This window comes from Carcharhinus amblyrhynchos, chromosome 24 (genome assembly GCF_965287045.1).
Source record: "Carcharhinus amblyrhynchos chromosome 24, sCarAmb.v2.hapA, whole genome shotgun sequence".
NCBI lineage: Eukaryota > Metazoa > Chordata > Chondrichthyes > Carcharhiniformes > Carcharhinidae > Carcharhinus > Carcharhinus amblyrhynchos.
The window spans coordinates 32,104,084-32,176,172 of record NC_137347.1 but is presented as its reverse complement, the minus strand read 5'-3'; the positions used below and the strand labels follow the sequence as shown (position 1 = coordinate 32,176,172).

At 44.6% G+C, this 72,089-nt stretch overlaps 1 protein-coding gene and 1 long non-coding RNA gene across 3 annotated transcripts; one reads left to right on the top strand and one right to left on the bottom strand.

The window, feature by feature from the left end:
• Positions 1 to 24,569: 24,569 nt before the first annotated feature.
• Positions 24,570 to 52,586, top strand: LOC145357858 (uncharacterized). Its single transcript, XR_013889376.1, has 3 exons — positions 24,570 to 24,922; positions 35,284 to 35,555; positions 49,432 to 52,586. It is a non-coding gene; the product is annotated as an uncharacterized LOC145357858 (long non-coding RNA).
• Positions 52,587 to 59,827: 7,241 nt separating this feature from the next.
• Positions 59,828 to 70,949, bottom strand: LOC145357856 (uncharacterized protein C1orf232). Of its 2 annotated transcripts, none has more exons than XM_080211399.1 (4): positions 70,234 to 70,949; positions 69,274 to 69,342; positions 64,944 to 65,047; positions 59,828 to 62,373 (listed from the first exon to the last, which is right to left on the bottom strand). In XM_080211399.1, the coding sequence occupies exons 1-4, from the start codon at positions 70,282 to 70,284 to the stop codon at positions 62,061 to 62,063; spliced, it is 537 nt and encodes a 178-aa protein (XP_080067525.1). In that variant the 5' UTR covers positions 70,285 to 70,949; the 3' UTR covers positions 59,828 to 62,060. The 2 variants fall into 2 exon arrangements, with proteins under 2 accessions (XP_080067525.1, XP_080067524.1); XM_080211398.1 differs by lacking the exon at positions 70,234 to 70,949 and adding an exon at positions 69,738 to 70,199.
• Between the last annotated feature and the right edge of the window lie 1,140 nt (positions 70,950 to 72,089).

Here is a 72,089-nt window from a genome sequence, read left to right as displayed (position 1 = left end):
TAAAAAGTCTGAAGCACCAAGTGAAATGCAGTGGGTATTTTCTCATCTGTAGATGCTTGAGGCTGATATTGTTTTTCTTCAGAAGATCCATCTGCGCACTTTACATCATTTTGGACTCAGTAAGGGGTGAGAGGGGCAGACCTTTTACTAACTGTCACTCTAAATCATGGGGTGCTGCAATTTTGATTCATAAAAACTATCCCATTTGTCTCTTCATATTTCATAGCAGATCCAAATGGCTGCAAATGTGATTGTATCTGGTAGTTTAATTAGTAAACAAATAATTCTGGCCAACCTGTACACACCCAATTGTGATTTATCAATTTTTTCTCCTCCTTGCCTAATTTGCACAATCATCATTTGATTCTGGGTGGGGACTTCAATTGTGTCTCAAATCCTTCTCTTGACCACTCTAACACTGCTCAGTTGCTAGATCAGCTTCTGTTATTAATTCTTTCCTGCAAGTTTACAGATTTCTGACATTTTCTTTTCCCTGCTGCAAGAGATTTTTCTTTTTTCTCTCCAATTCATCATTCTTATTCAGTAATAGTTTTCTTTTCTTTTGGATAGTAAGCTTATTTTGTTCTTAGACTCCAGTGAATATCATAGCATAATTATATCTGGCCATGCCACTTTATTGACGAAAGTTTGCCCTGTTAATGTACTTGATGTTTTGATCCTGTTGTTCTCTTTGATGAAGAATTTATTAAATTTATCTCTTCCCAGATTGGTTTGTTCTTAGACATCAATATGATCTCTGACATAACTGCATCTACTATTTAGAAAGCATTTGAGGTTTATATCCATGGTCAGATTATTTTGTATACTGCAAGGATCAATAAACAGTGCTCATAGCACCTCTCTGAATTAGTTGACCTTATACTCCAAATTGACTGGTGGTATGCTTCTGTTTCAATCCTGGGCTTTATGAGGAAGGACTCAGTTTACAAACAGAATTTGATGTTTAATCCACCAGCCAGGCTGAGCAACCTTTTCTGAAATCAAGACAACGGTATTATAAGCATGGTGAACTGACCAGCAGAATTCTTTCTCACCCACTTCGCAAGTCAGTAACAGCTAATGTGATCACAGAAATTTGCACTAAATCTGGTATTTTCACATTAGATCTCAAGCACATAAATGATCAATGTAAAACTTTTTATTCTACCCTTTATTCCTCTAAGGCTGCAGACATTGCTGTTTTCAATAATTTTTTAATAAACTTGATATTCCAATCTTGAGCCCTGCTAATAGGTCCATGCTAGATAATCCCATCTCAAATCCAGAAATAGATCAAATCATCAAGATGCTACAAAGTTGTAAGGCTCCAGGACCCAAAGCTTTTTCTGTTGATTTTTATTAAAAAGCTCCTCCTGTTTATCTCCCCAGTTAGCTTAGTTTTCTCTGAATTGTTTTCTCAAGGTAATTTTCCTTTTACTTTAAATTAGATAAATATCTCACCTTTGCTGAAAAAGGGTAAGGACCCTCTTGAGTGCGGCTCCTATCATTCTCTTTTCTGCCAAACACTGAGTATAAGTTACTAGCCAAAGCTCTTGCCCTTGATTTGGAGCCCATTTTGCCAACTATAGTTTCTCCTGATCAATCTGGCATTAAGGGTCAACAGTCATTCTCCAGTTTAAGATGGCGATTTAATTTAACTTCTTCCTTTCTTCCAGAAGTTATAATTTCGTTGAATGCTGAAAAAGAACTCAACTATGAAGAATGGGACTAATTATTTAAAATTTTAGAAAAATATGGACTTGATCCGGTTTTTATCTTGTGGATATAAATTTTATACTCATCAATCTGTACTAATTTTTCATATTCTATTTATTGTCCCCTCAACAGAGGCACCAGACAAGGCTCTTTATCTCTTATTTCTTACTGATATTGCCATTGAACAGTTTGCTATGTCTCTTCAATCTAATGAGGATTTCATTAGAATTAACTGGGGCAGTTTATGTGTAGATTAGATGGACCAAGGGAAATGTGTGGGGCTATGGGGACAAGGAGAGGGGAGAGGGCCTGGGTAAGATACTCTGTCAGAGAGTCATTGCAAACTTGATCGGCTGAATGGCCTCTTCTGCACTGTAGGAATTCTATGATTCTGTAAGACATGCAAAAGATGTGCAGACTTTTATTATGTTACTAATCAGGATTTCTCAGTAAACCTCCTCTGCACTCCCTCCAGGGCCAAAATATCCTTGCGCAGGTGCGGCGCCCAAAACTGCACACAGTACTCCAGCTGCGGCCTCACCAATGCCCTATACAGCTGCAGCAAGACCTCCCTACTTTTATATTCAATCCCCCTCGCTATGAAGGCCAGCATCCCATTCGCCTTCCTGACCACCTGCTGCACCTGCAAGCTGGGTTTTTGCGACTCATGCACAAGGACCCCGAGGTCCCTCTGCACCGTCGCCTGCTGCAGTTTTTCGCCACGTAAGTAATAGTCCTTCCTACCATTCTTCCTACCAAAGTGGACCACCTCACACTTGCCAACATTAAATTCCATTTGCCATTTCCTGGCCCATTCGCCCAGCCTATCTAGATCCTTCTGCAGACTCTCCACACCCTCCGCACAATTTGCCTTTCCCCCAATCTTGGTGTCATCAGCAAATTTCGACACCCTGCACTCGGTTCCCTCCTCCAGATCATCTATATAAATGGTAAATAGCTGAGGCCCCAGCACCGACCCCTGGGGCACCCCACTAGTCACCAACCGCCAATCCGAATAGCACCCATTGACCCCCACTCTCTGCCTCCTATTTGACAACCAATCCTCTATCCACGCTAACACCCTACCCCCAACTCCATGCCCCCTGACCTTCTGCAATAACCTCTTGTGAGGTACCTCCTATTTCTTATGTTCTTATGTTCTCATGACATTGTGCATTTTAGTGAATATATTGTGAGTTATAGGTACACTTCTTTCCTGAGGAACTAATGTCCCCAAAGACACTGAACAGTTCACAAATGCCCACCAGAAATAACAAACATAAACTTATGAAATCATTTCATTATGCTGAGCAAAACTGTTTAAACAGACAACAGGAAAAGGGGAATATTTTGATTTACACTGTTCCATTTGACTGGAAGCTGCAGAGAAAATTTCCATTTCAGGGAATGAGTGTTGATACTTGGGGCAGTCACTTATTTTGCTGCACTGGCTCTTCTCTCTTGCTGAAATATTTGATTCAAATTATCTGCAGCATCTCAGATTGCGCATGTTTGAAACTGTGTCTGAAAGAAGCCACAATCATTGACTTGGTCTCATTTCTTCAAAGCAGCCTCTTGCCAAACATTCAGGAAATAAAAAATGTACCTGCCAGTCAAAGCTGATCCTACGATTTGTCCCAACTCCTTGTAATATTTGTATTCTTTGCCTTTAACAGTAGCAGGAATCACAGCTCTGTGAATTTCACACTTTGTTCTCCCAGTAGTCTTTTCAGGAAGTGAAACCTTTGGTGCTGGTGATTGTACCAAAAATCCGAGGATGTTTTCTTATGTCTGCATTACTGAAACCCAAATCTCTGGCTACTGCCCTCCATTCAGAATAAGAAGTCTGACAACACCAGGTTTAAGTCCAACCGATTTATTTGATAGTAAACTCGCAAGCTTTCAGGGTTTCTCCCTTCGTCAAGTGAATGGGATTCCATTCACCCATTGATGGGATTCCATCTCCCATTCACCTGATGAAGGGAGAAACCCCGAAAGCTTGTGAGTTTACTATCAAATAAATCGGTTGGACTTAAACCTGGTGTTGTCAGACTTCTTGTGTTTACCCCAGTCCAAAGCTGGCATCTCCACATCATGACTCCATTCAGAAGCCAGAGCCCCTGCCTTTTGGAACAGCCAGGGGTCAGCAGATGTTGGACATTTAAACCTTTCCTGCTCCTTAATGTACCCTCCAAGAACAGGGTGTTGCACATGCTCCAGACTTTGGGAGAGACAAATTGAGTGTGAGGAATTCCTGCTCTTGAACTGTACATAGCTGAAAAGTCAAAACATTAGTCTCAGATAAACATGCTTCACACAGTTTTGCACTGTTGTAGACCAGAAAGATTTCTATTGTCAACCCTTCCAAAGCATGCAAGTTATGTTGTTCAATCACTTATGATAAAAGATTGTGAACTTGTAAAGAATCAGTTCATTCAATATAAACTTGTCAGACCCCTTACAATAGTTCCTCCACCCTGAGATTCACAGACTTATATACACAGACACAGCAACCTGCCAAAGACTAATCCAGAACCATGTCATTTTAGCGAAATGATTCAGCAATTTAAAATAAACCAATATTTTCTTTTTTTCTATTTCCTACACTTAATAAACCAATACATGGTTCAAATATTATTTAATATCTTGCACTTTTTAAAATATCTATGAGCACGTCCACTACCTCAGGCATGAACTACTTCTTACCTAATTACTTCAAATTCCTAAATCTCCTCAAGTGTTCACTTGCCTAGCACCAGCCCAAATCCTCTGTGCCTTGCATCCAAACATAAATGTTCACCACCCCAATCCTCAATAGTCCAGTAATTTTTAGACTAATTTAGTTGCCAGATTTATTTCATAGCTTTTTACATTGCTCTATTTTCTTAGAATTTTCACTGTTTTCTCCCACTACTGTCTAATTCAGTCAAGTCTGTTGTGACTGAATATCAGCATTGGTTTTGGGTGGTTGAAAGGACAGGAGATGTTGAACGTGACAGTTAATGTGGGGGTAGGAACTGTTCAGCTGCTTAAAGGTTATGGCTGTGCACTGCTTTGGGGGCCCTTCTGATTCACCATCATTCTTGATTTCTCTGTTCCTTCAATATTTGATTGATCATTCTTATCCTGTGGTGGTTTCATGGATAAAGATTTGAGTTAAACTGTTTCTGAGTTCAGCCAGTGATTGTGTGTTTTTCAGAGCAGCCATGAGCCAGGTACTCAGGAATGACTCTTTGACCTTTGCTTTGCAGGGTCAAAGAATAGCACAATTTGAGGGCATCATGGTAGCTGTCAGGAAGGCAGGCACAGACCTGCATGATAAATGGCAAACAAGTAAATTACATACAAGTCCTACAAGGATTATTTTTGGCTTCACCTTTAGGAGCTTAGTGGCAGCACCTAACTTATAAAAACAAGTTGCTGCTTCTCCACAGGAACATTCAACTACTGAGATAATCAGAAGGGTTTTGGTGTAATGCCCAGAGCTCCCACTCAACCTCTTGGAGGAGGAGGTAATTAATATATTAAGAAAATTAGGCTTTCAGGAGTCTGGGCCATTTTGCACAGACTTGGTGCTGTGACCACGACTTCCTAAACTTAAACGGCCACTTAGGGGAGGTAGTGATGTAGTGGCATTGTCACTGGAATAGTATTCCAGAGACCTGGGATAATGCTCTGCGGACCCAGGTTTGAATCCCATCACAGCAGAGTGAAATTTGAATTGAATAAAAAATTTGGAATTAAAAGGTCTAATGATGACCATGAAATCTTTATCAATTTTCCTAAAAAAAACCATGTGCTTCACGTATGTCCTTTAGGGAATGAAATATAACCTAGTCTAGCCTACATGTGACTCGAGATCCACAGCAATGTGGTTGAGTCTTAAATATTCCCTCAAGAGCAATTAGGGATGGTCAATCAATGCTGGTCCAGCAGTGATGCCCACATCTCATGAAAAAAAAAACTATTCAAGAAGGTCATCCCTTAACACCTACATGGCTGCTGTGAAAAACCCACACTCACTGGCTGAACTGAGCACCAACCAGATGGACAGTTTAACTCAAATCCTTCTCAAGCAACAATCCATCTGCTTGTACAAGTCTTGTGGTCCATGATAGTAGTTAACTGTATAACATTTCTCCCCAAGAAGGACAACAGATGAAGCCACCACTGGAAGAAGATGATCAATATAAATATTTGGCTGGCATCTTATTCAAAGATATTTTTCTGAGCAGAATTGTCATTTCACCTTGAAGGCAGCAGAAAGTGGGTGTTATCGTATAAGTTTATCAAATATTCAGCTCCACTGATATCAGAGGAATGGCAATTGTAATGGCTATGGTAATTGTAATGGCAGAGAATTGTAAGGCAGAGCCTGACTGATGTGACACCATTTGTATTGCACTACTATTCAAAGTTAATTTTATCCCAGTTTGTCCAGCAACAATCTGAGAAACACGATTAAAAAAGTATTTTCTTTTGACATTGATTAGGAATCTGAACTCCTAATAGGCAAATATAATTAATTGTAATTATACAGAAACTCAGTGTTGTTCATACACAAATTGAGTCATAGTGTTTTACAGTATGAAAAGAGGCCCTTTGGCCCATTATGTTCGCACCAGCCAAGCACCTATCTATTCTAATCCCATTTTCCAGCAGTTGGTCCATAGCTTTGTATGCTTTGGCATTTCAAGTGCTCAACCAAATACTTCTTAAATGTTGCAAGGGTTCATGCCTCTACCACCATTTCAGACATTGAGTTCCAAACTTCCACCACCCTCTAGGTAAAAAGGTTTTTCTTCACATCTCCTATGAACCTTCTGTCCCCTAACTTACATATATGCCCTCTGGTTATTAACCCCTCTGCTAATAATTACCTATTTCCTGCTTTCCTGGTTGTTGTGTGAATCTGATAATGGTGATGTCAGATTTGTTCCTGCTCAACTCACGGCTAATGTGCGGGTAACCACGAGACAAGCACATTTTCAGAAATGCATCAGCTGAGATGGGACCAAACCACATCATCATTCCAGTCTCTTGTCAAGACCATTTTAAAATAGTACTAGATAGGCTATTCATAGTCTGGAGAGTAAGTATTACTAAGCAATGATATCCTGTATACCCAGACTGAATAAATACAACATAAATTGTAGGTAACCTTGGAACAGGGAAGGGCTATTTGGCTCTCCAGTCTATTTTGGGTACAGTTCATGTAGAACACTCAACTGTAGATTGCACTACCCTCATCATGTTTGTAATCTCTCCTAATCCTGACCGAATCTATGATGTTTCTATAAGGCCAAGTCTTCTTTCAATATTTATTCAGTTTGAAAAAGAATGGGATGAATTGGATTGCTTTTTGAAAGAGACAGTGCAGACTGCTTGACCAGAATGGCTTTCTGTTCCATACTGTTATTGTACTCTATTCTAAATTGACCTAAAATGAATTATGTCTGTGCTGGCCTCATGTACATTATCTCTCCAAAGGGAAACAAAATATTTCTTATCAACTTTAGAAGCTGAAGCTTTATAGCAGAGACATTAAGGAAAAATTTAATCAAAATTGTGAAGACTAAAATGGAAGAAAATGACATGTTCTCTCCCTTTCACACTGGCTACTTCTCCAATCATAGATATTTATCACTGAAGAACTGGGGGAGGAGGGTTGGGGGGAGGGAGAATGTGTCCTTTGAGGAACATTGAGGAACAGCCAGCATTAGGAGAGACAGAATCTGTGACTGGAGGAGCAGCTGTCTCTCTCACACTTGCTCTCCCAATCACAACTCAGCATTATTTTCCCACTCTCACTAACAGCAGTAATTTAATTGCACTATTACTAATACTGTACTCACCTGATGAAGGAGTGGTGCTCTGAAAGCTTGTGCTTTAATTGTTCAGCCTCCCACTTGGAGGGTGGGAGGCAGAGGTTGGAGATGGGGGTGACTCTTGTCTCAATATTTTGAACTTTTCTCCCAGACTATTTTGGGGCTTGAGGACAATTGATCCTCTGCTCTGCGTATTTTGAACCCTGTATACTATTGTCACATTTTGTTTTAGATGCAACGCAGTCTTGAAGGAGAAAGAATGATTGTGATTTCCTCCTGGGTTCTTCTGCAAGCGCCATAACAACAATTTAGGTACATTTGCCACCTGATTCTCCCACAGTTATATGAATTTGCCTCTCCACAGGGCATCTTGAGCCTTAAAGAGACAGGCTAAATTAGCAGCTCAACATCACTCTTGAGCTCAGAACCCTTGGTCAAGGTAAGGCTGAAAGATCAGCTAATAACCCATAATATGTGCTTGTATTTATAATACAAACCTTGAAATGTGTGTTTATGTATAAGTAACATAACTTTATTAAAAACCTTTGACCATCTGGAGTCTAAAGAGAATGAAGTAGGTTAAAGAAAGAACTGGATTTTTGTGTAGCATCCTATTTTCTCTCAGCACTTAACACGATAGGGTCATTTAAACTTTGATCACCAGGTGATAATGAATCAAATCATTGGAACTGCTCTTCACCCAGCAATTAAAATTCAAATAACCTAGTGTTATGTAATCATTTTATGCACAGAACGATTCCGAGAAGACAAAGAGATAAACAACTGACTAATCTGCCTTTGGTAACATTGGTTCGAGAAAGAATACTGGCCAGGGGGAGAGCTATTGGCCCAGACACTTGGAAAATCATACATGCCATAGGATTTGTAGCATTTAACTAAAAGAGGAAGCTCTCAATTGTGTTTTGACCCTCCAAGAGTGTAGCACTCCCTCAGCGCTATTCGCCTGACAGTGCAGTGCCTTCTCAATGCTGCCCCTCTGACAATGCAGCATCACTTCAGTGCTATCCCTCGTGACAGTGCAGCGCTGCCCCTGATAGTGCAGTGCCTCCTCAGTGCTATCCGTGATATTGCAGCATCCCTCAGTGCTGCCCTTTTGACAGAGCAGTGCCCCCTCTGTACTATCCTTGACAGTGCAGCAGTCCCTCATTGCTGCCCCTCTGTTAGAGCAGTGCCCTCTCAGTGCTAGTCCTGACAATGCAGCATCCCCATTAAGAAGTCTCACAACACCAGGTTAAAGTCCAACAAGTTTATTTCATAGTAAACCCACTAGCTTTCGGGGTTTGCCCCTTCGTCAGGTGAAGTCTCGACACCGCAAACTGCCGACTCCAAGTGGAAGCATCTCCACATCATAATGCAGCATCCCCTCAGTGCTATCTCTCTTGACAGTGCAGTGCCCCCTCAATGCTATCCCTGACAGTGTTGCCCCTCTGATAGAGCAGTGCTCCCTCAGTGCCATTTCGGACAGTACGGCACCCTCTCAGTGTTGCCCCTCCGACAGTGCACTTTATTCACAGTACTGTCCTTCCACAGTGCGGCGCTTCCTCTGTACTGCCCTCCAACAGTGCAGAACCTTCTTACTGCTGCATCGAAGTGTCAAGCAAGCTTCATATCCTCAAGTCTTTGAGTGCGATTTGAACCCACAGCCCTCTAACTCAGAGACATGTTTCTGCCCTGATTGAAACGGTAAGAGTCTGTGTTTGTCGGTTAATTTTTTTGGAGGTTTACTTTAAACATACACACAGTTTTCTTTACCGATGTTGATTGGCAGCAGGGTCTCGTCTCCGTGGAACAGTGAGAATGTATCGAACTTGTCCTGTGGACTTTTTAATGAGAGGAGCAAAGCATGCAGGAACTCTCGCGCACACCAAGCTGAGTTCTGCTCCCCCTGCTCCAGCATACAGCACATCCTCTGGGAAAAACTCTCTGAATTCCCGTTGACTGTCTTTGAGGTCAGATCCTTGAGTGAGACCGCGAGTTGTGGATGTACAGAGATTAAGGAATCAAACAAATACAAATCCACCTTCCTCAAATCAATTGTTCCAGCAGCTTTTACGGAGATGACCAACAGGTTGCCTGATGCAAATCGGAGAGATGTTTATCAGTACAAATGGAAAATAATCAAATGACAATAATCTGAAGAAAGCAAATTTTAATTCACTGAACAACGGAATGCAAGGGAAATTGGACAATTATGGGTTTAATTTTTGCGATGCAAAAGCCATGTTTTTCTATTTGTAACACTCATTACTCCCTGTTTAGTTTCCATTTGAAAACAAAATACCTTTTCTGAACTGGAATGTTGACCATCTACATCTTGTGTATCCAGTTAATCCACAAATCCATTTCCTCTCAAAAAACACATGGTGAGTCTGAGGATTTCCTCTGGGGGCAGTTGTATTTGGTGGGACAGAAGTAACCCCAGGGAATCTCCTAGCTCCGCCTAATTCACTGCCATTTCACTGCAGCACGTCTGCCTATGCTGAAGGCTGGGAGTGCGGGGGTGTGGTGGTGGTCAGATCCTCAGAGACCACAAATCAGAAACATTTGAAATTGCAACAGTCCCTTTATATACAATCTGTCCATATTCATTTTCACTGGCTTCAACAAGGATGAATATTCGGTAAATAGTTCAACGATGACTAATGCCATTAAGCCCATGTTGGTTCTCTGTTTATGCCTTATTTCATTCTTTTATATCTTCGAGGATACTGGCACCTTCAAAAATTTTAACTGTCCAGCTCCTGCCCCCCTGCCATAAGCGGTTAATGAAATGACTGCTTCATGTGTTGAAGTAGGATAGCGTTTGTTACACTCATTCTTGCACAACAGTTCATCCACCCACTGCTAGACCGAGCTTTATATGACAAGTTGCAATGGGAAAAATGATTCACTTCATCATTACCCACTTGTGTGGTTAGTCTGATCACTTATTTCTTGGTCCTCCTGCAGCAGATATGTGTAGATTTTCTGGAATTCGTTGTGCCCAGTACAAGAATAATATTCATTGTTCAACTGTATCAGAGTCTTCGCATGTTCCACCTCCGAGTCTGACTCCATCTGGCATAAAGTCTAGATTTCTGGCCATCCACTGCTCATCAGACACTTCCCCTCATTACGAGTTTCCAGTTGTTGCGGGAAGGGCCCCTTGTCTCCCGTATCGACAAGCCAAACACTCAGAAAAATGGTGAATTGTAGTAATTAAAAATTAAAATCGTCCGCTCAGGGTAATAGATGAGACCTTAAACCAAGGATTCACGTGTGGGAGGGGTAAAAGTGCTTTGAAGTTTATTTATTGTGTAACATTAGAGGGTCCATTTAACACCTCCCCTTTCCATTTCTAAATTCCACTCACCAAAATTCCAATCAGCCATTTTACATTTACACAAATCGATACCTGGTGTGGTCATGAATTGCAAGATAAATGTTATTCCGCACAGTAATCTTCCATTAATCGTCCTGTCAAAACATACAGGGGCATGGTCTCAGCAGATTAAAGTTCAATTTTATTCAAATAGTTAAAAGGTGTATTATATTTGCTGCCACTAGATAGCAGTGTGGGACATCAATCCGGTGTCCTCGGCTTTCTGAGGGGAAAACTAAATTATTCAACAGCTAAATCCCAGTTTATAAAATGCTTCAATTTTATAGTATTTATTTCAGTTTTGATAATTGGCTGATGGAGTTCATCTTAATGATACAGTTGACCTTTTGTGACTTTTCCCTCCTGCATTCGTTCTTTTTTAAGATCTCTAAGTTAGGAACACACAAGAAAGTCCTAAAGTCATTTCACTCCAGACTGAGTAAAGTTTTGACATTTTCCTTATTTCTGATTGGCCAGAAATGTTGTTTCCACCATCAGCACTGCAGCAATTTGCAAAGGCTTGTTTGGCTTCACCTCCCAAACCCGCAACCTTCATCACTTAGGAAGGGCAAGAGCAGCAGGTGCATGAGAAAGGAGTCAACTTGCAAGTTTCCTCCAAGTCACACACCATCCTGATTTGGACATGTATCAGCTGTTTCTTCACCGTCGCTGGTCAAAAACCTGGAACTCCCTCCCTAACACAACGGCAGGAGTGCCTTCACCTCACGAACTTCAGCGCTTCAAATAGAAGGCCCACCCACCACTAGCCAAAGACCAAAAAGGAGACTCCAACTTTTATCAGAAGCGCCCAAACCTTACGGCCAACGGAGGATGCATGTACTCAATGGAAAATACTGACATTTCCACCCGTTGTTTATTAACAATACTACCGGACAAGACCAAAACAGGGTTTGGAGATAAATGTTTAAAAGCATTTCCAACTTCAGTCCTGAAGGATCCGGATCAAACGTTTAGTCCTAGATTTGCTAACCAGCAGAAATTGTTTATCTATATCTGCCCTATTAGTTCCTCTTGGCATCTTGAAAACCTTGATCAAATCACACCTTAACTGTCTAAATTTCAGAGAATACAACCACAGTTTGTCTAATTTCTTCTCAAAATTCTTCTCAAAATTAAACTCTGAGTCCAGGTTTAATTTGAGTAAATCTATCCCACCCTCTTTAAGACCAACATTTCTTTCCTAAAGTCTGGTGTCCAAACGAAAGTTTTGTGGTGCTAAAATATGACCCTTACTCCTTTTTATTGAATCCTTTAGATATGAAGGACAACATTCCATTTGCCATTTTGATGTTTTCTGTACATGCCCATTAAATTTTGTAATCTATGTACACAAACCTCTATATTTCTTTGGATCTCTGCTGTTTCTAACCTTTCGCAATTTAGAAATTGTTTTGATCCTTTTCTATCCTTTTTTGACCCAAAGTCCATGATCTCACACCTACCTACTTTGAAATCTGTTTGCCACAGTTTTGTGCATTCACTAAATCCATTCATATCTTTGTAACTGTGTGCTTTCACCTATATACTGCTTACAATATTACCTAAATTTGTATCATTGGCAAATCTGAATATATGGTTCCTATCATATAATCTGAGTCATCAAGACATAGGTACAATAGGCACAAACAAAAGTACATGTAGTTCACCATTATCCTTCTCATTATCCCTAATTTCAGTCTCTGCCTCTCAGTTGATTTCCTAACTGGGTTAATAATTTACTAGAGGGACTGTCAACGCAGGATTTGGGTTGTGTGCTGGTGGAGTCTCTCTGCCCTAAGGTTTGGAGAGTGTGTTGGCAATACCTCCAAGCCCAGCACCTGCAAAGTGAGCACTGATGCTACAAATTCAGATGTGGTTCTTCAGCAGCTGCCAACAGGTGACTTTGTGGCTGGGTATTTCCACACTTGTTATTCGTAGCTGGGAAACTTGAATGCATTTAGGCAGGGCACACAATGGAAATTAATGAGTCAGTGATGATGAGTGGACAGGATAGGATTAAGAAACAACATAGGATGCAAGATTCTAGTGAGAGACGTCTACAAACCTTCTGACAGCAATGCTGTAGTGGTGTGAAGCACAAAAACTGGTCAGAGAAGTTTTAAGCAAAGAACCAAAACAATGATTATGAGAAAACTTAATCTTCATAAAGAATAAGTTGCAAATGAACTCTGGCAGTAAAAAAAAATTTCAGATGTATCCAGAATAGTTTTATGTTTCAGCTATAAAGAGACCAGTATTAATTAACAACCTGAGAGTAAAGGAGAACCTTACAAACAACTTTCATCTGTATAGCTTCATCAACATAGTAAAATGTCTCAAAGTGCTTCACAGGAGCACTATCCAACTAAATCTGATCACAACCTGAAAAAATTTGACATTAAATTCAAAATGGCTTCATACATGATTAGGTTGACTTTGCTGAAGCTGGTTGAGTATAAAACTGGGCTGAGCTGCTAAGAGACACATCTACAAACGTAATGGGAGGGATTCAAGGGGTACTTATGTCATACAAGATCAATTCTTGGTCTCTTCCCATTTCTCATCTATATGCTTCCCTTGGTGACATCATCCAAAAATCATGTCAGATTTTACACATTTACTAATAATATGAATATTCTTTATACATGAATAGGATGGGAATAGAGGGAAATGGTACCTGGAAGGATAGGGGGTTTTAGTTCACATGGGCAGCACAGTAATGCAGGCTTGAAGGGCTGTAATTTTCTTTGTTTTTTGTTCTCTTACCATCCATCTCAACCTCACCATCACCTCTCATCACCCCGCCACTGTACCTAAATTGTCAGACCGCTCATCTGACCTCCAGTATTGAATGAGCAGAAGTTTCTTCCTGTTAAATATTGGGAAGAGCAAAGCTGCGGGGAGCAATTCTTCCATCTTGCTGCACTGCTTTGTAGCACAGTGGAGGCCGTTTCACGGGCTTCCTGCTGGGCGCCACAGCCTCCGCAGGTTTCCGAGTGCTGGACATCCGGCACCATCAGCTCCACTCCAGAAATTGGTGCAGAGCTGCATAATGTATATAGATTCCAATTTAAATACAATTCAAATCCCATTAGTGGAAATCTCCAAGTACGCGAGTGTCCTCCTCCCACCAGGAGTGGTTCACTCCAGCAGAGTTTAGTTTAGCTCTCTATTTGCAGGGAGCTGGCAGCCTAACCCCACTGGAATGAAGGGGGGGGCCATCGAAGCCACCCAGACGGTCAGACACTGGGGTAGGGGGGAGTATCCCCTTGGCATTGCCGCCTTGGCAGCATCAGCCTGGGCCCACCCTCTGGCACTGCCTGAGGGGCAAAGTGCCAATGTCTAGGAGGCACCTTGGCACTGCCCACCAGGCATAGGTCTCAGTGGGGGAGGGGGGGGGGAAATGTGATTGGTGGGGTTCCCACTACCACTCTGCACTCAGGCTGAGTGACAGAGGGGGGGAAGCCAGCAATCGGAATGGGCCTTCAGAGCGGGGCTGCGAGGGAAGGGGTCTGGATCAGGAGATTGGGGCTGTGGGGGGGGGGGGGATGGGGCATCGAGGCAGGTTGGGTGTGGGGGTTGAGGCTGGCCCGGGCATATTCAGGAGGCCAGCGATTGGGCCGTGGAGGAATTGGAGGGGCAGCAATGTGGGGGTCATGGGGCTGGCAACGATCGAGTTGGCCAGCGATCAGAGGCTGCACATGTGCCAATCTCTGCCATTATAGATCAGCGCATGCGCAGTGGCCCACTCACCACTATGCTGCTGGCCTCTCCAGAGGGAAAAGGCCCAGCCCCCTGATTTTTGGATTGATGTGTGTGCACTCTGCAGTGCACAGAGTGTGGGAGATACATTTTGAAACCTCTGCTGAAAATGTCAGCGTGATTTACTCCAGTTTTTTGACAGATTTGCCACTTAGAATTTGTTTGGGAGAATCGCCCCTGTTGTCTTTGGCCCCCATCACAAACTCCATTGTTTGGCTACCAATTCAATCCATTTCTCTGGTCAGTGTCTCAGGTAAGCTAGACTGTTCACAACCTTTTCATCCTGTTTGACCCCAAGATGAGCAGACAACCCCATATCCTCCCCATTCCAAAGACTCCCTTGTAGTTCCAACTCGATAACATTGTCCGTATCTGCCCCTGTCTCTGCCTATCTGTTATTGTTACTCCGCGTTTGGCTCCAGAGCTCTCTTGAGCCAATCTTGAGCTCTCCAGAAAATATGTGTTCATCCAAAACACACCCTAAATCGCATCGTTAGTCTCATCACTATTTCCACTTCCACTATGCTCACTGATTTATAATGCCTCCCAATCTAGCAACACTGTAATAAGAAAAAAGATTATCCCCAAATCCATAACCTTGTTGCTCCCACTCCTGAAACTTCCTCCAACTTACAGCCTCTGTGCAATTCTGAAGTATCTGGACTGGACTACCAGCGCTGAAATCGCTCTTTAAGCCTCTCCTCCTCTTTGACCAAGTCTTTGGTCAGCTGTCCGAAAATTTCCTTGTGGTTGGGTTCAGCTGGGCCTGGGATGTTTAGCCAGGTTTAAAAAAGGTGCTGTAGAAATGCAAGTTGTTGTTGTAGTAATTAGATATTCAGCCGAGGCCAGAGGGCAGTGAGGACCTGCTCCAGGGAACTGGACATCCAGCAATCAGTATGGTCAGTGGCCGGAATCAGCCCTGCTCACCTTCCCTCGGACACAGGACAGGTCCAGGCCCGACCCTGGGCTCCCCACTACCTTGTACCTGCAGCAGCCCCTCGGTCACCGGCTTTAAGAGGGTGAGGTCGGCAGACGAGAAGCCAGGAGTCCAGCAAGCTCCCTTCAGCGCTGCTCTGCCGCTTCAGGTACCGGGGATCCGGCACCGCCATCCTGCCCTCAGCAGCTCGCAATAACGGTGTCTCCGGAGCCCGGCCCACATCCACTCCATCAGCTGAGAGTAACTCGGCAAACGGTAACCTGGCAGCAGGATAACCTGACAATAGGATAAACTGGCACCTGAGTAACCTGGCAACAGGATAACCTGGTAACCAGTAACCTAGCAACAAATAATCTGGCACCTGGGTAACTTGGCAACAGGATAACCTAGTAACTGGATAACCTGGCATTGAGTAATCTGGCAACGTGATAACCTAGTAACTAGATAAACTGGCACCTGGGGTAACCTGGCAACAGAATAACCTGGTGACAGGATAACCTAGTAACTGTAACCTGGCAACAGGATAAACTGGCAACTGGTAACCTAGCAACAGGGTAACCTGGCATCTAGGTAACTTGGCAACAGGATAACCTAGTGACTAGATAAACTGGCACCTGGGTAAGCTGGCAACAGGATAAACTGACAACAGGATAACCTGGTAACTGGATAACCTGGCACCTGGGTAACCTGGTAACAGGATAACCTTGTAACTGGTAATCTGGTAACAGGATAACCTAGTGACTGGATAAACTGGCAATAAGATAAACTGGTGCCTGGGTAGCCTGGCAATAGGCTAAGCTGTTAACCAGTAACCTAGCAGCAGGATAACCTAGTAATCTAACCCCCTTGGGCTTGCATATGTGGTTGGATCCCAACTCCATCAAGATCACTCTGGTTACCCTGCCATCTGTCTGCTGGATGGGCAAGCCATTCCTAAAAGCCAGTCGCTCAGGTGAGTGCATGCATGTCCATGCTTCAAGGGCTCCCAATGCCCATGAAGTGGGGTGGTAAAATTTGAGAGATGAGGAGAAATCTCTTGTCAGAGGGCTTTGAGTATTTTTCAGATTAGATCTAGACAAATGCTTGATGCGTAATTAATAAGGGAGTGAGAGGTTACTCGCCCTGATATCACTCCCATCCCTCATCCCGACATGTCACCCTTAATCCGGTTGCTGTCACCTTGCAGCCACCCAACCTCCCAGCATCTTCCTCCATACCTTGCCAGAACTGAGTCTAGGCACAAATGCACACATTTGCCAATTGCTATAGACCCACTGCAACCCTCCACAGCACCTGAGATTTCAAAGGAAGACTTTGAAGAGGAGTCACAGTTATCACCTGAATCATCACAGAGACACACCTCGGTGTGTGATCTTAGTAGAACGTGAACACCACACAGCAGATGGAGTCAGGAATGTTCCAGATCGGGAAGTCAAAGGTCTTTTGGTTTCTGGGACACAGCTGTGCCCCAGCGAGATGCAATGCCTCTGGAGAAATTCCTCCCTGAGCTGAGGAAACAGCATGTTTCTCTTTCTCCAGCATGTTCCCCTGCTGCTGTGCCAGGTTATGAAGGACACAGCAGACAATGACAATGTGGGACATCCAATGGGGCTACACTGAAGTACACCCCCAGACCAGTCAAGGCATCAGAAATGCATCTTCAGCAGCCCATGCACCATTCGATTACTGCTTGGGTGGCACTGAGAGCCTCATCATAATGGGACTCCACATTAGCCTCATTTCTCGGTACTGGCATCAGCCATGACCTTCATAAGTAGCCCAGGGATGGGATCCCAGAATATAGTTGTAATGCACGCTTTGTGCATGATGTTTGCTCAGCCACTTTTCATAGACAAGTTGGGCATTCAGGGAGTGGAGTCCCTTACAATTGATGAAGGCCATGTGTCCCACTGATAGTTTCCTGGGCAGAGGCAGCCTGAGCATCTTGGTGTGCTTGGTCGAGATCAAAATGGATGAAGTCGTGGATCCAGGCCTACAGAGCATCTGTGATCTCGCGGATGTACTTGTGGGCTGATGATTGAGAGATCTGATTGAGCTTTGGAATAACAGTTGCGTAGATGTTTAGGGCTGCCGTGATCTTCATGGGCACATGGAGTGAGTGCTCTCCACATAGTGCTAGATCGACAAGGACGTTGCAGGAGTGCTGTCTTTGTTCAGATGGAAGACAATGGAGTGAAGTTATGTGTGGAGCCACAGCAAGTAGATGAGATCCTTAATGAGTACTTTGTATGAACGCTGTAGAGAATATTAATATAACGAAGGAGGAAGTGTTGAGTATGCTAAATTGCATTAAGATTGATAAGTCCCTGGGGCCAGACAGGATCTATTCCTGGTTACAGAGGAAGGCAGGGGAAGAAATAGCTGGAGTCTTAACAGATATCTTCACATCCTCTTTGACCACAGCTGAGATTCCAGAGGACTGGAGAATAGCCAATGTTGTTGTCTTGTTTAAGAAAGGAAGCAGGGATAATGCAGGGAATTGTAGGCCAGCCAGCCTCAGACCTTGCAAAGTGCCTCCCAACCCCCCCGATGGCCTGATTGCAGCACCCCCCCCCCCCCCCCCCCCGACCAATCCTGGGCCCAGCCCCAATGCCTCCCCCCTGTTCCAGAGTGCCCCAGCCCCTCCCTCCACAGTAGTCCCGACTCCATCCCAGACAGTGCTGAACCCCAGCAGGCAGACTACCCCCTCCCCCAGCCTACCCTGATCTCCAACCTCAGTCCCCCAGCCCACTGATACTCTCCCTCCCCCATCCCCACCCGGTCTGATTGCTGGCCTCCCTCCTGCCCCAACCGATCCCAATGACAGTGGCAGCGGGCCCCCCATCCCCACCAATCACCCCTAGGGCCTGCCCCCATAGGCCCCACCCTTTGGCACTGCCTGATGCCCACTGGGCAGTGCCAAGGTACCCCTAGGCAGGGCACTCTGCCCCATGGGCAATGCCAGGGCACAGGCTAGCACTGCTGAGGTGCCCATGTCCTGGAGGCACCTCTCTGCCACCCGCTCCCCTGGAAGGTCCCAGATTCACTCCACAGGGGTCATCCTGATAGTTCCCTGAAAGTGGGAACCTACTGTAAACCCTGCTGGAGTGAAATGCTCCTGGCTGGGTGGCAGGGGGTGGGGTGGGGCAGGGAAAAGAGGCTAGCTGGCCTGGAGAATTCTAGTCCCGGGCCCACTAATTACATTTAAAACAGATTTGAAATATTTTAAATGACTTACCTGGTCTTCCCGCCGGTTTCCAGTGCAGATCTGACAATGCCCAATATCCGGCACTGGGAGATGCACTTAAGGTGGGAGCGCATACGCGAATCCCATGCATGCCCAGCTGTGCTAGAAAATTAGCATGGCAGGGTGCGAGAATCGACCCCAGAGAGTAGTGGTGGAAGGATGTTTTTCCAGAATGGAGATCTGTAGTAGTTAGTGGTGTTCTGCAGGGATCAGTGGTGGGACCTCTGTTATTTGTAGTATATATAAATGATCTGGAGGAAAATGTCGGGGGGTCTGATTTGCGGATGACACGAAGATTGGTGGAGCTGTTGCTGGTGCCAGGAATTGTCAGAGGATACAACAGGATAGATTGGAGACTTCAGCACAGAAATGGCAGATGAAGTTCAGTTCAGTCAAATGTGACATGATGTATTTTGGAGGATCAAAATTAGGTGTGAATTATACTTCAAGCGGTAGAACCCTTAGGAACATTAACATACAGTGGAATCTGGACGTGCAGGTCCACAGTTTCACAACACAGGTGGCCAAGCTGATTAAGAAAGCATATGGCATCTTGCCTGCATCAGCCAGGGCACGGAGTACAAAAGTTGGGATATCATATTGCAGCTATATAAAATCTTAGCTCGGCCGCATTTGGAGTATTGAGTGTAGTTCTGGTCACCACACTACCAGACATGAAAGTTCTGGAGAGAGTGCAAAGAAGGTTCACCAGGGCTTTGGCTAGGAGGTGAGATTGAATAGTCTAGGATTGTTTTCACTGGAAAGACGGAGGCTGTGGGTCTACAAAATTATGAGAGACATAGACAGGGTGGATAGTCAGAGACTTTTTCCAAGGGTGAAAGTGTCAACTACAAGGGGGCACAGGCTCAAGGTGACAGGAGGAAAGTTTAAAGGAGTTGTGCAGGGGAAGGTTTTCACGCAGAGAGTGGTGGGTGCCTGGAACATGCTGCCATAGGAGGTGATGGAAGTCAACACATTAGCAACATTTAAGAGGCATCTGGAAGGGTACATGAATGGGGAGAGAATAGAGAGATATGGACCTAGTAAGGGCAGAGGTTTTTTTTAATTTAGGGCATCATGATCGTCACAGGCTTGGATGGCTGAAAGGCCGGTTCCTGTGCTGTACCTTTCTTTGGAATTTTAGCAGCATGTGGGTCTTCAACAGCTCCAGAAGGGACACGCAGGTACTGTAAACTAAGATCTCCTTGTCTAACATCTGTGACCTATTTCTTGGCCTGATAAATAAGTAGCATATGCTCCACTCTGAGGTGAGCTTCTGAGTCAGTGTGGTATGCCTGCCTCCACTGCTGTAAGTAGAATAATTGCCAGCTCTACACTGAGACAAATCAGTAACCTGGGAGGAAAGCAAGGAGGTGGATCATTTAGGTGATCCATTCTTCAATTCTTCCGAACACCCCTATGTCCTCATGAGACTGGAGGCTGATAACTGTACTCAAGTTTCCAGTGGCCTGGGCTGCCTCAATTCTCTGCTGCTCATCACTGCTTTACCGGCAACCATCACTGCCTTGTGCCCCTTCATAGTTGCCCACAGCCTCCCGATTTGTTGGCCCCTCCCTTCACATCAAAAGTGGAGCATGGTGACACGTGGAATCCATGTTAACCTGGAGGGCTGTTGGATCCCTTAGGTTAGTTGGGTGGTTGCAGCTGTGAGGCTTTACCCTGTCCCTCCTGATGCTCTGCACCCCACCTTCAAAACCAAGGCACTCAGGGATTCAACCCCTCACCTTAACTTGGGTGAATATGGGCAGCTGACATTGGTGACCATTAAGTGATAAAGGCCAACTGATTGAATGAGCATGACTTGTAGAAATATTAGAGGGTATGAAGTACTTAGAGGCAACAGTAACAGGCACTGTTAATACTCAGGCTTGGTCATCTTGCAATGCAATAATTATTATGCTTTTACACTTAAGATACTTGGGCTTACTGTCCTGCTTTCTCTCTGCGTGTCATGCAGCCAGCCTTTTAGACATTTGCTACGTTGCTACTGGACAAGTCAGTTCCCAGGATGGAACCCAGCTTCAGACATAGATGAATACAGTCACAGGATTGCCAATGAACCTGCAACAAAAAGAAAATATTTATTAAAACAAACTTAACTTATAAGACACTAATTCTTCACTCCAGCAAGAACTTTACTGATTTGTTGTAAAGATAATACAAGTTACTTTATCTATAAATTCAGTAAGTACACAGTCCATGTAAACCAATTGGTGAAATGTGGTCAGACATCCCACACTCTGAAATGAAGTGACAGATACCACTCCCCATGGATGCTTGCCACACTGTGAGCCACTTATCTCACTGGATTGTTTTTAAATCTCCACTCGAAGAACATGTCTTGGAATGTTCTTCCGAAAAGAAAAAGCTCTCTCTCGGATACCTACACCAAGAATCCACATTCAGGAACTGCCAGGGTCATCATGTCTACTCAAGCTTCCATGTAATCTCTCAGGTACCCAACCATGCCAACAGAACACTTCTTCACAGGCTGTATTAAGGTATCACCAAGCTTATCACTTCAGATGTTTGGCTTCTCACTAACTGATGTCTCCAAGCCTGCACCTTGCAGCCCTGTCTTTAACTGGGAGCCTCTCTATACTCCCAGGAGGGAGCCTTCATCATTGACTCCCAGCAACTCTGCCTAGCATGCTGCTGGACTTCCTGGGTGGGCCTGTTAACATTTGGGGGCTGCAACCTTCTTGGCAGGGTATACCCTCTGGGGCTGCATCCATACTAGATTCCAAAGTGCTCACGCCCAGGGACTACGGCAGTGGAGATACCACGTTTTTCTTTGGGGCAAAACAAACCACTTGTAAAGTCTTCCCCTCCCAAGAGATGGTGGTCTTTTTAGGAGCTAAGGGGCCACAGACACCTCCATATCTTCAGAGGCTCCCTTTCCATGACATCTTTCTCCTCCCATTATTCTGTTTTCCAGAGTTTTGATGCTTTCCCCATTAAAGATGAAGGGCTTTGGGCTATCTATACTGCCACAACAAACCCTGGGTGCGGGAATTCATCATCATAGAAATACAGTGCAGGAAGAGGCCATTCAGCCCATCAAGTCTGCATCAACCACAATCCTACCCAGGCCCTATCCCCATATATTACCAGATGATCCCTCTAACCTACGCAACCTGGGACTAAGGGGCAATTTAGCATGGCCAATTAACCTAACCCGCACATCTTTGGACTGTGGGAGGAAACTGAAGCACCTGGAGGAAACCCACGCAGACACGGGGAGAATGTGCAAACCCCACACAGCCAGTGACCCAAGCCGGGAATCAAACTCAGGTCCCTGGAGCTGTGAAGCAGCAGTGCCAACCACTGTGCTACCATGCCGCCCACTTGCCACACTTGCCCCAAAACCAGAAAATCCGGCTCGAGGTAAACAGACCTTTCCATGGTCTGCCCCCCCACCTGCCCTCTACAGTTCTCATGGCGGGTGGGCAGGGGGAGGGGTGGGATGGACCATGAGCTGCAGTTTATTGTCAGACCTAATGTTGGGCTTAGCTTCAGAGCCGAGAATGTTATTGCTGAAGGGTTGTGGGCTTGCCTTAGCACTCTTGGCTTTCCTTCCCAGGTCTTCTTGCTCATCGATGGCCGCCCTTCCTGAGCACTCCCCAAACAATGGCCTGCCTGATCCAGACCCTTCCTGTGGGGCCTGGAGTTTGAGAGTGGGACTAGTGCCAGTCGTGGCCACCTTGGTGTTTGTGGTTTTGTGGGGCACATTCCACACCTCCTCAATGTTTTTGCTGCTTATCCAATCACATGTGAATGCAGGGAGAAACGAGCTATGATTGAATGATCAGCTTTAGACAATTCCAACTTTTGTTGTTCTTCGACAATGTTGGTGACCTGGATTGAGAATGTCAGGCAGGATTCTCCAACCTCGCCTGCAACTAGATTTTCTGGTCCCACTGTTGCAATGGAGATTTGGCTGAGTACCAAATTCTCCTTTCTCACTGGCAGCAGTGGCATGGGTGTGAAGGCTTAAGAATTCCAGCAGTCGTGGGTCAAGTTCCAGCCCGTGGCCCGTATATTAGACAAGCCTGGCTTAGCAGAATGAGAGATGATCTGATAAGATTCAGTGGAAGCCTGGCAGGGTTGTGGGGGGTTGCGGGGGTGGGGGGGGGGGTGGGTGGTGAAATCCATAGTTTCAAAGATGAGGAAGAATTTCTTCTATCAGGTAGTCATTAGCATTTGGAATTCTTTCCACCAGCCAGGGCTGGGTCATTGAATCTTTTCAAGGCTGACTGTGACAAAAGGGAATCAAGGGTTAGGGGGCCCAGGCAGGAATGAAGAATAAAGCCTGGAATTCTGCAATCTCATATGCTCCACCATCAGTCCAAATGAGAATGAAGAATTTGGCACACAGCCAAATCTCCATTCACAGCAGCAGTACTGGAGAATGCCAACTACCGGAGAGGTCAGAGGAGAGTCCTGGTCAAAGGCTACATCAGATCAGCCAGTAACTTATTAACTGGTGAAGATGCATCAATACATAAATGGCTCCTGCTCTTAATTTCTTATCTCTTGACTACCAGCAGAACTGGCCAATAAACGCGTTGGCAAAATGACTCCCAGCCTGTGAAGGTAAGATGTTTCCTGTTCTGTTCTGCTTCTTGGTCTTTTGGCTAAGATCAAGTGTCATTTTGCTGTCCTGCACTTGGTTGAAGTCATGAGATTACACTGAGACTTCATCTGAAGCAATGTTTTAAGCGGCATCTAGGCTAAGATGCAAATCAGATCAAGCCTTGGAGAGGGTGCAATGCCTGCTCCAATAAACTTAGAACCCTACAGTGCAGAATCCATCTAGTCTGCACCGAACACAATCCCACCCAGGCCCTATCCCCATATCATACCCACTAATCCCCCTAATTTACGCATCCCTGGACACTAAAGGGCAATTTCTTAGCATGGCCAATCAACCTAACCTGCACATCTTTGGACTGTGGGAGGAAACCAGAAAACCCAGAGGAAACCCACACAGACACAGGGAGAATATGCAAACTCCACACAGACAGTAACCCAAGCCAGCAAACCAACCCAGGACCCTGGAGCAGTGAAGCAGCAGTGCTAACCACTGTGGTACCCTGCAGCCCACATGGATCATGTAGATCAAGCCCAAGATGGGAAGTGGTGAGCCCTGTCTTGTCAGCTTGGATCGAGAATGTCTCAACTTGCTGGGACTTTGAATTGGACTTAGATTGGATTGAATTGGACATAAACACAAAACAAAATCCTGTTCCCCTCCGGGTGAGGGCGGCGAGGAGCCGGGATGAGGGCAGCGAAGGGATGGGAGGGGCGGGGCGGGGGCAGCGCGGGGAGGGGCGGGGGCAGCGCGGGGAGGGGAGGGGCGGCGAGGGGGCAGAGCGGGGAGGGGAGGGGCGGGGCGGCGAGGGGGCAGAGCGGGGAGGGGCGGGGGCAGCGCGGTGAGGGGCGGGGGCAGCGAGGGGAGGGGCGGGGCGGCGAGGGGAGGGGAGGGGCGGGGCGGCGAGGCGGCGAGGGGGCAGAGCGGGGAGGGGAGGGGAGGGGCGGGGCGGGGGCAGCGAGGGGAGGGGCGGCGAGGGGGCAGAGCGGGGGCAGCGAGGGGGCAGGGAGGCGAGGGGCGGGGCGGGGGCAGCGAGGGCAGGGGCAGGAGGCAGCGTTTTGAACAGACGATGGCGGGACCCTGACCATGGCCCTGAGGGAGAGGGACCGCGGGAACAAGTGCCGGGAGCAAGAGCAGGATGGAGAAAGTGAGGCCGGCCCCGAGCGACAGCGACATCCATTCCCAGAGCGGGACTGAGGGTCAGACCCGGAGCGTGGGCGGGATTCGGGCCCTGACCCAGACCGGGAGCCGGATTAGGTGTCGGACCGAGATCCTGATCCAGGAGTTGGAGACCGAATATCGGGTCCTGAGAGCGATGATGCGGGATTGAGGGTCAGAGCGGGTGGGACGGATGGATCGGGGCTCGGCCCGTTTTATGGAGGTCCCACTGACACCGAAATTTCTCACCCGCCGATTGTCCATCATAAAAATCTGAGTAAGCATGATGAGTAAAAGCTCCGATTCTAGACAGTGGGCGTCACAAGGGGCGGCGGGTGGAAGAAATATAAATAAAAATAAAGCCGGGTCTGTTTTTCCAGCACCTTGAGTGAACTTTTACCAAAATTTGTCAAGATGCACAGCCCGAGTTTTCAGATTTTGCACAGAAAATCTGGGCAGCTTGTGCCTCACTGAGGGGCTGAGGCGTCGGAATTGACACCTCGCCGCCAAGAATCTTGTTTCCCAGTTCTTGTAGGGTTTTGCGCCCACTGATGTATACGAAGCACAGCCTCCCCACCCCATATTAAGTAGCTTTGGTCACTGCAGTTGCCTCCTCGGACCTGGTGATTGATCAGTTCCCTGGGCAGTAACAGGTACATGGCAGTCTCCTGTGAATTGATTTGTGTGTCACTTGCAGTAATGAGGCAGCGGAGAACCTCACCCACGATATGCTCAAAAATGTTACTTACAGAATCCTTAATATTCATAACCTTGGAGGAGATGCTGGTGTTAATCTGCTTCACCAGTTTGTGGATGGAGTAACTTTTCCTAGAACTTCCCCCACCTCTTGCCACCCTGTGCTGCCAATTTTTTCTGCATTTCTTGGTACCCTTCTTGGAAAAGCCAATGGTGAACCCAAGACCTCATTCAAATCAAAACTACTGCAGTACTTGCCCCATGCTCAGCAGAATCTGTTCTGACGGAAACAGTTTAACAGTGAGAACAATGATTTGAAACAGAAAGGGCTAGATTTAAAGTGGGGAAGGGGGGTGTATGCTTATTCACTCCATAGCCATCATTAGGAGTGCTGGCCATTGTTGGGCCTGCATTCAAAGACAATATTCAGTGGAGCTAGATGCAATGAGTGTTCTTGTCAGAACAAGGTTGGCTGACCCTGGTGGAGGGGGGTGGGGGTGGGGGTGGGGGGGAGAGAAAGAAAGAGGCAAGCTGGAGAAAAAACACTTGGGTGGGAAGACCCTGGGATGTGGGGGTATCCAGGCACTAGCCTGAATTGTAAAAGTTGCCAGGCTGTACATTTGGTGTGGTGTTTTTTCCCCCACAAGTTAAATGCCAGCAGCAGCTGGGGATGGGGCAGAGGATAGAGGACATGGCCTCCCAACACCTCTCCAGCTGTGGATTAAAAAAAGGCTTAGAGTTGTGCCAAGAATTGTAGCCACAGCTTGGTACCTGATTTTAAACCTGTTGCTAGATTTCAAATTGTTTGATAATTCACCTGTGAAGTGCTTTAGGATATTTTACAGGTGTAAGTTGTAAATTGCTATGAATGTTCTGTTACAGGAGCTACTGCCTCTCAAACTCAGTAGAACCAATTAATTGTACCGCAACATGAACTGTTCGTCTTCTTAATGTGATCCTCCTACTTATTAGGTGAGGTTTGTGCTCTGATCAAGTGTTCAGTGTACACAATGAGTGGTCCAAATACAACTATGTGTGTGTAATTGAATTTGTGGGAACGGAATGGGAGAACTGAGAACTGTGAGTTGTCACCAGAAAATCACCAAGTGTTATTAAGACTCACTTTGAGAGATTGTTACCCTGTCTACTCTGTCCTCCCTATGAACCTGCATTAAGTGTGGCCCCTTATATACCTAGGGATGGCCAAGAAACGTGCACTTGACTTGCAAGCGTTGCCCACACAAATTAATAGAAGTGTGGGCAGGAAGCTGAGAATATTCTGTACAGATGTGACATTTTAATAGTGGGTGCACTGTAAGATGGACACATTTTAGTTCCAAGTAAATACCCACATTATAGAAAAAACATTATTTTTGATTAAAATGGTTGAATTTAGCATGGATAGTTCATCAGGCTGCGATGTTATGAGCCCTCGGCCGAAGAAGTCTGACTAACCACAATTTTTCTAGTTGGTTTAAAATGCAAAATGTGCCATGAAACAAAGGAGTAGCTAATGTATAGCCTCTCTCTTCTCCCTCTCTCCCTTTGGTGGACTGGGGGGAAAGAGAGAGAAAGGATAACTCTTGACCAATTAGCTGGGTAAATAGTTAGACCAGGATTTTCTAACCTCATTGCAATAAAAATTCTATCCTGAGTATTGATAATTTGAGATTGACAGCCAACCCAAATGTAGTTTGACAAATTTAATAAAGGTTTGATATAAATGAACTGAATATTAATAATTGTTGATCCAGGGTGTTGCAATTTCAGGTGGCATTTGATTAGGAATGTTTCAGAAGAGCTCTGATAGGATTTGACAAAGAAGGAGAATTGTAAAATTGTTCAGGATGATGAGCTGGCTGATACAATTTAATGGAAAGAATGTTAGAGGAAGAAAAAGAATAAGGGCTGGAATTCTCCGGCTGTTCATGCCAGTAGGATCTTCTGGTCCTGTTGACGGTGGATCCTCACTGAAGGGTGTAGTTGACCAGAGATAATATAATCAAATATAGGAGCAGCAGCAGGTCATATCATAGCCGATCTTCTACTTCAACACCATTTTCTAGCACTATCTCCATAGTCCCAGATGTTTTTGGTAGGTAGAAATGTAAGTGTGGTTGAACCTCCCCAAATGTCTGGGGGCCTTCTTGCTGGCAGTTTGCTTGCAGATCCAGATCAATTCTCATTATAAAGAGACTTCATTGGCATCTCACCTAAGCGGGCATTTGTAGACTCTTTGCCATACCATTCTTCATCTGGTGGTTGAAATAACTCTTCAGAAGCCGGTGTCTCGTTACCAGATTCCCTTTATTTACAAACTCTATTCCGTTATAGAGTGCTTCTGGTACAGTGTCAGAATCTAGAATGCCAGAAGACCTGGCATTTCCAGTTTTATATATACAGTTGAGACTCCCTGATTGAGGTCATAATTGCCTGCCCACCCAGTGAGGGATGGTCTTTTTATTACAAAACAGCTACAAAATGTAAATAAAAAAGTTACATTATTCAAGAGAAAATGCCATCTCAATTGCAAATTATAAAGATATACTTAACAATCAATTAAGAAAATAACACCCCCATTATTCACCTCATGGGTCTCTAACATTTCAATGCTGGATCCGGATCCTCCAACTTGGCATCTGATATGGGAGGTGCTGGAGTTCTAGTTTGCCCCTGTTCCTCAGGCAGTAAGGGAGTAGCCGTGGCTTCATCTGTAATGCCCATTTTGGACTCCAGATGGAGACGTAGGGCTGGCTGATCTGGGAGGACTCTTCTGTTTGCGTCCCTCTAAGCAGTAGGGTTGAACTGTGATCAAGGCACTCACCTTATCCACATGTTTTCAGGATGGCCTCACCTAGTATGGTGTTCCAGGTAACCATGCAGGATCATTTGCGCCTCCCCTTAGTCTGGGAATAGCAAACCTTAATCTGGTGTAGAGTTATCTGCCTATGAACAATTCTGTGGGTGGTATTCCTGTAGTGGCGTGGAAGGGGGTGGGGTGCATTGATGCTGCTTGTGCTTTTTTTAACCCAACTTTTAAAGTCTGGCCCACTGTTCACTAGGTTGTTAGACACTGGATGGTACAGTGCTAATCTGATATGTCGAGTTCCAGTCCACTTTGTGAACTGGGTGAATTTCTAGCTGGCTAAAGCAGGTGCATTGTCAGAGACCAGCATTTCTGGGATGCCATGTGTTGCAAGTGAGGTGTGAAGTTGCTCTACCATTATTGTTGTGTTTACCAAATGCACCGTATATATGTCCATCCATGTGGAGTGGGCATCTACCATGACCAAGAACATAATCCATATGCAGCCCATGGTCTACCTGGCCACACCCATGTGCATAGGTGAGCTGTCGGTAGCAGTATTTGTCCTTGCTGACATTTTTGGCACCGACCCACAAGCTCTGCTATGTCCGTGCCCATTCCAAGCCACCAAACGTAGCTCCTGGACAACATCTTCATTTTGGACTCTTGGGCCGCCGTGATGTCGTTCAACCAGTATGGCGCAGCAGCCCTGACTCAGAAAAACCTGCTGCAATAAAGGGTAGAATTGGGGCTGTATTGGCTTTTCCGTTTATCCTGTCAGTACTATGTGTTTAACTTTTGCCAGTACAGGGTCCTTTTGTGTCCAAAGACGTATATTATTATATGCAGCCATTGAGTGGGTAGCCAGAAAATTCATAGTCATTACCATCTCTTCTACTTGGGGTACCATCTATGAGTTGTCTGCTAAAGATAGTCTACTTAAGCATCTGTGTTTGCCACTCGACCTCTTAGACAGTGCTCCAACTAATAGTTGTAAGCTGCCAATAATAATGCCCACTGCTGGATCTGAGCCAATGCTATCAATGGCATTGTTTTGTCTCCTCAGTAGTCCTGAACCTGTATTTCCGCTCATAAAAAAAGTATTGATGAAATTTCTTCACTCCAAGCATTAGGTTTGCACTTGACAATGACAGCTGTTGTTTTATTTTCTTAAAATTTGGCCTTGACAGATGAACCAAGTGTGATCCTTTAGCAGTTTACATAGTGGAACCAGGATAGAGGCTCGATTTGGTATACATTTTCCATATTATGTCAACAAGCCTAAAAACAGCCATAACTTCCGGATTGAGGTGGAAGCCTCTTTAATTGCCCACACCTGGTCCTCCACAAGGATGTAGACCTGATCCCAGGTGGGTCATTTGAGGTACCAGGAAGGAGCATTTCCCTCAACTACAAGCCAACTCTTGAAAAATGACTAAGAACATCTTCCAGATTCTGGAGGTATTGTGCTCTTGATTTACCTGCAATAAAAATGTCATCCAGGTAAATTGCCACCTGAGTAAACCATGTAATGGGGTGCAGGGGATTTCTGTGACTCCTGTCTATTCTGCATACTGGACTTGTTTTATGTTACTTGTCCATGGGCAGGCCCAGCAAAATTGCAGGACTGTGTTCTGAATGACATGTAATGTTGCTTTGGCTCCTTCTATGGTTCCTAGCCCATCTTGGAAAATGTCCATGTATTTGAGCTCAATCAATCAAGCGCCTATTTTCTAACTGGAAGATGTTTACTCAATCTAAGTGATTTCTCTGTCAGTTTTCTCCTTAGGCTCGGGCCTGAGACCTGCATTGCCATGGTAGCCTAACCAATTGGTTTTCATAAGAGATAGGAACAAAGGTTGTACCCACAACTCTGAGGTTCCTCTGTACACATTCTCAGATTGATTACGGTAATGGGGTGGAGTCCAGTATGAATTTTACTGAACACTGATTCTCCTATCATGGATATGGCTGGGCTGGTATCAACCTCCATTTAATCTTGTGGTTATCTTAATTTGTTCCAATTTGGGCATTGTTCCTCGTCAAATGTAGATGGACTTTCCAGGATGTGAATTCTCCTGGATACTGATCTACATGTCTTTTTCCTAAATCTAGGTCTTGAAAACTTATTTTGCTGGTGCAACTCTGCATGCTGACCACAATTGCAATGTCTTGTCAGGCTGGGTTCTGAAGGAACTGTTGACTATCTGGTCAAAGCTTGGCTTTGTTTTGGGGCTGTCCTGAGGACAGACACTGTGTTCACTTGTATCCAGATCCTTTCTGAGAATGGCTATGTCATTGGTCAGAACATTGGGCGGCATGTAGCTCTGCGGTTAGCACTGCTGCTTCACAGCTCCAGGGACCTGGGTTTGGTTCCTGGCTTGAGTTACTGTAAAAAGTCTGACAACACCAGGTTTAAGTCCAACTGATTTATTTGATAGTAAACTCACAAGCTTTCGAGGTTAAACTCTTCTTCAGGTGAATAGAGTGTTCTGGCCTCAGACAGAGCATATAAAGCACAGACAGTTTATAGATTGCTGATTAGAATGTGAATCTTTACACCTACCCTGCTGTTCAAGTCCTAAAGTGGCTGACAATGTGAGTGGAAGGAGCACTGATCACAGGTTAAAGAGATGTATTTTGTCTCCAGACAGTACAGTAAGTGAGGTTTTGCAAACCCAGGCAAATCGCGGGGGTTACAGATAGTGCGACATGAACCCAAGATCCCTGTTGAAACCGTCCTCGTGCGCGGAACTTGGCTATCAGTCTCTGCTCACCGACTCTGCGCTGTCGTGTGTCGTGAAGGCTGCCTTGGAGAATGCTTATCCGAAGGTCAGAAGCTGAATGCCCGTGACCACTGAAGTGTTCGCCAACAGGAAGGGAACAGTCTTGCCTGGTGATTGTCGAGCGACGTTCATTCATCCGTTGTCGTAGCGTCTGCATGGTCTCCCTAAGATACCATGCTTCGGGACATCCTTTCTTGCAACGTATCAGGTAGACAACGTTGGCCGAGTTGCAAGGGTATTTACCGTGTACCTGGTGGATGGTATTCTCCCATGTGATGATGTCATCCATGTCGATGATCTGGCATGTCTTGCAGAGGTTGCTGTGGCAGGGTTGTGTGGTATTGTGGTCACTGTTCTTCTGAAGGCTGGGTAGTTTGCTGCGAATAATGGTCTGTTTGAGGTTGCGTGGTTGTCTGAAGGCAAGTAGTGGGGGTGTGGGGATGGCCCTGGCGAGATGTTCGTCTTCATGATTTGCCTTCAGACAACCACGCAACCTCAAACAGACCATTGTTCACAGCAAACTACCCAGCCTTCAGAAGAACAGTGACCACAATACCCCACAACCCTGCCACAGCAACCTCTGCAAGACATGCCGGATCATCGACGTGGATGACATCATCACACGGGAGAATATCATCCACCAGATACACGGTAAATACCCTTGCAACTCGGCCAACGTTGTCTACCTGATACCATGCTTCGGGACATCCCTTCTTGCAACGTATGTTAGGGAGACCATGCAGACGTTACGACAACGGATGAATGAACGTCGCTCGACAATCACCAGGCAAGACTGTTCCCTTCCTGTTGGTGAACACTTCAGTGGTCACGGGCATTCAGCTTCTGACCTTCGGATAAGCATTCTCCAAGGCAGCCTTTACGACACACGACAGCGCAGAGTCACTGAGCAGAGACTGATAGCCAAGTTCTGCACACGAGGACGGTTTCAACAGGGATCTTGGGTTCATGTCGCACTATCTGTAACCCCCGTGACTTGCCTGGGTTTGCAAAACCTCACTTACTGTACTGTCTGGAGACAAAATACACATCTCTTTAACCTGTGATCAGTGCTCCTTCCACTCACATTGTCAGCCACTTTAGGACTTGAACAGCAGGTTAGGTGTAAAGATTCGCATTCTAATCAGTAATCTGTAAACTGTCTGTGCTTTATATGCTCTGTCTGAGGCCAGAACTCTCCATTCACCTGAAGAAGAGCTTAACCTCAAAAGCTAGTGAGTTTACTATCAAATAAATCAGTCGGACTTAAACCTGGTGTTGTCAGACTTTTTACTGTGTTTACCCCAGTCCAACGCCAGCATATCCACATCTTGAGTCACTGTCTGAGTGGAGTTTGCACATTCTCCTCGTGATTGTGTGGGTTTCCTCCGGGATGCTCCGGTTTCCCCCCACAGTCCAAAGATGTGCGGGTTAGGTTGATTGGCTGTGCTAAAATTGCCCCTTAATGTCCCGAGATGTGTAGGTTAGAGGGATTAGTGAGTAAGGTATATGGGGTAGGGCCTGGATGGGATTGTGGTCAGTGCAGACTCTATGGGCTGAATGGCCTCTTTCTGTACTGTAGGGTTTCTATGATTTCTATGATTCTACTGAATACATGAATTGGGACATCTTGTTGAAGTTGTACAAGACATTGGTAGGGCCACATTTGAAATATTGTGTACAATTCTGGTCACCCTGTTATAGAAAGGATATTATTAAATTAGAAAGACTGCAGAAAAGATGCTACTGGAACTTGATGGTTTGAGTTAAGGAGAGGCTGGATAGATGTGACATTTTTCTCTGAAGCTTAGGAGGCTTTCGGGTGATCTAATGGAGGTCTATGAAGTAATGAGGGGCACAGATCAACTAGATAGTCAACATCTTTTCCCAAAGGTAGGGGAGTCTAAAACTAGAGGGCATAGATTTAAGACGAGAGGGGAGAAATGCAGAAGGGTCCAGAGGGGCAATTTCTTCCACACACAGGGTGGTGAGCGTCTGGGACAAGCTGCCTGAGGTAATAGTAGAAGTGAGTACAATTTTGTCTTTTAAAAAATGTTTAGATAGTTACATGAGTAAGATGGCTATCGAGGGATATGGGCCAAATGCGGGCAATTGAGACTAGCTTAGCCCATTAAAAAAACGGGTGGCATGGACAAATTGGGCTGAAGGGTCTGTTTCTATGCTGTAAATGTCTATGACTCTATGTAATTTTCTGCACTCAAATGGTGGTCCCCAAACTAAAGTTGAACTGGCTTGGCTGTCCACTTCCATCAGGATAACTTGCAACTCATTTTTCCCATTTGCTACCTCTTCCAACAATAAAGCCAGCTTTAGCACCTATTTGCAGTCCAGTTGGGCTTCCACCAACAGGCGTTTTTGATTGGTCACATTATTTATCCCACATAACAAATGATCTCTTAACATCTCAATAAGCATCAACCTAAATTCCATTTGTCTCAACCTTAAGAAATTTATGACACACTCCCCTGTTTCCTGGATTGCTGAGTAAAATGATACCTTCTCAGTATCAGAGGTGGCTTCGGGTAATAATATTCCTTCACTAGGTCGACCAATTCCTGGAAGGTTTTGGTATCTGGTACTTCCAGGAAGATTAATCTATGAATAATGGCAAATGCTGCCAGACCACACATGGTCAGAAAAATGACCTGCTGCTTTTGATCTATCACAATGTCATTAGAAAAAGAAAATGATGAATGCACCCTTTATATTGGGCCCAGTCCTCCACAGCAGGATCTCACAGCTTGGTCTCTACTTTTGCATGTAGAGCGTATGGGACCAGCCTGGCTTTAAAATATCTTGGTTGGGCATCTGTGTCTATGTAGATCAGTGTCTTGGCCTCTCTTATCTTTCCAAGGCATGCTTGAAAAACTTCAGGATACTTTCCTATCAACTTGGATCAGTTACCAGTACCCATTTTGAAAATTGGCTGTCAATTCAAGCAAATTTTTTGCAATCAGTCCCTTGTCAAAAGGCTGGATTATGGTCTTTCCACTACTACCAAGGGGAGACAGACTGTCAGTTGCCCATATTGACTGGGGTTACAGTAGTCCCAGTTTACATAAAGTGGTTCTTTTGTATATGTTGCCAAACTTACCTCAGTATCTCGCAGATTAAGTGTTAAGATGCCCAGTTGAATCACCTACATTCATGTTCCTTGATGTTGGATATTGCTGCACCTGTGTCCACCTCCGTGTTTAATGGGTGTCCATTTACTTGGAGCTGTATCTGTATTGAGGCCACCTTGGTTGTGATGAGCACTTCAATTGCACTTGTCCCTCTTCTTTGGCTTGAATTACGTGACTAGCTCTTTTTTGAGTTGGTTTTGCCCATCCTTTGATCTGGGCATACGCACTCTGCTTGTTTTGGTAACCTTACTTGGGGCAGGCTCCTTGGCTGCATGTACAATATTGGTGTGGTGACCATTTGTTAAACTGTGCGATTCCCTCTCATCTGGTGCCAGGAATTCCTGACTTCCTTGTTTGCCACCTTGAAGAAATGTTCGCTGTGAGGTTTGTGTGTGAAATGCTGCAGAAGCCCAGCTGGGGGTGGGGGGGTTGAAGTGTTTACTGCCCTGTGTGGGTGATCGAGTGAGTGAGTTTGAGCGAGAGAGGGCAAATCAGAGAGCGAGTGTGAGTCTGCCTTATGCCAGTCTCAGGTTCCTCATTCATTCTTACCATTACACATGGGGTCAGATTAGCTCAATTGGCTGGACAGCTGGTTTGTGATGCAGAGCAATACCAGCAGAGTGAGTTCAATTCCCATACCGGCTGAGGTATTCATGGAGGTCCTGCCTTCTCAACGTTGCCCCTTGTCTGAGATGTGGTGATCCTCAAGTTAAATCACCACCAGTCAGCTCTCCCTGTCAAAGGGGAGGGCAGCCTATAGTCATCAAGAACTATAGCAGCTTTACCTTACCACCAACACGTACCCGCATCGATTTCCCCCACCCACATTCACTGACCCTCTCTCAGATTGGTCATTTCGTATTACTTAGTACTTTTTCAATTTAACTATTTGTTGCTCTTAGATATACTTTATTTTTGATCAGAAATCGTTTCTTTCCTTAAAACCCTAACATTTTTGTGTGAAATTCAATTAATTGTTCTGCTAAACCATTTTTTTCCCTAAATTTCCTTGTCAATCCATTGAATGAGGGTAATATGCAAATATGGCTCCTTGATCGAAAAAAAATGAAGTTGCCTGAATTAGATCATAGCTGAACTGTACCTCAATTCCATTTACCTGCTTGAATGAATTTATTTCTGTGTTATACAGTTGTTGCACGTTGCCACCTGTGCCTATCACTTGGAATTTGTTCTTTCATATTTTTAGTCAACATTGAAGGCCTTGTCCTGGAGCTACAGCTGGGGATACAATCTGTATCAAGGCTGATTGCTGGAAGAACCGCATCTGGTTGTATGAGCTGCAACATTACTGCAGAAGAATGGACTGTTCTGCAGGACACAGGCAGGAAGACTTGATCCATATGGTGAAAGCAGTGATTAGAGCTCAGTCAAGTTTCATTGATTTCTATGTGCCGTCATCATCTTAGGCAGATATTGGGGAGCTTTACAACTTATTACTGGAGCAGGAGCCAGAGCGAGGTAGGTGCCACCACTTTTATTTACCAAGTTTTCAACCTGGGGTGGAATAATAAACAATGATCCAACTGATGAGGGCAGCTGCTGTCAATTTTGATGCTGATCGCCTGGCTCGTTACTGGAGGGATTGTATGATAATTGAAAGGTTTGCGCTTGTGTCCCAGCCTCAGTTTCTCTATTCCCATTTCTGGGTAAAGCCATCAGCCAATATCTACTCCCTCAGTTACTTTGATTGCACATCCTAAAATCTTGCTAAAATTCTAATCTATTCTCTTAGTTTCTCTATGTCCACTGTTTCTGTTCTGGTATTGTCACCTTCCATACCTGTGCTTCCAATATGTCTTCCTTTCTCCTCAACCTAGGATTCACCTCCATTGTATCTGACAAGGGGACGTGGGCATCACTGACTAGGCCATTATTTATTACCCACCTCTAGTTACCCTTGGGAAGGTGGTGGTGATCTGCCTTGATCTGCTGCAGTTCCTGAGTATAGGTACACCCACGATGCTGTTAAGGACAGAATTCCAGGATTTTGACACAGAGACAGTGAAGGAACGGCAATACATTTCTAATGTCAGGATTGTGAGTGACTTGGAGGGGAACCCCCATGAGGCCGTGTTCCCAGATGTCAGCTGCCCTTTTCTTCTAAATGGCAGCGGTTTGTTTGGGACTGTGCTGCCTAAGGAACTTTGGCGAGTTCCTGCGGTGCATCTTGCAGATGGTATACCCTGCTGGCATGATTTGTCAATGGTGAAGGGATTAGATGTTTGTGGAAGAAGTAGCAATCAAGCAGGCTGTTCTGCACTGGATGTTGTCAAGCTTCTTGAGTGTTGTTGGAGCTTCACTTATCCAGGCAAGTGGAGAGCATTCCAGCACACTTCTGACTTGCCAGGCAAGTGGAGAGTATTTCAGCACACTCCCGACTTGCAGATGGTGAATGTGTTGTGAGGAGTCAGGAGGTGAGTTACTCTCCACAGGACACCTAGCCTTTGACTTGCTCTTTTAGGCACTGTATGTATATGGTTAGTCCAGTTCAGTTTCTGGTCAATGATAAACCTCAGGATGTTGATAGTGGGGGATTCCATGAAGGTAATGCCAACAGAAATTAAATATCTAATGATGACCATGAGACCATTGTCGATTGTCATAAAAACCCATCTGCTTCACTGATGTGCTTTTGGGGAGGAAATCTGCCATCCATATCTGGCCTGGCCTACGTGTGACTTCAGGTTCACAGCAATGTGGTTACTCTCAAATACCTCTGAAATAACCGAGCAGTCCACTCAATTCAAGGACAATTAAGGATGGGCAATGAATGCTGGCCTAGACAGTGATGCCCACATCCGTAAATGGAGAAAAAAAGCCAGTGGAATTGCCACATTTATGTGATGGAGGATATCCCTAAAATGAAGACAGGATTTTGTCTCCACAACACTGTGCGATGGTCACTGCTGGCAACGCTGTTATGCATCTGGCAGGCAGTTGGTGAGGTATTTTTCCCTCTTGTCGGTTTCCTCACCACCTGCCAAAGTCCCAGTCTAATAGCTGTACACTGTCAGCTCCATCTGTGGTGGAACCCTTGGCGATGAACATTGATGTCTCCCACCCAGAGTACATTCTGCTCCCTTGTCACCCTTAGTGATTCCTCCAAGTAATGTTCAACATGGAAGAGTATTGATTCATCACCTGAGGAGGGACAGTATGCAGCAATCAGCAGGTGGTTTCCTTGCCCATGTTGGACTTGAGTTCATGAGATTTCTTGGAGTCCAGAGTCGACACTCAGGACTTCCAGGCCAACCGTCTCTTGATTGTATATCACTGTGCCTGTCCCCTCTGCTGGATCATTCTGGTGGTCATGATGTGGATGTGCTGGCGTTGGACTGGGGTAAACACAGTAAAACGTCTGACAACACCAGGTTTTAGTCCAACTGATTTATTTGATAGTAAACTCACAAGCTTTGGAGGGGATTCCCTCTTCGTCAGGTGAATGGAGAGTTCTGGCCTCGGACAGAGCATATAAAGCACAGAGAGTTTAGAGATTACTGATTAGAATGCAAATCTTTATATCTAACCTGCTGTTCAAGTCCTAAAGTGGCCGACAATGTGTGTGGAAGGAGCACTGATCACAGGTTAAAGAGATGTGTATTGTGTCCAGACTGTCTGGAGAGTCATTGTCGGCCACTTTAGGACTTGAACAGCAGGTTAGGTGTAAAGATTCGCATTCTAATCAGTAATCTCTAAACTCTCTGTGCTTTATATGCTCTGTCCGAGGCCAGAACTCTCCATTCACCTGACGAAGAGGGAGTCCCCTCGAAAGCTTGTGAGTTTACTATCAAATAAATCGGTCGGACTAAAACCTAGTGTTGGCAGACTTTTTACTCATTCTGGTGGGGCAGGACATATCCAGGAACGGTGATGGTGACATTTGGGACATTATCTGTAAGGTTTGATTCAATGACTATGATTGTATCAGGCTGTTGCTTACTACTCTTTGAGACAACGCTCCCAATTTTGGCATAAGCCCCCAGATATTAGTAAAGAGAACTTTGTAGGGTTGACAGGGTTGGGTTTGCTGTGATTGTTTCTGGTGTCTAGGTTGATACCAGGTGGCCCATCTGGCTTCATTCCATTTTGTTTTCTTGAATGCATCCATCCCATTTCCTACACTTCTGCCTTCATCCCATCACCTCTTTTCCAAAACTCCATATCATCACCTTTCACTTCACCAGCCTCCACATTCAATGGATCGTCCAGCATGATGCCCCAACAAACACGTATTCCCCTCCACTCCCCGTTCAGCATTCTGCAACACCCTGATCCAATCTTCTATCATGCCACCAATCTTCTATCATACCATCTCCCTGTACACAGGGAGATGGTAGAAAGAAAGACAGCATAGAAGATGCACCACTTGCCCTTTCTCTTCCTCCTTTCCTCCTATTGTCCAATGCCACAAATGGTCATATCAGCTAAAACAACAATTTAATTGTGCTATTTTTAGCTGGTACATCGTATTCACTGCTATATCGTAGTCTCTGCATTGGAAGAACAAATGCAGATTGGGTGATCGCTTTGCTGAACACTGAAGATCCCAACTGTAGTGCTGAAGATGTGTTCTAGAATGAATGACCTCACTCATACTCATCAAGCTGATCCAGTGAAGTTACATCATGGGCATCTGTCTGACAAAATGGAAAATTGCCCAGATATGTCCTGACAGAGAATAGGAGAATCTGATCAATTACTACTCCATCAGTCTACTCTCAATGATTATCAAAGTGATGGAAGGTGTTGTCAACAGTGCTATCAGCAGTAGTTCCCTGTTTGCCAGTGCTCATTTAGAATTCCACCATAAACACTCAACTGCAGCCTTTACAGCCTTGGTCCAAACATGGACAAAAGAGCTGAACTCCAGAGATGAGATGAGAGTGACTGATCTTAACATTAAGGCAGTGTTTGACCCAAGTGTGGCAGCAAGGAACCCCAGCAAATCTGAAGTCAGTGGGAATCAGGGAAAACTCTCCCCGGTTGTAACATAAAGGAAAATTATTTCTGTTGTTAGAGGCCAATCATCTTAGAGGGACAGAAAGGGGCTGGCAAGGTGATAGCGGTAGGGGATGGGAGGGTCCAAGGCATTGACAGGAGGTTCTGTGGGCAGAGGCGTGACTCCAGGATGGTGGTCTGCCTCCCTGGAGCAGGGGTACAGGACGTAACAGAAAGGGTAGAGGGAATTTTGAAAGGAGAGGGGACTCAGGCAGAGGTAATAATACACGTGGGGAGAGGGACGTAGGAAGGAGGAATAGGGTAGATGTCCGTAGGCAATTTAGGGAGTTGGGGTCCAAACTGAGGAGTAGGACCTCCAGGGTGGCATTCTCTGGGTTGCTGCCTAGTACCAGCAGGGCTAGGAATGACGAGATCATGCAGCTGAATGCATGGTTGAGGGATTGGTGTAGGGTCGAGGGCTTTACTTTTGTAGACCACTGGGAGGTATTTATGAGAGAATGGCAACTGTATAGGAGGGGTGGGGAGAATTTGAATGGGAGGGGAACTAGTGTCTTAGCAGGGAGGTTAGCTGGTGTGTTTAGGAATGGTTTAAACTAATAGGGAGGGGGGTTGGGGATGTGGCTGATAGCTCATTAGACACTGGGGCCGGGAGAGAGTTGGGTGAAAGGAAAATTATCAGGGAGCAGGAGGTTCCGAGGGATGCTGGTGGGTTGAACTGTGTCTGTTTCAATGCGAGGAGTGTGACAGGAAAAACAGATGAGCTTAGGGCCTTGATGTTTGTGAGGAAGTTAGATGTGGTGGCAGTAACGGAGACGTGGTTACGTGAAGGGCAAGACTGGCAGCTGAATGTTCCTGGGTATAAGTGTTTTAGGTGTGACAGAGGAGGGTTAAAGAGAGGTGGAGGGGTGGCACTGTTAGTAAAGGAGAACATCACAGTAGTACAGAGGGAGGACAATATGGAGGAGTTAGGGATTGAGTCGCTGTGGGTGGAGTTGAGGAATAAGAAGGGAGAGATTACGATGCTAGGGGTATACTATAGGCCACCCAACAGCCCGAGGTCAGTGGAGGAAGGCATTTGCAGGGGCATTTTGGATAGGTGCAGGAAGAATAGGGTGGTTGTAGTGGGTGACTTTAATCTTCCTGGAGTGGATTGGAGGGGGCCTAGAGCTGGGGGTACAGAGGGAGAGGAGTTTGTAAAATGTGTTTTGGAAGGGTCCCTAGAGCAGTACGTAACTAGCCCGACTAGGGAAGGGGCTATACTGGATTTAGTGTTGGGTAATGAGCCGGGGCAGGTGGTTGAGGTTGAGGTAGGCAAACATGTGGCTAACAGTGACCACAAGTCCGTCTACTTTAGGATAAAAATGGAAAGGGATGAGTGCCGTCCGAATGGGAGGGTGCTGAACTGGGGGAAGGCGAGCTATAGCCGGATTAGGAGGGAGCCGAAGGACACTGATCGGGAGGGACTGTTAGCTGGCAAGTCCACGGTTGGCAAGTGGGAGGCTTTTAAGGGCAAACTGAAAATGTTGCAGGAAAGGCATGTTCCAGTTAAGCGGAAGGATGGGAAAGGCAGGATTAGAGAGCCGTGGATTACAGGGGGTATCGAAGACTTGGTTAGGAAGAAGAGGGAGGCGTATGTTAAGTCGAAACAACTGGGTACGGAGAGTGCGCTGGAGGAATATAGAGAGAGTAGGAGGGAGCTAAAAAGGGGAGTTAGAAGGGCGAAGAGAGGGCATGAAATGGCTATGGCTGATAGGATTAAGGAAAATCCAAAGGCATTTTATTCCTATATTAGGAGCAAGAGAGTGGTTAGAGGGAAAATTGGTCCTCTTAGGGACAAAGGAGGGGAGTTATGTATTGAGTCGGAGGGAATGGGGGAGATCCTGAATGAATACTTTGCGTCGGTATTCACGAAGGAGAGGGGTTCGGTGTCGTGCAGTGTCTTGGAGTGAGCTGTAGATCAGTGGCAGGAAATATCCATTACGAGGGAGGAAGTGCTAAGGCTTTTAGGTAGCGTAAAGACGGATAAAGCTCCGGGGCCTGATGGTATTTATCCCAGGCTGCTTAGGGAGGTGAGAGATGAAATTGCTGGGCCTCTGGCGCAAATCTTTGTCTCTTCTTTGGACACAGGTGAGGTCCCGGAAGACTGGAGGGTAGCTAATGTTGTACCGCTCTTTAAAAAAGGTAGTAGGGATAACCCTGGAAATTATAGACCGGTGAGTTTGACATCGGTGGTAGAAAAATTAATGGAAAAAATACTTAGGGGTAGGATGTATGAGCATTTGGAGCGTTGCGATCTGATTAGGGATACGCAACATGGCTTTGTTAGGGGGAGGTCTTGCCTTACGAATCTGGTAGAATTCTTTGAGGAGGTGACAAAAACGGTTGACGATGGGAGAGCCGTTGATGTCATCTATATGGATTTCAGTAAGGCGTTTGACAAAGTCCCTCATGGTAGGCTGGTAGAAAAGGTTAACATGGGATACAAGGACAGGTAGCTAGGTGGATTGAGAACTGGCTGGGCAATAGGAGTCAGAGGGTAGTTGTGGAGGGGACCTTTTCGGGCTGGAGGCTAGTGGTGTGCCGCAGGGCTCAGTCCTGGGACCTCTCCTCTTTGTAGTATACATAAACGACTTGGAAGAGAGTGTACGTGGTGTGATCAGCAAATTTGCGGATGACACCAAGATGGCAGGATTGGCGGATACTGAGGTGGAATGTCAGGTGATACAGCAGGATATTGATAGGTTGGTACATTGGGCAGATAGGTGGCAGATGGAATTTAATCCTGACAAATGTGAGGTGATGCATTTTGGAATGAATAATGCAGAGAGGAGCTACGTGATAAAAGGTAGACCAATTAGGAGTATAGAAATACAGAGGGACCTGGGAGTGCAGGTTCACAAGTCTATGAAGGTTGCGACACAAGTAGAGAAGGTTGTGAGGAAAGCTTATGGAATGCTAGCCTTTATAGGAAGGGATATAGAGTATAGGAGCTGCCGTCTAATGCTTCAGTTGTACAGAACGTTAGTTAGACCGCATTTGGAGTACTGCGTCCAGTTCTGGTCACCTTACTACCAGAAGGACGTGGAGACTCTGGAGAGGGTGCAGAGGAGGTTTACTAGGATGTTGCCTGGCATGGAAGGACTGAGTTATGAGGAAAGGTTGGAGAAACTGGGACTTTTCTCCTAGGAAAGACGGAGATTAAGGGGAGACATGATAGAGGTATATAAGATACTGAAGGGAATAGATAGAGCCAGTAGTGATAAGCTGCTCCCTAGATTGGGTACAATTACGAGAGGCCATGATCTAAGGGTGAGGGGGGAGAAGTATAATTTGGATGTGAGAGGAAGGTTCTTCACGCAGAGGGTCGTGGGGGTATGGAACGCGCTACCAAGTAGGGTGGTGGAGGCAGGCACGTTGGACTTGTTTAAGGTTTACTTAGATAGACACATGAGCGAAACAGGGATGGAGGGTTATAGTAGGGGGTATTAAATAGGGTCAGAGCCTCGGGAGACACCGGAAATGCAGACTTACATGTTAACGTTTTTGTCTTTTTATTCCGCAGGTGGTGGTCCACCTTGTTGTCAAACAAGGGGCATGCACACGGTGGGTCGTGCGTGGGCTGCTCTTGGAGGTTCCGGGAGTGGCCTAGTACTTTGTGTCGGTGTGTGTGCTTGATCCTGGACCGGTAGACGGGCGCTGCAACAGCTCAGTGACTAGCACTGCTAGCTGTGCAGATACATGGATTTGGGCCTGTGTCTGTGGGAGTTTGCGCATTCTCCCTGTGGTTGCGTGGGTTTCCTCCGGGCGCTCCGGTTTCCTCCCACACCCCAAAGATGTGCTCTTAGGCTGATTGGTATACCAAATTGACACTATTCTCCCCTGAATCTGGCTAAGTTAGGGGGTCCACTCGCATACACGCAGGGCAGGGTAGGTGTAGGAGGATGCGGCGGCGCAGGCTCGTTGGGCCGAAGGGCCTGTTTCCCGTGCTGGGTTGTTCTTTGTTCTTTGTTCTTTATCTTGGCGCCAGTTTATTACAGTAAGACTTCCTCAGAGCAGTGTCCCAGGCCCAACAATCTTCGGTGGCCTCATCAATTACCATCCCTCCATCCTACCATTGACCAGAAACCTAATTTTGCACCAGCCACATAAATACCCTGGTTAGGAAAACAGATGAGAGGCTCAGAATTCTGCTACAAATATGTACCTAGAACCTGTATACCATCCATAAGGCACAAATCAGGATTGTGATAGAGAACTCTTCACTTTCCTGGCTAGTACAGCCAAAATAGTATTCATGAAGTTTGACAGCTTTCAGGACAAAGCAACTCACTTGTTTGCACTCTACCCACCAGCTTAAATATTCAATCACTCAAATATTGGTGCTTCTGACTGCAATGTATACTACCTACAAGATGCACAGCAGCAATTTGTCAGGATTCCTATAACACTGTTTTAGATTTGTAACATCTGTCAGCTAGAAGGACTAGGCTACAGAATACCATCACCTGCAAATTCCCCTCCAGGCCACACACCATTGTGACTTGGGGAAGAATTTTCCATTCCGTGTAATTAAGTGACAGGAGTGGAAAACTGAGTCTCGTCCACAGTTTGCAAGAACAGGTTTTTGTACTGTAAATGTTGCTTTCAAAGTCATTAGGTATTCATCCACATAAAACCTGCTTGTTCGCTGACAGGCAGGCCCTGATTTTCCCATCCCAATCTGATCTCATTGCTTTCTTGCTCATGTTGCCATATTTAAACCCCTCTAAATCACAGCCTCCTTCATGGCTGCAAACCAGGACTGCTCCAGGCAAGACATGGCATTGAAAATAAGAAAACCCGTCTCCCCAAATTTAGAGTTGCCTTGCTGGGTCACTTGTTGGATCCTGTGGAAGATTGCTATTACGTGCTACTCTCTCAGTAATGTTCATAGTCCATCAACCTCACCCATCTGGTTTGGAATGCAGTGGCAAAGATGCTCACTACCAACGTAGCTCAGAAAAGGAAAGCCAGCAAGTGCCGAAAGAGGATGAATGACTTCATCCATGCCACAAGCAAAAGTGCATAATTTCATTAATTTCAACCCCCAGACTCTTCAACCCTTCACATAGTGACATCAAGGGACATCATCACTCACTCTCTCACACACCTCCAGATTGCCATCCTCTGGAGCTCCCACCTTCATCTTATCCATTACTCCGCTTACCATGGAGACAAATGCCAGGCATCCTTATCATATGACTTGGCATGTGCCTGGCTCACATTCTCTCCATCTATCTATATGGAGGTATCTCTCTATCTGTCTTTATGTAGGACATTTCCCCGTTGCAACTACAACAGGGAGATGTCCCAAAATGCCTGACATAGGCTCCTGTATCCCGATGAGGAGGATGTGGACTGTGTGGGGACCCAAGTCAGGATCTTGCACCAACTCATTGCACAAACAATGACACTGTTCATTCTTTGCCCTCTCTTCAAGTCATCTGCAATGCACTAGTTTTCTCCACTGCCTTCATAGAAAGCCCCAAGGCCAACCACAAACCAGGTCCTCAGCTTGAGTCGCGATGACACCTCTGGTGAGGACTTTGGTGCCAGCATTTGTGAAGATCTATCACGGCACTCACCCACACCCTCCACCAGTGCAGAGACACACACTTTGGACTTAGATTTACAGCAGAATTGGGTTCACAATCTGAGCACAGCATACAACCTGTCCACAGCAGGTAGAAACAGGTACATCACAGACATGATCACCTGGAAGACTGCTGGAGTCCATGTTCAGCTGAGTCCAAATCAGATGACGAGTCTCAGGAGTCAGCAGGAGCGGCAGCAACAGTCTAGGAAAAAGCAGGAAGAGATGTTAGCTGTGCTCCTCAGATTGCAACGAACAATGGTGTTCTATCTGAGGTAATATCAAAGTCAATACTCGCTGTCACTGTGGAAATCTTCATACATGACACCGATTCTGCTTTACTGCAAGAATAGTGTTTTGTTGATGTAGCCCTTGCTGGTATCCATCGATGATTACACGAGTGGGATGACAGCTCGATCTTACTGTAGTTGCCACTTCTCAAGGAGCCAGCCAAGGTCCCTTGGGCATGCATTGAGATGAGGAGGATCAGCCTGTGCCTACCCTGGGGCCAGCCATCCATATGAGTCCAGGTCTATCCATCTGATCCCAGTCCCGTCTTCCTGTGACTCCATTTGCTTCAGCTCCACAGGCCAATGAGTATATTCCTGCCCCACAGCAGGACAATCAAAAGTAGGCTGTGGCATTCCAGTTCTCTTGGTCATTCCCAACGTCAGTGATGCATCATCCTTAATGTTGTGTTCCTGTGGGAGAACCTGATTTGCATGTTTTGCAGTCTTGTAATGCTATTACTTCAGGCTCTGTAAGATTGAGGCTGAGATGTGCTCCCAGCACATCCGTTTTAAAGAAAAGTCAAGGTATAGTGTAGAAGAAGAGATGTTTAAGGAGATAGAGAAGGATCATGTATCCTGGAGCTCTATGTACTCTTTGTTAATCGACAAGGTTTTAATGCTATCAGCCCCTCCTAGGAGTTTGTGTGTGCTTGAATTTCCAACTGCACGTGTGAGTTCAGCAATGTGTGGGAAGGACCTTGTCACCTCTATGTTTTGAGACTGTGCACCTCACAACCACATTATAGTCCCAGTGCTTGTGCCTACGTCCTTAAGAGTCTATAACCTTTCCTCTTTGCGATTTAGTGGTTGCAAGGCTCAGGATGTAGGGATTCACAATGTAAGGATACAGTGCTGTGTCTCCTCACCTAAACACCTCATTGAGATCAGTAATGCTTATTGAAAATGTTAATACATTGCGCCCAATGCAACCTTCTTGAAAGTTCTGGAAGCATGTAGAAGCCCTGACACAATGCAGAGGGAGCAATTGGATTTGAGAAAGGGTTTAGTGAAGCTAACATGATGTGGGAGCTTTCTGCAGTTTGTTAGGATCATGGTAGGGTGGGAAACTATCGTTGCTCAAGATGAAACATTGTAATGTATGGTGGGCAACTGTTAGAATCTAGAATCTTGTCATCATCAGTGGTCCACATCCATAGAAAGGTGAGGGTAAATGCAGTCCAGCCTTCCCAACTTCGTGACTGGATGTCAAAGTGATTGAGAAGGAGTTACTGAGGACTGAGTCAGGTCTAAGTGGGTGTCTGGAAACCTGTATTATGACCATGGCAAGCTTTGGCCTGAGTGGTGCTTCTCAGTATGATCTGCAAGGTGATGTTTTACAGTTGTTGGTGAAGAATCTCCTGGAGGAGCTTTGCTGCATTGAAGGCATGAAGCTACGAGTCCAGTGAAAGTAGTAGACCATCAACTGCATCTTGTAGGCTGCTATAGTAACAGGGATGTGAGAGAAACACTGGAAGAGACAGCACCTTCAGACGCCTGATTCTGATACAACATACTTCAGTTAGCACCCTATTTCAGAAAGGACATCCTCTCCCAAGATTTCACCATTTTTTCAAAGGCTCAGGACAATGTGAGTCTTGTATCTAAGTATTCACACTCAGTGAAGTGGATGTTTGAAATGAGAGGAATAGCTATTTAGTAGATGTTTATGTGCGCCCATGATAGAGGGCAATTGGCGAAGAGGATAATCGCTACTGTCATTCATCTTCGTCCTGGAATCTCATAGTACTGTGGGCCTTCATGTCCATGCCTGCCTCGTCTCACCTTTGCTGTGGTCTCTTGCCCTGCAGCCTCGGCTTTCTCAACGTCCTCCCTTTTGATGTCCTCCAGATGGAAGGAGATCTGTTGCTCTTCCATCTCGGCGTTAGGCAGCTTCTCTCTCCTTTAAATCATCAGGTTGTGAAGCATGCAGCAAGCTAGGATGACCCATGAAAGCCTTGGGGGAATACACAGCAGTATCCACCACATCCTTCCTGGCATTGGAATCATATTTTTAACATGCTTAAGGTGTACTCCACCAATATGTGGGTCATGGCTTAAGGACCATTGTACCTTTCCTCAGAAGGGTATCATACTGCCATATTTTTTCCAGATACCCTTTATCCCTAGAAGCCAATCCTGGATACTGTTTTGCCCCTTGAAGTTGTCTGGAATCTGCTATCAACGTAAGATGTAGGAATCATGGATGCTTCTGGCATTCCTCATGCGAACCTTCAGGATTTGTTTGTTGTGGTCATCCACCAACAGCACATTCAGTGAGTAGAAGCCTTTCCTGTTCGTGTATTGTAGTGTCTCCTGCCATGGGGATCTATAGAATGTAATCAAAGGCATCCTGCTCCTCTGGGGAAACTGGAAGTCGATACAAAACTCAGTGCTCTGGAGTCCTGGATTACTTGATCCCTTGTGAAGAGCATGTAATTGTGGGCTTTGACAAAAACGGCACATGTTACCTCCCGGATGTACTTGTGTGTGGGAGCCTGCAAGATCCCACGGAGATTCCCATTTGTGCCTTGGAAGAGTTATGACATAAAGGTTTGGGGCAATGGTGACTTTTAGAGCTCTTGAATAACCTCCTATTCCCTGTGTTGCCAAGACCTGGAGAATGTGGCACATGTGAGCCACTAGATCCTTGGACATGAGGAGCATCAATAATACTGTCATTTGTTCATCAGCAGAAAAGATATGTATGTACTGAACAGTCTGGGTCTTTCCTCCATCTTCCTACTTGTCTTTCTGTAGTATACATGGGAAAAAGATATCGGCAGGTGCTTCCATGATCTTTCCATGATGACTAACAAGTCACTGTAGGCAGTTATTCAGTCCTGAAATCCTTCCCAGTGCTGGTGCCTTCAAGAATACCCTTCCCCCTCTCTTTTAGATGAAGAAACTAAATTCTTTGGCATCAAATGTTCAGTCAGGAATGAGGGTTGGAAGGGGGATATGAGGCTTCTTGTGTGAACCTGAAAGCAGAACAATTGTAACCTGCAAGTGAAGTCTGAGGCCTGTCCAATCGCCCAGTTGCTCCTGACTCCCTCCTTGCTCTGGGGAATTTCAAAGCTGTGATCAAGGGATTAATACAAGGTGATTGTTTAGTCCCACTTATCAGCATCAATTTCCCAAAAGTGCCCTTCATTGTTACCTTTTCTGATGCCCTGCTGTGCACCTCACCTAATCTAGGAATACTCACATCTATTGGTGGTCCCTCACCCTGCCCCTACCCAGTGCATGCCTGTTCCTGAAGCCCCAAATTGTGCTTCTTGCCCCATGCCCAAATCTGGTCCTCATCCTGCACTGGCCTCTGGCCAATTCCTGAGTTAGGGCCTGACCCTGCAGCCAACCAACAACATTCCGCCCCCCCCCCCCCCAACACACAAATTCCCGCACCCACTCAAGGCAGTGCTGTTGGCAATGAAACCTTGCACTGAAAAGCACAGCAAGGTGGTTGAACAAACCTCAAAGTCCCAAGTGAAGAAGAGTATGTCACCAACTACATGTTTGTTATATATCAGGGTGAGACACAGTCGTACTGCAATTCTAATATGCCCTTTTTGACCCGACATAGGGGTGATTCTGCAGAGCACCCCTTTCAATGATTATTCATAACATTAAAATTTATGCTTGACGTGTGGTGGGAAAATTGCTCTGCCATCAAGGAGAGCCTTGACAGTAAAGTAAAATTTATTTATTAGTCACAAGTTGACTTACATTCACACTGCAATGAAATTACTGTGAAAGTCCCCTAGTCAGCACACTCTGGTGCCTGTTAGGGTACACTGAGGGAGAATTTAGCATAGCCGGTTTACCTAACCTGCACATCTTTGGACTGTGGGAGGAAACTGGAGCACCCAGAGGAAACCCGCGCAGACCCAGGGAGAATGTGCAAACTCCACACAGACGGTGACACAGGCTGGGAATTGAACCCGGGTCCCTGGTGCTGTGAGGCAGCAGTGCTAACCACTGTACCATCCCACCCCATTTGATAGTACTATCATAAACAGGTCTTCCCACAACACAAAACCGATTTCTATGAGTGGCATAGACAGGATGAATAATCAGGCTTTTTCCAACAATGGAAGTGTCAGTTACAAGGAGGCACAGGTTCAAGGTGAGAGGGGGAAAGCTTAAGGGAGATGTGTGAGGGATGTTTTTCACGCAGAGAGTGGTGGGTGCCTGGAACGCATTGCCAGAGGAGGTGGTGGAAGCAGGCACATTAACAACATTTGAGGCATCTGGATGGGTACATGAATAGGGAGGGAATAGAGGGATACGGACCGAGTAAAGGCAGATGGCTTCTTTTAGTTTAGTCAGGGCATCATGATCGGCTCAGGTTTGGAGGGTCGAAGAGCCTGTTCCCGTGCTGTACTTTTCTTTGTTCTTTACTTCTAGGGATTGAAAAAGTTAACTTGACAATCGTGTCTTTCTCTTGTGATGGCAGATCCTCAGACACTGTCACATACTGACTGGACTACCAACTGCGATTAAAGAGCTGTGTGTCACGTAACCCTGAGCCAAGAAATCAAACTGAGGTCAGTCCCAATTGAGGCGCAGGCAGTCTTGTGCAGTCTGTTTTAATTGATGGTTATTTCTGGTTTGCTTTAAGGGAAAATGTTAGAAGAATCAGTGGCAGATGCTGAAGATCTGGACGTGACTAAAGTGGATCTGGAAATCCTGGCTATGTTACTCAGTGTTTATCCACCCTGGAAATCTCTCACATTTGGGATGGGCAATGAAGTGCCTAGCCAGCAATACCCACATTGCACGAACAAATATAAGAAACTTGATAACATCGTCGGACTTCTTTTACACAACTGCTGTCAGGATTGCACAAAGCACAGACATTTGGTATAAAAGAGGGTTTCTGCATGCTGTTCTTTTATCTATGAAAACTAAACAGGACTGGTGGGCATTATCCAGTAAACATTAATACAGATCAGTCAATAATCATCCTGTCATTAACTCCAGCCAATAACAATACACATCATGACCTATTGGGATTTCATTTGTTATTAAATTACGGACGTTGCCTCTCTTCTGTTGCCCAGCAACATGAGATGCTGGACAATGAAATGGGAGAATGATTCCCACTGAATTGAACCCACATGACTATTGTCCAACTCTGAAAAATCTTAATGTCTGCTTACCACCTGCATTATATCTCGGAGTTGTATGACCCTATTCATAAGGCTAGCATTGGTAGCCATCTCGAACCCGACCACTGCTGATAACATTACTGTTTTCAGTGAATCTATTGTTCCTTCCCTCTCTCTGTATTTTGTCACTGACTGAAGTTTCACAAAATGTAACCGAAAGCAAAACACAACCATCTTGTAAATTCAAAATATATGTTTTGAATGAGGAAGATTTGTTAATAATGCAGAGCTGTCTTCTATGGCAACAGCTCTGGCTGGCTTACTTTCCCATAATCCAAGGTCATTCATTCTAAAGTTGGTGTCATGTTAGTTTCCTAAATCAATGGTTATATCTTTATTAGCCTAATTCTCCCCCCTACATCCATCCCTGCTTTTGGCTGTTGTCTAAGAACAACTAAGGCCACTAAATTGATATACCTAAGTAACTAATCTTAGTCCTTACTAAGTATTTCGACTTTCAGATTCTCTTCTTTATCCTATCTGCTGTTCCTCCTGAGGACTTAGAAAGTTGTGTACTTCCATATTTGATCAGGTATACAATTACTACTAACACTAGGATCACAGTGAAAATAATATAATCCTTTCCAGGGCTGATGTTCCCAAAGAGCATATCCAGCCTGAGAGCCAACCACCCAAGATAAATGGTTCAGGGTATTTGAGTTTCTCCACCTCCTCCTTGATGTGAATAACCAGATTAGTTATGTTTGCTGAATTGTTTGGTATGTAAGTGCAGCACGTTGATCCAGCTACTTCACATTTCCCTTCCCTTGCTGTCAAGACGCAATCCAATGCAATTATAATTCCTCTGTATGCATGGCAACCATCTCACCATTGATCATCGCGAGAGCAGCTTCGATATTGGCAACTCATTCCCAATGGAGTGCACAATTATCTCTTATACTGTTCTAACCACTCCCTATTGAGTAAACATTTTGCCAAAAACCGTTCTCCTTCTGTCATAGCTTGCTGGCATCTTGGCAAACGAGGGAGTTTATACGCATATGGAAGTTTCTTTAGGGTAACAAGATCTCTTCCATCCAACAGGGAGCCAAGCATAGATCCCTGAAAGTTGGCACCCAGGTTGCTAAGGTTGTTAAGATGGTGTGTTAGCTTTTATTGGTAGAGGGGTTGAATTTCAGAGCTGTGAGATCATGTTGCAGCTGTACCAAACTCTGGTGTGGCCGCAATTGGAGTATTGCGTACAGTTCTGGTCGCCACATTATAAGAAAGATGTGGAAGCATTGGAAAGGGTGCGGAGGAGGTTTACCAGGATGTTGCCTGGTATGGTGGGAAGGTCTTATGAGGAAAGGCTGAAGGACTTGAGGTTGTTTTCATTAGAGAGAAGAAGGTTAAGAGGTGACCTAATTGAGGCATACAAGATGATCAGAGGATTAGATAGGATGGACAGTGAGAGCCTTTTTCCTTGGATGGTAATGGCTAACACGAGGGGACATAGCTTTAAATTGAGGGGTGATAAATATGGCACAGATGTCAGAGGTAGGTTCTTTACTTAGAGGGTAGTAAGGTTGTGGAACGCCCTGCCTGCAGCAGTTGTGGACTCGCCAACTTTAAGGGCATTCAAATGGTCATTGGATAGGCATACAGATAATATTGGAATAGTTTAATTTAGAGGGCCATTAGATTGGTTCCACTGGTCGGTGCAACATCGAGGCCGAAGGGCCTGTACTGCGCTGTAATGTTCTATGTCCTATAGGCTCTATCTTCATGAATCCAATGTACCATTTTTAAGTTGGATATTATGGTTCACTGAAGCAAAACAATGTATTATGTGACTGGTCATTACTGGATGAGTTCAGGCATAGCATACTTCCTGGGCCTACTAAATAATCACTTTTGCTTACCCCTAAGTTTTTCCCAGAATCTCCCAACTTCTCTGTGCAATAGACTTCTCTTGGTGTAGGTACTACTTTAAATCTAGACTAGGAACTGATCCTATTAAATTATAAGCAAGCGGGTACCTTTACATACAGTTAGCCTTCCTGCATAGGCCTCACTGTAGTGAAACTACTCCCTTGCCTCCTAATTTAAAATTCCTAATATGTAATGTTCTCATGTGTGTGCCAAATAGAAGTATTAGCGTGTGTTTCCTGATGAAGATGCTGAATGATCTTAGATGCTGATCCCGTTTGAGCCAATATCTGCATATTCACTACTAGAAAAAATGGAAACACATACATTCAGTATAAAAATTGCCATGATTTTCCTTTATATAAGTTTTGACTGCTCATCAATGTTAAACAAGCAAAATTCAATTATATCCCATATTACAATCACAGTACACTTGATGTGGTCTTCTTGTCATTAATGTTGGATGTAGTCCCGTTATCCAGCTGCTTGGATGTGGACAAACCGAGTTTGTCGTCTTTTTTCAAGCGCTCTCACAATTCTATAATAAACATAAATCTGATGCCTCGCAGTATTAAGTTAGTCCCTTGTCAATTCAATCATTCCTATCTCTTTTCTTCTAACATTACTCTGATTTTGTGTTATTTTCCAACTTAACCTATTTGCTATTCTACAAATTCAGATTATTCCAGTGAAATTCTGAAGCTATTACAAGAGCCATGATTGTCCCCTGTGCTTCAGCTAATTTCAAGTTCTCCCCCACCCAGTATTGCATCCTGTGGGAGGTGCATTGCTCTTCTTGTCATCTGTTCAAAAGGGGTTAACCCTGTTCCTCGAGAAGGAGTAGCTCTTTGTCATGACACAGTTTTGCAAGCAAAGCCTGCACCCAGTTGTTTCCTTCCTGGAGTCTGGTCTTGGCTAGACTGTTCTTTAACGTCCTGTTCATAAGAACATAAGAAATAGGAGCAGGAGTAGGCCATCTAGCCCTTCGAGCCTGCCCCACCATTCAATAAGATCATGGCTGATCTGAAGTGGATCAGTTCCACTTTCCCGCGCTCTCCCCATAACCCTTAATTCCCTTGTCTATCAAAAACCTATCTACCTGTGACTTAAATATATTTAGCGAGGTAGCCTCCACCACTTCAACGGGCAGAGAATCCCAGAGATTCACCACCCTTTGAGTGAAGAAGTTCCTCCTCAACTCTGTTCTAAACTGCCCGCCCTTATCTTGAGGCTGTGCCCTCTAGTCCTGCTGTCCTTTCTGAGCGGGAAGAACCTCTCTACTTCTACCCTATCCATCCCCTTCATTATCTTATACGTCTCTATAAGACCCCCCCTCATCCTTCTAAACTCCAACGAGTACAAGCCTAGTTTATTCAGCCTCTCTTCATAGTCCAACCCCCTCATCTCCGGTATCAACCTCCTCTGCACTCCCTCCAAGGCCAAAATATCCTTGCGCAAGTGCGGCGACCAAAACTGCACACAGTACTCCAGCTGCGGCCTCACCAGTGCCCTGTACAGTTGCAGCAAGACCTCCCTACTTTTATATTCAATCCCCCTACCATTCATCTGCTCTACCATTCCTGAACTCTGGGGATGATATAGTATGTGAAATATTTGCTTTATTCCCAATATTTTATAGGCTTCTCTTAAAACTTTCCATGTGAAGTGGGTTTTCTGATCTGAATCTAATTGAAGAGGCATATCCAATGTGGGTATTACCTCATTTACTAATATCAAAACCACTGTTTTGACTGTAACATCTCTGCATGGGAATGCCTCTGCCCATCAACTAAACTGATCAGTAATTACCAGATAATAAGTCTTTCCTTGCACTCTGGGTAAGGGCCCTGTAAAATCCATCTGACTTTTCCCTTGGTCCTTTAGGCCATGGTTGATTACCCATTTTGACCTTGCAGGGACAATCTGATTCCACTAGGGTGCACTGCAGGTACCTTTGACAATGCGTCCCTGCCCATGTGTGCTAATCCATGGTATGCCTCCAATAAGGTCTGTGGTATTCTGGGCTATTCTACCTTCCCTTCTCCGTATGACGTCTCGACCTCTCTGTTCTCCATGTTTTTTCCATTCCTGTTTATCTTCCTCTGATGCCTATTCCTGCATCTGTTTCACATCAATGCCTGTGACTTCCCTGGCTTGTGCTGCTGCTATTTGCTATTTGGATTTCTTCCAAATTCTATTGTAAGAAGTTTTTAGCTGCCTTATCTGCTCTACTGTTTTCTTCTTGGGCCCAGGCGGAAATCATCTTACAGGCCTGTATTTTTATTACGGCAGCTTCTAAGGAACTGTGAGCTGCCTGAAGTAAATTCCTGGTTAGATGTTTATGCTGGATATATCTCTGCTAAATATTACAAATACCCTTCTTCCCCAAACTGTCATGTAGTCATGGACTACACCAAAGGCGTTTCAGCTGTCTCGTTTACTCGTTTTCCTTTACCCCGTTCTAAAGCATTGGTCAAAGTTAACAACTCTGCTACTTGTGCTGAATTGCACCCTGGGATTTGTTTTTCTGCAATCAGTGTTTCTTCGTAATTCGCCACTGCCCATGCCATGCTGTGTTGGCCATTGACATACTTCCTGGCCCTATCTACTTACAGATTAATCACTCCCTCCTCGGTGAGTGGTTCCTTTGCTAACCCTTCACTTGCTCCTTTTGTCACTTCCATTATACGTTCATGCTCTGATCCTTGCACTGTTAACCCTCTTGCAGGATTTTCTGTTACGTCTCTGCTGATCTGTACATGTTTGTCTCCTGGCGAAAGATATGCTTCCCACTTTAAACATCTTACATCAGAAGTTGTTTTTAATTTCCTTGCTTCTAAAAGTTGAATGATTATGTGTGGACTTTACAGAATTATTTTTCCCATCAAGGTCAGTGGCCTGGACACACTCTTGGTCCAGGAGACACATGCTATAGCCCTTACACATCAATGCACTCCCCTGGCTATCTATCTATCTCCATGCTGTTGGGTACTATTGCATCTTGTGCTCTGTCCTGACAAAAAATGTGAAATAGCTTGGTAAGATCCGGTAGTCCAGGGCTGGAGCTCTTGCCATGGCTTGTTTTAAATTTGAAAATGCTTGTGTTTCCGTGTCTCCCCGTACTACTTCCTCACTTAATAGCCTTTCCTCCCCTAATCAGGTTCTGTAAAGGTTTGGCAAGTACAGCATAATCCTCCACAAAATCCTTGCAATGGTTAAAAGACTCCAATATTTGTCTCACCCCTTCCTGATGAGAAGTCTTTGCTCATAAAATATAACCTTCTTGCGGTCCTCTGCAATTCGTCTTTTCGTTACCGACTTCAAAACATAATAATATCTTTGAAACAGAGATCAAACCATCCAGACAGGTGGGGAGTTTTCTATCACACTCCTAACTTGCGCTTTGTAGATGGTGGACAGGCTTTGGCAAATCAGGAGGTGAGCTACTAGCTGCAGTATTGCTAACCTCTGACATACTCTTGTAGCCACTGTGTTGATATGGTGAGCCCAGTTGAGTTTCTGGTCAATGGTAACCCCCAAGGATGTTGACAGTGGGGGATTCACTGATGGTAACACCTTTGAATGTCAGGGGGCAGTGATTAGAGTGTCTCTTATTGGTGATGGTCATTGCCTGGCATTTGTGTGGTGCGAATCTTACTTGCCATTTGTCAGCCCAAGCCTGGATATTGTCCAGACTTTGTTGCATTTGAATATGGACTGCTTCAGTATCTGAGGAGTCGCGAATAGTGCTGAACATTGTGCAATTCCATAATATTAAATTGAATGAACAACACAGTTCCACCTTGCCTCCTTCAGATAACAGCAGACAATACTTCTTACTCCATTCCAGACTGCACCTTTATATAGGGCGTTTGTACCTTCACACACTAATGACTTTAATCAGGCAATTGAGGTGGCCCTGTTAGAATATGAACTCCCTGATTAAGGGCCAACTTGATGGGCCAATCAGGGAGCCTCTTGCTTTGTACTAAGCCAGGAGTGTCAGTTCCTCTGCATCTCCTACTGCAGACTGCTAACTGAAAGCACTCTGCATGCTGCTGTCAGACTTGTAAATAAAGGGATTTTGGTGAAGGGACTTCAGCCTCCGAGGACATATTACACACACGTACTCACTTTTGCTTTGCTTTCTGTCCTTACATCATTAACTTTGATGGAGACCAACTTCATCTCTCTATCTCGATCTCTTGCATGCCTCTTTTAGACTGCTTGTCTGACATCAAGCTTGAAAGATCTTCAGTGGCCTCCGTTTGATTGTGAACAGCTAAGCATAATCTACTGCTCTCATCAAAACACTCTACCCAACAATTCCATTCCCCTGTGGTTATTGTTGCAGGCTCAGAATATTTCCAGTATTTGCCTCCTATTTGATAAAGGACAGAGTTGCGAACAGCATGTTTTAATCGTAAGACTACTGCTTCCTTCTCTCCGTCTCTGTCTTCAATCATCTGCTAATGAAACTCTAATCATTGCCTTTGTCATCTCCAGATTCCATTATTTAGATAGTTTCCTAATCAACCACCCATCCATCTCCGTATTTGAACTTCAATGTTCTTAAAACTGTATTGTGTGCCCACTGTCTGGTACTGAATTCTGCATGATCACCATTCCTAGGAAGAAGATTTAAGCACAATGATGAGAATTTGAAATGAATCAACAAGGGACCAGGAGTTAACTAATGTGTGTTAGCTCCTGACCTTCTGATGCCTAATTTTAAGTTTTGGTCCTTGCATTACATCTCTTCCTTGTCTTTCCCCTTCCTAACTCTGTTACTTTCTAAATCTCCCTCCATACTCTTAGTTCATCTGGCTCTAGGCTTTTTTGCAACTCCCTTTTTCTGCCCATAATCTACAATCTCCAACTCTTTTTAGTCATCCAAGTTTCCCCTTTAATTCAGCTTCCTGTTCTGCACTTCTGTGAAGCAGCTTGAAATGATTTTCAGCTCCAAGGGCCAATTATTACCGTATGTTACTTGCAAATTTACTTGTTATCAGATGTATTTTTTCAATTTTCAAGTCCTCCAAATTAAACCTGGCATGTTTTCTTACTGCTGGGAGACTGTAATGCAGTCTTTCCCATGAATTAGTGGAGCCACGGTCATGTTTCCTGCAGAAGGCGCTGCATTAAATCCAACCTTTGCCCTGACTTTGATATCTTACAAAGTTCTGATAAAGCTTGATGCAAACTTAGGCAACAGCACCTTATCTTCTGGATAGGTCATTAATAGCCTTCCAGAATCAACATTGAGCTCATCTTCTGCAGGAAAGGAGCTGCATTATAGGCCCTAATGTGATGTCTGGTTACTGTTCAGCTTTTAGATGAGCTGTGCAGATGAGAAGCAGACCACCACAAGATAAGCGGCCCCAATCTGCTCTTGTTGACCCCAGGCTAAACTAAAATCCTTTCACATATTTAAAGCTCATAAATAGACCATTTTGCCCAACAACTCTGTGTTGGCCTTTATGCTCTGCATCTCCTCTCAACCGTCTTCTTCTATTCTAATCAACAAATACTTATATGCTTTTCTCCCCATGTATTTTATTAGCTTCCCTTTAAATGCATCTATTGTAATTCCTTCACATGGTCATTGTGTTGAGGAGTTCCACATTCTAACTATCCTCTGGGTCAAGAGGTTTCTTGTAATTCCCTATTGAATCTATCACTGATTATGATGGTCTGTTGTTTTGGTCTCCCCTGCAAGTGGAAATATCTTCTTTTTTGTTTACACAATTCAACTCCCTCACAATAAAAAATCAGTCTTTTGTCAGGTCATTCCCCAGCTGCCTCCTCTTCCAGAGAAAAGAACCCCAGACTGTTCAGTCATTTTTCTGATAGTTATAACATCCTAGTTCTGATATGCTTAGGTTAAATCCAAAGACCAGAGTGGTAGACTGTGTATGGAACCAAAAGAGATGGGGGAGATACTAAATGGTTTTGTTGCATCCGTACGCAAAACAGGCATGGAGTCTATGGAAATAGAGCAAACAGGTAGGGAGGTCATGGAACCTGTATAGATGAAAGGGGAGGAGGTGCTGGCTGTTTTGAGGCAAATCAGAGTGTATAAATCCCCAGGATCGGACAGGGTATTCCCATGGACCTTGAGGGAGGCTGGTGTTGAACTTGGAGGGGCCCTGGCAGACATATTTAAAATGTCAGTATTCACGGGGGAGGTGCCGGATGATTGGAGGGTGGCTCATGTTGTTCCGTTGTTTAAAAAAGGTTCCAGAAGAAATCCGGCAAATTATAGGCCAGTAAGTTTGATGTCGGTGGTGGGCAAGTTATTGGAAGGTGTGATAAGGGATAGGATCTACAAATATTTGGATAGACAGGGACTTTTTGGGAGAGTCAACATGGCTTTGGGCGTGGTAGGTCATGTTTGACCAATCTATTAGAGTTTTTCGAGGAGGTTACCAGGAAAGTGGATGAAGGGAAGGCGGTGGATGTTGTCTACCTGGATTTCAGCAAGGCCTTTGACAAGGTCCCTCATTGGAGGTTAGTTAGGAAGGTTCAGTCGCTAGGTATACATGGGGAGGTAATAAATTGGATTAGACACTGGCTCAATGGAAGAAGCCAGAGAGTGGTTGTGGAGGATTGCTTCTCTGAGTGGAGGCCTGTGACTTGTGATGTGCCGCAGGGATCGGTGTTGGGTCCATTGTTGTTTGTCATCTATATCAATGATCTGGATGATAATGTGGTAAATTGGATCAGCAAATTTGCTGATGATACAAAGATTGGAGGTGTAGTGGACAATGAGGAAGGTTTTCAAAGCTTGCAGAGAGATTTGGACCAACTAGAAAAATGGGCTGAAAAATGGCAAATGGAATTTAATGCAGACAAATGTGAGGTATTACACTTTGGAAGGACAAACCAAAATAGAACGTGTAGGGTAAATGGTAGGACTCTGAAGAGTGCAGTTGAACAGAGGGATCTGGGAATACAGGTACAGAATTCCCTAAAAGTGACACCACAGGTGGATAGGGTCATAAAGAGTGCTTTTGGTACATCGGCCTTTATAAATCATAGTATCGAGTATAAAAGTTGGAGTATTATGGTAAGGCTGTATAAGGCATTGGTGAGGCTGAATTTAGAGTATTGTGTACAGTTTTGGTCACCTAATTACAGGAAGAATGTAAATAAGGTTGAAAGAGTGCAGAGAAGGTTCACAAGGATGTTGCCGGGACTTGAGAAGCTGAGTTACAGAGAGAGATTGAATAGTTCAGGACTTTATTCCCTGGAGCGTAGAAGAATGAGGGGAGATTTGATAGAGGTGTATAAGATTTTGATAGGTATAGATAGAGTGAATGCAAGCAGGTTTTTTCTACTGAGGCTAGGGGAGAAAAAAACCAGAGGGCATGAGTTAAGGGTGAAAGGAGAAAAGTTTAAAGGGAAAATTAGGGGGGGGCTTCTTCACACAGAGAGTGGTGGGAGTGTGGAATGAGCTGCCGGATAAAGTGGTAAATGTGGGGTCACTTTTAACATTTAAGGAAAACTTGGACAGGTCCATGGATGAGAGGGATGTGGAGGGATATGGTCCAAGTGCAGGTCAGTGGGACTAGGCAAAAAATGGTTCGGCACAGACGAAAAGGGCCAAAAGGCCTGTTTCTGAGCTGTAATTTTCTAAGGTTTCTATGATTAGTCAGGAATTGTTAACAGACTGTAAAGGGAGAGAACGTCAGAACATGCAAGAGGGAGCTGCACACGGGTTTTCTGTGAAAGATTGAGGAGTGTGAAAGGGTCAGGTTGTACTAGGTCAGGTGGAATTTTCTTATCATTTTGCTGTCTCCACTCATCAACTCCAGTTCAGCTGCTTTGTGTATCTTAAGTACAATGTGTGTTTCACAGGAGGGTCAGACTGGAGAATCTGCACTACAACTGACAGAAAGACAAACATGCGCTGAGCAGCATGGGGTGTGGTGCTTTATATCATTAGTACATTAAACACAATCAATTGTAGTAGACACTCTGATGGGCACAAAGAAGAAATCAGAAACGTGAATAATTTATGTAAATTCACTTTCATTACACAGCAAATGGCAACTTTGACAAAATAATGTAATCATGCAGTATATAAACCCAACACAGACATGAGGCTTTGCATTCCTGTACAAGAAATATATATAAGAAAAAAAAACAAAACCATGCAGTGGGTATACAGAGAAGATAAGTGAATATTTACTTCCAGTTTAGACTCCGGCCTAAGTTCTGGCTCAGGTCCAGGACTGTCCCATGATTTCTCTCCCAGATGCTGACAGATGTTTCCTGTTTGTTTGTAGAACATGTTAATGTGAAATAATGTCAGTGTTGACATTGAGCAGAAGGGTAGGGGCTGAGTTTCAAATTCAGGGAGATCTGCTGGTTCTTGGCTGTTGCAAGGAGCGGAGGCTGAGAACCGCTCCAACTAGGGCAGTATTTGACAGAGTCACCCTTTGGGACTCATGTACCAGCTTCGGTCTCAGTTGCAGGGTGTGGAATGCTTTTTCCTGCTCTCAAGACCATGAAGGACAAGTGGTGCAGGGACACTCAAAGTAGACCCAATTACTTTGAGGTTACCCCACAATGAAAGGCTTCTGTCCCCATTCCTGACTCTGATCATCTGCCAGAGAGTGGAGACTGTTATCCTTTGTGCATTTATAGGGGTTGATAACACACCTTGCTCTATAACCTCTCATGCTGGTCCCTTGGGTCTCTTTTCCATATATTTCACTCCAATAAGGGAAATCTAAGAGCTTAAATTCCCATTGTTAGTAAAATCATTGGTGTGATTAAAGTGGGCTCTTAACTGTTCACTGTTGAAATTAGTAAATATTTCATCTAACAGTCCAGTTTATAACTAAATGATGGTGAGCCATGCCCAGACATTAACTGAAAAGACAGGTATTAAAGAGTTCGTTGATGAGTTATGTGGCTTCAACTGGTTGCTGCAGCAGTGCCCATCTGGGCATTGGAGACCACCCCAGCCATATCAGATCTCTGTAACTTTTTCCAGACCAGCAGATCTCCAGGATCTGTGCATCCCTCCAATTCTGGCCTCTTGTCCATTCAGTATTTCATTCACTCCACCACTGGCATCTCTGTCAACTGCCGAGGCCCTGACTACAGAAATTTCCTTCCCAAATCATTTTTTTCTCTAGATCTTTGTTCTCCTTTAAGATGCTCCTTAAAACCTACTTCTTTAAACAAGATTTTAACTATCCGTTGCAATATCTTCTTCCATTGTTCTGTGTGAAATTTACTCAGTTAAAGGCACTGCATAAATGCAAGTTGTTGTTACCCCATTGGTTACCCATTGAGTACCCTAACACAACTTTTGATTTGACAAGAGGTTGAATACAATGACATAAAAGCAAAATACTGGATGCTGGAAATCTAAAATAAAAGAGAAAATATTTGAATATTGGAACAGGGCTGGCAGCATCTGTGGAGAGAGAAACAGACTTAAGTGTATGATCAAGTTCCTTTGACTTCTTCAGGGTTAAAGAAAGCGATATCGAATACAATACAGTCTTAGAATTGAAGAGCTGAGTCCAAGGTAGGACCAGTTGCAGCGCGCAGGAACCTGTGAGTAAAGCCTGCATGTTCCGCAAACATTGCTGATATTGATAAGTTTTGAAACTGATCTTTGTGGAGTCGAGTTCTGCTCTTGAGGAGAGATTGAGAGGGTGAGCGCCTGTTGATGGAAGGGAGTGACAATGGGCAGTCGAATAATCAGGCTGCCTTCTTTATCTAAAACTTCCCCATAACTTTATTCGATTCGAAAGAGCATCTAGAAACTCAAATATGTGGGGTTATCCCTCAATTTGCTTTCTTTATTCGTTTCTGGGGTGTCAATTTAAAGAGTGGAGAATGGAAAAGATCAAACATGTTCAGCTTTAATCTACTGTCATCTCAAACAGCAGCTCCAGACTTTATTCACACGGCTCCCTGTTATCTTACATCGACATCTTTATCCTAAAGGAACTTTGTCTGATTAATGTTGTTCTCCCTCGGATGCTGTCTGCTTGCCTCCGCGTCCTGTGTGGGTGTGCGTTTAGTTGCTTTTTTGCATGCTTCTGTTTTTCAGTTCTGCCAGCTTGCTGGTTACAAAGTTCCACTTGAAGCCGGGGTCGCTGGACTCCCCTAGGTTGGTGTACGCTCCGGATTTGGACATGTTCTCGGTCCCCCCTTCCTCGCTGTTTGCGGTGCTTGCAGCCTCTCCCTCGCCCTCTCCCGCGCCTGCTACTGTGCTATCGCTGCCCTTGCTGGCCTCGGAAGTTTGGTGCCACTTGGTGGCGAAGGCGTCCCAGAAGCCGGTCAGTTTCTTCTCGGGGCCAGGCTCTTGTGGCGCCGGCTCTGAAAGGACGCTGGAGAAGAGAGAGGAAAGTACAGTTAACTCTCTGGGTCTTGTCCCAGAGCCTCCTGCAATTAAGTACCAATCTTCCTGAAATCTATCCCAAGATTACTCAGAGAAAAAAATCATAGCCACATTACAAAAAGGATTTTTTTTAGCTGAATATTGTTGTATGTTAAGAAATGTTGAATAACTGTGTGGGTGGGTGGGTGGGGTTGCTGAATGGGATGATACTCTTTAAACAAGGGTGATGTTTATGGGGTGGGGGGGGGTGGTGGCGGTGGAGGGTGCAGTTCACTCAATGAATCTTCCAGGCGCAATTGGAAATGTGAGGACCTTAGCACTGAACCTGGATGAGAAAACAGATGAGCTGTTGCTGCTCTGCAGTCGATAGATCAAATCGGATTTCGTTTTGACATAATTTACACTAACTAAATTTTACAATTTCATCAAAACCTAATATGCATCAAATTCTTGCGTACGGCTGGATATTTTCGGAAAATTCTTAAGCTCAGCCTTTTAAATTATGTATCTATTTTAAATGGGTTTTGGCGAGAGATCGATCTATCAGAAACGTGGCCGTGTTTATATCAAACGGCACATTGCCAGGCGAGCCCAGCCCACTACAGCTGAGGACAACGTGATGTGGAGATGCAGGCGTTGGACTGGGGTAAGCACAGCAAGAAGACTCACAACATCAGGTTAAAGTCCAACAGTTCGACATTAATCTGGTTGTTGTGAGACTTCTTACTGTGCCGAGGACAACACCGGTTTAGCCCAGACCAGGCAGCCAGTGGTGAACCTAGCCCACTGTTGACTAGACATCTCACGTTAGGGGGCATCGCAGTTGAGACAATCCTGCCCTCAGCTGGTGATTCACTGACGCTTCTCCCAGCTGGTTAGGAGCAGTTTATAGCTGATATCAACTATCAACACCGACCTATGATCCTTATCCATCCAGTTTTGATTGAGTTGTCATTTAAATTTGAGGTCACACAGCACCAGGTTGTAGTCCAACAGATTAATTTGAAATCACAAGCTTTCAGTTTCACCCGACAAAGGAGCAGTGCTCCAAAAGCTTGCGATTTCAAATAAATCTGTTGGACTATAACCTGATGTAGTGTGACCTCTCATTTTATCCATCCCAGTCCAACACCGGCATATCCACATCGTGTTTAAATTTGGGCGTGCTGCAAATTGACAAGTCTTATGAGAAGTTGGAAGTGACCTTGGGATCAATTTGATCAAGGTTTTTGCATAGATCTCACACACTTTTGTGTTTACCAGGAGTGTAGGACACATAGTTAGGTTGATCCCCATAACATTTAAACAAATCCTGTTTTAAATGATGATTGTTTTTGGTTTGCTTACCTTGCCTGGAACACGGGTCGCTTGGAAAATCTAAAATATTGATAGCGGCTGGTAATGAGAAAGGATTACTCTGGGCTCTCAGGCTCATATGTCCTGAACACCAGTATTGATAGAGTGAATAAGGTGAAGCTATCCACGATCAGGAGGGTTGGTAATCAGAGGACACAGGTTTTCAATAATTGGCAAAGCAGCCAAGGGGAAATAAGATTTCTTTATATGGAAAGGATGATAGAAGCAGATTCAATAGTAACTTTCATAAGGGAATTTAATAAATGCTTAAAGAAGAAAATTGCATGGCTTGGGACTAATTGGTTAGCTCTTTCACTGGATCAACACAGCCAAATAATCTTATCTATGTTGCATAATTCTGTAAGATGCCCAGAGTTACCTTTGGAGAACAATTCAGCCCAAACTTGGCATCATTTGGCCATGAACTGATAGAGCCTGAGCATTGTGCCTTGCCTCATTGCTTAGGTTTTCCAATTATTAAGAAACACTCTCTATCCTTTCCTAGTGAAACTCAAGCTAGTACAACTTTGTGCAGATACTGGAAAGCTGGTGAGACTGGGTGATGAATGACTGTCCTTTAGAGCTGCTGTCCTGTCCTGGTTGTGTGGGTGGGTACAAATTTGGCTGCCACTCTGTACTCAAGCTCACAGAATTATAGACTCTCACAGCACAAAAAAAAATCATCATTCAGCCCAGTGCGTTATTTGGAAGAGTAAAATAGCCCAACGATGTCTGGCCAATTAAAAGGGCAAATAAAATGAAATATTCAGTCAGAGCATTGGCAGGTGTATGGATCCATATGACACAGTGTTAGACTTTCCCTGTTGTAAACTGTATGGGCATCTGTTGCTTTGATAGAAGGTTAGGACACTAGGGAGGGGCTTCAATGGCAGGGCTGGGATACATGGCAAGGATTATCAGTGGGACAATGAGGGTAATTTTGGAGGGGCATCAATGGAAGAATGACAGTAATTAGAAAGGAGCATCAATGAGAGAATGAGGGGAGATAATGAGTGTATATGATGAGGGTATTTAGCCAGGGAAATTAGGGGGAAGAATCAATAGGAAACTTAGGGTGCTAGACTCTAATGGTCTGAATGGCCTTTTCTTCTCCCTGCCAGTCGGCTTTCCAATTTATGTTGGTCTGGAATAGCTTGAAGTAGCTTGCATTCTGTATTGTTGCAATGGAGGAAATGTACTAACTGTTCCACTGGGGCGGCGTTCTCAGCTGGAAGTAACTTGTGTTCATCATCCTTGTTGAAGAGCGAGGACATACACTTCCATCCCTTTGCACTGGCCCCTTGTACCTGTAAACAGACAAACATCATAATTGGCTCTGCTCCTGCCTGTCCAATTTTCTGTCTGGTAGCACAAAACAGACAATTAATTGAACTGTTCAGCCTCACTCCCTCTCAGCCCAAGATGGGTTGGAGGTGGATAATGCTACAGAAATTGAAGTGGGAGGTCCTGGAAGCACAACTCAGTGTAAAACAGAAAGTTGAATTTGAAAGCAGTCTGATTCAGCTTAATAAAGTGGCCATAGAGAGTGGTGGAATTGTGGCTAGGAAGCCATTTATGGCCAAGACTGATGGTCTTCCTAATATTTACTTGCCTTATCCTGAACTAGATGCTAGACAGTCTAAATAAAAGACAATGGAAGGGTTGAGACATGTGGTGGTAAGGCACAGTTGAGTATTGTCAGAGTAAATGTGGAATTCAATGTGGATTCAGATGAGGTCACCCAGAGTTACATGGGAAATAGGTGACCAACAGAAGTAATATATGAATTAAGAGCAAAACTAAGCCACTCAGCCCCTAGAGCCTGCTCTGCTATTCAATAAGATTATGGCTGAACTGATTGTAACCTGAACTCCATGTTCCTGCCTACTCCCGATAACCTTTCACCCCATTGCTTAGCAAGAATCTACTTAGCTCTGCCTCAAAAATATTCAAAGGGTGTGATCATACCTGCTGTTCACGCTACACTTCTGCTGCAAGGTTGGAGAATTTGACCAGCAGCCAAATTTCCATTCATTGCAGTGGGATGGGAAAATCCCATCAAACAGTGGGATTGAACAGTGATAAGATTCTGGCCAAAGACTTTGCTTCCACCACCTTTCGAGGAAGTGTTCCAAAGACTTACTACCCTCTAAGAGAAAAAAAATCTCTTAATCTTTGCCTTAAATGGGCAATCTTTTAATTTTAAATAATGACCCCCTATTCTAGATTTTCCTCGCAAAAGGAAACATTCTTTCCACATCCACCTAGTCAAGACCCTCAAAATCTTGTATTTCAGATAAAGTTACATCTTCTGAACTCCAGTGAATACAAGCCTAGTCTTTTCAACATTTTCTCATAAGAGAACCCGCCCATTCCAGCAGGTATTAATCTAGGAAACTTTCTCTGAACTGCTTCCAGCATACTTTTATCCTTAAGTAAGGAGATCAGTATTGAATACCCTACTCCAGATGTAGCCACACCCAATTCTCTGTATAACTGAAACAGAACCTCCCTAGCTTTGTATTCCCTTCCCCTCACAATGAACAATAACATTCTAGTAGCTTTCCTAATTTACTTGCTGTGCCTGTATACTAACTTCTTGTGATTCATGCACCAGAACATCCTGATTTCTCTGCATCTCAGAGCTCTGCAATTTCTCAATTTCTTTAATATGCTTCTTTTCCCCACTTTATTTGCCAGATCTTTGCCCATTCACTTAATTTATTTCTTTGTAGTCTTCCTATGTCCTCTTCATAACTCACTTTCCTATAAATTGTAAAAAATTGAGACTCCAGCACTGATCCCTGTGGCACATAATTCATTACATCTTGCCAACCAGAAAATGACCTACTTCTGCCTACTCTCTGCTTCCTGATATCTTGCTAATCTTCTATCCCTACCAACAGAATACCCTATACACAATAAGTTTTTATTTTCCACAATGACTTTCGATGTGGAACCTTGTCAAAAGCTTTCTGGAAATCTGTAAATACAGTGCATCCACTTATCCACAGCATGTTACTCCTTTTAAAAACTTCAATAAATTGGTTAAACATGATTTCCCTTTCACAAACCATCTTAGCTCTGCCTGATTACTTTGTTACTTAATTAATTACCTGATTACCCCATTAACATTGTGGGAGTAGGTAAACAAAAATCCCAGGAGATTCTCTGTTTAGGTCAGACTGCAACTAGATGATGGCAATCCCACCCAGCTGAACAACAGAAAACATTAATGATCAAAACGAGGAACCAGTTGTAAAAGATGAGGGAGAGAAGATACAATGATCAGTCACCTTGGATATTATTTGTGCCTCAGTCTGACCACTCATCTCTCAACCATCCTCCTATCAGAGGCTGTAAGTTAATCTTTGGGATTGTATACACAAGAAGTAGGTCAGTTGTGTCGCAGAAAATGTTTTCACTACTTCAAACCAAAAAGTGATTGCTGTAGATGAGATCAAGTGAATCTAAATATGGAGAAAGTAGGGAGGAGGTGATAAAATGAGTCAGCATGTCATCTCAGAGTCCTGTGTTAACATTGTGAAAATGAAAGATCCCTCTACAGTTGCTGTAAGGGTCATGTATGAAGAAAGATTTGTCTATTCAGTGTCCACATCTCCAAGCATTGAACAAACACTGACTCCTGGCCCTGAACTTGGTACCACTTAAAGGAGCAAAGGAACTCAGCACAACTCTGACAATTGTGTAAGATCATTTGAAAGGGAATTGGATAAGTACTGGGACTTGCTGTGCTGAACATTGATGAAAAATTGATAAAACAAAAAAAACTATCATGGGATATAGATCAGAAGGAGCTTTATTCTGCATCTAACCCTGTGCTGTACCTGTTTTGGGAGTATTTGATGGGGCAGCACTGAGGGAACTTTACTCTCCACCTAACCCACACTGTGCCTGTTTCAGGAGTGTTTTATGGGATAGCAATGAGGGAGCTTTACTCTGCATCAAACCCGTGCTGTACCTGTTTTGAGAGTGTTTGATGGGATAGTATAGGGAATGAAGAAAGGGTCAAACTGATCTGCAGTGCTCCTCACAGTTGGAGAGTTGGGATTATTCAGGGCCAAGTTTTACCCACCCCATTGAGATTCCTACCCCATTGAGAGATCACGTTCTAGGTGGAGGCTGACTGGAATTTATTTTTGAAATTTCTTTTGTAAAGAAAGCGGAGTGTCCTGAAAAATATAACCAAAATGTGATTGGATTTCTCCAGGTTTGAAGGAAGAGGCAGCTTATGATCGTGTTGTGTTTTTGCTGTATTGTAACAGAGCCTTTCAGATCCGCCCTCTTAAACTGAAACTCTGCTGCTATTAAATATTTCAGTGATACCTAATGGACTTTGGTGGTAGATTATATCCAATAAATAATGCAGTACCTATCTCCTTTCTCCTACAGTAACATGTATATGACATGAGACAGCGATCAGTTACTGGACTTTTCAAGAGACAATGATTGGTCAGTGTAAAGGCCATTCACTCCTCACACAAGACCCATCTAATGACCTTCACTGTGCCCATACTGACAGTCCCTCATAGCTGTGCCACGCCAAGACCCCTCACATTTGGCTCCACACAGAGAGTTCCCCAAAGATGTCCCTATACTGATAACCCTTTACACTAGTTCCTACATTGATAATCCCTTATAGCTATACCCACACCAAGACCTCCCACACCTGTGCCCACAGAAGGATCCCCTCATAATTGTTTCCACACTACAGTCACGTATTCACACAATGATACTGCAATTAACTTTATTATTAAGTTAGGAAGTAACTATTAATAATTCTTACAGTAATTGGATCTGAATTCTGCTGATGACATTTGCAGTTTTGTTTGCTAATTTACATAGCATTTTCTGATGTGTTCTTTTAAATGATGGCACTGTAACTCAGTATCAGCTCTCTGTAATCCCATTATGTTCTTTATCTGACATTCCCTCCCCCTCTCTCACCCTTAAGAGGCAGTGACTGGTTGAGGATTGATGGGGGAGCGAGCAACACTGCTACCCATGATAGTGACTGTTCTGTATGTGTGAGTTTGGTTATTTGTGCCTATGGAAGGAGGGGTTTAATTACAGCCCTGCTCTCAGGGGAGTAGAAGTATGTCTGGGGTCAGGAGTAAATATGCAGGCTGTTCTTCCCCTGTCATCCAGAGCAATTCGGATCAAAGGTATTGATCCAACACTGCCCCAACTGTGATTGGTCTCACTGCAAATTGCCACCTTCCAGGTATGTGTGCCACTGTATTGTAACCCTTGAGCTCACAATGGACAACTTCCAAACATCCTCCATTGAAAGCCAATAAAGGTGTCGAGACAGAGGAAGCTGCTGGTTAACATTTAGTAACTTGATGCATGAACTGTGTAGATGTAGATTCGCTTTTGGGACCCTCGCTAATGCTCGGCTGCAATTTCCACCTTGAGATCCAATGTTTACCAAACTGGCAACACCTAGAGCCTGCCAGTCTGATAAGATAAATTTAGCTCATAGAATGGGTTAGAAATAAATAACGTGTACCTTCTTTGCCAACTGTGAGACGGAACTGGAGCCTTCCTCTGTCGTCATGTCGATCACTGAGTCATTGTTCTGAAAAAAAATGTCGCGTTTTTATTTCGCCAGTTAGATTCCATAAACCTGGAGCACAATTTCAGATGCCTCATTTAACAGGTTCGGATAGCGAAGATTAACATTTATCTCGGTGCAGTTTTAATATTGTTTTAATGACCTTATTACTAAAATGCTTTAATCATTGACCCAAATGTATCCATAGTTCAGGAAAACATGAACCTTCTTGGACCAATAATGTAAACTTAATCAAACAACAGATGAAACATAGAAAGTATTTCAAGAACAAACAAAAAACTGGATACATTCGGCAGGTTGGGTAGCACTGTGAAGTTTCAGAACCAAACATTGCCAGGCACTATTTGCCCTGCTGAGTATCCTCAACATCTTCCGTTATCTAGAAGATTCGGACGTACCTGTTCCTTGATTTCTTCCTCTTCATCAGCAGAAAAACTTTTCAGCACTTTGTTCTTGTAAACTTTCCAGAACACCTGATTCATTATTTTGCTTCTTTGATCTTTCGTTAAGAAAAAAAATTGAGTTCTGTTGTCAGGAGCCCATTAATGTGGGCAGAAGCTTGAATCTTGGAGCTAGTATCAGATAGTCTGGGCTGTGGGCATTGCAAAGCTGGGCTGGGAAGATGAAGATAGTTAGTTACCCGTTCGACCCCGCCTCCAGCCTCAGGCACCGATTCAAGGTGGATTGAGTGAGCTGTTTGACTGCTGTGAGTTACATTAAAATTTTAGTATGATGGAACCGCGCATGTGACCCGAAACTGTCTCCACCGATCGCAACCTCTCTTGTCGAATCAGAAACAGCCCAAGATTATATTTCTCCATAGCTGAGATGTGCACGCTGCAGTTTCAGCCCCCTCTCAAATATTGAATATTGGTGTTGGAACTTTGTATTTACCTGATTTTTGTCCTGCTTACTGCCTTCACTGGAATAAAGCATGTTCCACATTCTCCTACCCCTGGAACAAGTGTTCTGTGCCAGAATATTTAGTTTTTTTTAAAAAACATCTTCCAATGCAGTCCCCCTGTGCTCCGTGCATCACACTGAAATCAGTTTAAACACCAATTGAACAAATATTAACAATGTTGACAAGAATCTTTGTTTAGGTGGGAGTGACAAGATAACGTTAAGCACCTCTCGAGTGTTTCTCCCTGGCGGAGAGCTTCCTGTTCAGTGTTAGTAACCAATGGCAGCTCAGCCAGCACCAATTTACTGATATGTATCATCGGCCCCCACGCAGATTTGGAGTGGCGATCTGTGATTGTCGCTTCTTCGCCTCAAACTTTGATGGCAAACTCTATAACACAGGGATTTCGGGGAATGGCCACAATGGCGTTTTCTGTTCCCAAAGCTCTGCTCATTAGCTCGTGGAGTGACTGCCCCCCTTCACGCACTGGGTAGTCTTTTCCTCAAAGGGTGTTGAGCACTTCAAAGGTGGGGATGGCCCTCTTGTGATCCTCCTGTATTGGCTAGTGTGCGTCCAATTCTCCTTGAAGGAGGTAGAGGGCAAACCTTGTAGCTGAGGAATGTGGAAAAAGAGGGGCGAAGGAATGGGTTTTGGCGTTGCGCCTGTGAGTAACTACTGGAAGGGGAACTGAGTCACAATGATGAAAGAGCAGAGCTCCGAAAGCTTGTGATTCCAAATAAACCTGTTGGACTTTAACCTGGTGTTGTGAGACCTCTTACTGAGTAACAATTGTATATGATGCTGAGTTAGAATATCTCCTAACGCTGACTGCCCTGAAGGTACAGGTAGTACTTTAAGGGGACAAAGTGTGTTCTGGTGCACGAGGTGGACGAGGAAGAATGCGGGGGGGGGGGGGGGGGGTGGTGGTGGGAATGAGGTGCCACCTCTGCTGGGTGTAGAACTTGTAGAAGTCTTGTTCTGTAATCCTTAGTCTCACCTCCTTCCTGGCGCAGAGGCAGAATCGAGGCTAATTGCTTTCGACTTCCTTAAAGAAATATGGAAGATTTCAGTCAGAGAGGTTCTGCGGCTTGTTTTTTCTCCGGCCTCACTGCGCTCTGGACGCTGACGGTGTCAGAGCTGAACGCGGCAATTTTCAGGCAGTTCAGCTGCCTTCACCTGTTTAAACCGGGGTTCTTACGGCAAAGAGACGATGGGAATACGTAACTCACCTGTCTCCTGTCCCCGGAGGCTTCATGAACCAAAGGGGCATCATTGGTGTAGCTGTATTCGGGCAAGTTCAGGGTGCAGGCTTGGCAGGTTGGTGAGATAGACAATTAAATTACATCTGAATAAATAAGAAATAGACTGAGAGTTATAGACATTCTGCTCAATGTTTGAAAGCACGGCCCAGACTCAATTTTAAAGTTGTTTTGAGTTATGTGCGTTTTCATGGAAGGAGGAATGGCCCAGTGTTAAACAGCAGGGGAAGTATTAATAATTCCACTTCCACCAAGGTTCTCTTCAGGGGCATTTATATGTGCCAAGATCAAAACACAACTGTGTGCAGACACTGTCTTTAGCTTCTGTCGGGGCTAAGAAACTGATTTTAAACCAAAATCAATTGTCCACCTTCAATCGGTTAGTTCCTTGCTGTGTGGAGCTCGGAGTTTTCACAAATGCTCAGCAGTAACTAATTGCGATCCGAGCCGGTTTAGTTTGCCCTTTTTTTTAATCTCTGGGTTTCTGCTGCGGTGGAACTTTTAGCTGTCCCGAGTCATAGGTAGCCTTTCACATTCACAGAATCACGACAAGCGGCTTGAAATAACTCTCTGGGTTACTTTTGTTG

Excerpts from the sequence above, each read along its gene's own strand:
- LOC145357856 (XM_080211398.1), bottom strand. The coding sequence starts at position 69,821 with ATGAATCAGGTGTTCTGGAAAGTTTACAAGAACAAAGTGCTGAAAAGT. Across the intron at positions 65,048-69,273 it reads TCTCACAGTTGGCAAAGAAG|GTACAAGGGGCCAGTGCAAA; the intron begins GTACACGTTATT and ends GTCTGTTTACAG. Across the intron at positions 62,374-64,943 it reads AACGCCGCCCCAGTGGAACA|CGTCCTTTCAGAGCCGGCGC; the intron begins GTTAGTACATTT and ends TCTCTTCTCCAG.